Below are 69989 nucleotides of genomic sequence, written 5' to 3'. Positions count from 1 at the left end.
TTTTCCTGATCTGGTCTCCGTCCTGCTCCTTTGCTCTGGTTTCCCTTCTCGGGGACTCCTGCTTAACGCAGGTTCCGTCTCCTCTGCGCACACTCTACAGCTGTTGTTTTCTCTGAAATCTTTTCCAGCTCTTTCTTCAGAACCTTGATTTCTAAAATTCTTCCCTTCTGTTTTTTTCAGACAGCGTCTGCTGTTTTCATTTGTTCTTGAGTGCCTTCCGGTCTGATCTTCATTCCTAACGCCTCCCGGGTTCTGTGACCCCTGAGTGTTCCTCTTTGATTTACGTCCATCTTCCATCCCTTCTGCCATCATCTCGGTCTCTTTCAGCTGGTCTGGAAATGTTAGGTCTTCATATTTCTGTTTGGTTTAGCTCTTGTTGTATGTAGGGATGTCATTCCACTCTCTCCTCTCCTTTTTGTGATAACTTTGTGTGGAATTTTATGATCCTCTGGAGGTTCATTTTTATGTGGAATTAGTAGATCTGAATTAAGAGGGGAGTGGGTTGAAATAGGTCTTTTGCTTTCACGACTCTAAAGCACCTTTGTTTGCTGCTTTCATGAGTTGGTCATGGCATGCCTGGCGCTTTCTGCGATGTCCTGGCTTGCTCCCCTCTCCCAGTGTCTGGACGTCTCTCCGCTGCCTCTGCTGTCCCTGTCCTGATCCGTGGGCTCCTCTCCCGGCAGTTTCTCCATGGTGGGGGGCCTTGTCGTGGGGGGAGTGTCAGCTGCATCTATGTGTCCACAGGGTCCTGGCCTCCCCAGCACCTTCAGACCCCCCTGAGGACAGAGAATCAGAGCCAGCAAAGCCCACACCGTCCCAGCGGCTGTTCCCAGATGCTCCCACCCACTCCTGGGCACTCGTTGGTGATTTGCTCATTGTTCCCTCTGCTGCCTCTTGCACAGATGCCGACATAACAAGGATCTTACGGCCAGTCCCCACCCACTCACATGCTGGCGCTCCTGGGGTGGCGTCGTGTCACCCACTGTGTTGTAGATGTTGTCCACTGGTTTTGGTGTTGCTGTCCTAGGTTCATGGAGAATTTCAGGAGATTCTCAAACTATACAACCTTTTTCATGTTTTCAGAATCATTCCTTCAATGTGCTTTTTAATTAAAAAATAAACTAGCATTTGTTGAGCCCCTATTCTGTACAAGGCACTTGGCAGAAATGGCTGCATTTAATCCTCACAACCGCCTTTCACATCTGCTATTATTATTATTACCTCAATGTTTTGAAGAAATTGGGGCTCAGAGAGGTTCAGCAATTTGCCCAAAGTCACACAGGAGGTAAGTGGCAGAGCCCGGACTTGGACACGGGTCTGTGTGGCCAAGTGGACAAGTTCACCTGCCAGTGAGGGAACAACATGACCCATTAGGGGTATAATTTAGAGAAGAGACGCTCAGTCTCCCTGGAGGATTTTGCGAGAATGAAACGAAGTGCGAGCCTGTTTTCCCAACAGCCTCAGACCTCCCGAGGTCACACTACACACCCGGAAGCATTTTACACCCAAAGTGCGTGGTCTCTCAGAGATCCGCAGCCCCCGAGCCTTGCTCTCCTGAGCCCAGGGGACCTCACAAGCTGGGTGCTCCGGGCTATACGATACTATAATTTTATCTTTCATCTATTTTTTCCTGCACTGTCAGGCATCTAGAGAAAATTTTTCTTTAAGCCAAAAAAGAGAAATTTTTACCGTAGTAAGATTTACTGTATCAAGGAAATTGCTTTTCTAACGATTAAGCCATCCCGCAAATACTGGTGGAGTAGCTGCACAGTGCCGGGCTGCTCGTGGGCGTCGCGTCCACTGCGGTGAGCTTGAGGTGGAGCTTGCTTCCGGGGAGGACAGAGTGTAACCAGCGAGCAGCTCAGATGGAGAAGCTGCTGGGAACGAAGTGAATGAGGGCCTGGGGGCGGGAACAGCGTGGGAAGGTAGGGAGATAGAGGAGGTCCCGACAAGGACTCCGCATGTGGTTGAGAAGTGACTGACGGCTTAGAAAAGAAGGTTCCAGACTGAGGCTACAGGAAGTGCAAGCTCCTGGAAAGTAGGAAGTCGGGACAAATGACCATGTGGGTGTAATGTCGTGTGCAAAGAGGAGAACGACAGGAGACGCCACCAGAGAGGAGGGGCTGCCTGATCACTGGACCTTGTGGGCGAGCAGGGCAAGCACTTTGCATCTGGCTCTGGGAAGATGGGAGCCATCGACTGTTCAGCATCGGGGATGTGATCTGGCTTGTGTTGCAAAGGGATTCCTTGGCCGCTCTGGAGAACAGGCTCTGGGGGAGCAGGAACAGAGCCAGGAGGTGAGTCGGGAGGCTGCGGCAATAGTCAAGAGGCAGACCCCAGTGTGTAGGGTGAGGGCGGGTGTTCTCCGGAGGATGCCGTTCTGTCCCCCATGGATCCCCACAGCACCTCCATGAGCGTTCAGAGATGGAGGTCTAAGGTCTAAGAAGGACACGATTGGACAAGAAGGACCAGACCGGAGAGCGTGGACGAGGGGTGGAGGAACCGTGATGCCGTGGTAAGTGCTCAGCGTAGTTGGGTGAAATTACTCATGTGTAGGGGAGGTGTAGGGCTTTAGCTCTGGCTCAAACTAATACTAATGCTCACGTGGGACCTTAGAGTTTCCCAGATGCTTCTGATATATGATCATATTTGATCTTCTTACAACCCACCAAAGTGAGCAGAGTAGATTCTGTTTACACCCGCTCCACAGATGAGGAAACTGAGGCTCATGAGTCTCTCTTTCTTCAAAACACAGCTGGTGATGGAAACGGGCCTTTGGCCTGAGAGAGGACACTGAAATTCAACTTTTAGAAAGGATACAAGTGAGGGGCCCGCCCGGTGGCGCAGCAGTTAAGTTCGCAAGTTCTGCTTCGGAGGCCCGGGGTTCGCTGGTTCGGATCCCGGGTGCGGACATGGCACCACTTGGCAAGCCATGCTGTGGTAGGCGTCCCACATATAAAGTAGAGGACGATGGGCATGGATGTTAGCTCAGGGCCAGTCTTCCTCAGCAAAAAGAGGAGGATTGGCGACAAATGTTAGCTCAGGGCTAATCTTCCTCAAAAAATAAAATAAAATAAATGAAAATGAAAATTAAAAAAGGTACAAGTGAACTAGTGAAACCAGTCTATGGCTCTTCAGGAGCCTGTGTGGGTGGAATCAGCCTGGCGTGTGGTAGGTGCCTGGTAATATTTTTGAGGGAAAGAATGATCAGGGGCCAAGAGAATGGATATATCACATCCTGTGTTCCCCCCTTTAGAGATCCGAGCCCTTCCGCCTTGTAGGACATCTATTTACATGCCTGCTGTGTCCACCGTGAGATCCTGAGCTCGTTGAAGGCAGGGACAAGTTTAATCCATTTCTTTATTTTCTACACGGTGTAACATTGTCTGTGGCAACAGTGAGCGTTGGACAAGTGAAGGGAGCGGTTATAAATGGGAGGTGGAGGCGCCAAGAGGCCTGGAAAGGTCCAAAGGACCGGTTGGGACAGAGATTGGGTCGACCTCCCGGGAGGGGGAGCCGATGGCCCAGGAGCTGCCCCCGCCAGCGGTCAGCACCAGGGACAGTTCCCAGCACCAGCCCTGACTCCTTCCTCCAGCCCCACCTCCTCGCCCCGATGCCGGGCCTGAAGGAGCGGGGGTGGGGCAGGCCCTTCCTGGTTCTCCCTGTGCCATGGTCTACTCAGGGGCCCAGGATGGATCAGACCGTGACACGCCCTTTCTTGGAGGATGTGGATTCAGCTGGCGAGTTCTGACCCCTTGGCTGGTGGGGTCGGGGGAGTGGAATGGGAGGTGGTTGGTGACTCTGAGAAGGGCAGTGCAGGGAGGGGACAGCGAGGGCGTTCCACTCACGAGGTAACAGAAGACGGAACAGCAGGACCAGCCCCAGCCCCAGCAGGGGCCCCTCCACTGTGAGAAGAGCACTGGTCGGGGCGGGAGGCTTGATCTCAACCTGACTTTATGCAAGTTGCTTCTGTCTGTGCAGTCGAAGCTCCAGGGGTGCATCTGGGGGGCCAACACCGCTGTGCCCCCTCGAGCTGTGGCACAGCAGACTCACCCTGTCTTCCCCTGACCACCACCTCCAGAGGCAGACGGAGGCCTGAAGCCGGGTGTGGGCCAGGGGCCTTGACCCTCGACTCTGAGATGGTCACCAGGGGAAATAACCCTTCTGTTCTGAGGGGAGGGGGGGGCTGCAAGTGGCTTAGGAGAGGAGGGGGCTGGCCAGTCTCCACCTCTCGCCAACCCTGAGGCCCCAGGCACAGCGCCTCCTCCTGATCTGGGTTACAAAATGGGCACAATCACACCCCCTTCACCTCATCACCTTGAGGGGACACCAGCCCGTGGGCTCGGTGCTTCACCCGCATGGGGCGACACCACGGGAGGCGCCTGGTGGAGGGAGCGGTGTCTGCCCTTCTCCCCCCCGACGCTGGCCTGGACCGCATCTCAGTGTCGGTGGTGGGCGGATGAGGTGGTGGGTCTGGGTGTGTTCCCTTCATCATCCTCTGACTGTCACACTGCGCGTCCTCTTCCCAGAAAAGCTTCTAAATTTAGGCAAACGTCTTTTCTTTCTGATGGGAAAGGCAGTGCCGGTAACCAGCGCCGCTCAGAGTGGGGCGGAACGGCCAGGTGGGGGCAGAGCCGGCAGGCCTAGCTCCTCCGCTCGCCCTCACGATCAATCGTGACAGGTTGTTCCTGGAACGGTGTTCTGTCAGACAAGGTTGCCGCCGCCCTGTCCTCTGGGGCATCAGCTGCTGCACAGCGGGTGTCTGCCCTCCCCGCCAGGATGTCCCCCAAGGACTTGGTGGAAAGACTTCAGACACGGGATTCAGGGGACCCCGGTGGCCTGTCTGTCCATCAAGGCATGGACTGGATGACATCTGAGGTCCTTTCCTGCTCTGGTCCCCAGGATCCCCAGATTCCTACGTCCCTGGGGGATCAATCCAGAAACGTGTGGACTTAAAGGTCAGCTGTCATTCGGGGTGTGCTGCCCGTGCCTGGTGATTCACGACAAACCCTGAGAATAGATACCGTTATGGCCATTTGGCAGATGGGCCAACTGAGGCCCAGAAAGGTCACTGAAGTGCCTAGGTCACAGGGGACGGGGCAGAGCTGGGGTCAGCCCAGGCCTGCTGTTCCCTGACTCCTCCTGTGCCCTCTTTGTAGTTCTGACAGCTAACAGGCCCTGCGATAGTGTCGGGGATGCAGCAACGAGTCAGGCCGGCCCTCCCTGGAGGGGCTCACGGGACAGACAGACGGACTGAGCCTGACGAATATTAACCAGACCACGTCTCGATAACAACAGAGCTGGGGCAGTGTGGTGAAGAGTACCCCCAAATCCAGGTGACCTGGACCCTCAGAAGGTGACTGTATTTGGAAACGGGGGTCTTTTGCAGGTTGAATTAAGGTGAAGACCTCAACATGAGGTCATCCTGGATCAGGGTGGGCTCTCGATCCGACGGCAAGTGTCCTTATAGGAAGAGGAGGCACAGGGGACACAGAGAGGAGGGGAGCAGGAGGCCACAGGACAAAGGAGGCAGGGACTGGAGCGATGTGGACACTCCAGGAGCACGTGGGCCCCCAGGAGCTGGAAGAGGCAGGAAGGACCCTCCCCTCTTTGAGAGAGCCCGGCCCTGCGGACACCTTGACCCAGACTTCCGGCCTCCAGAGCCTTGAGAGAGTCACTGTCCGCTGTTTTGAGCCCCAGCTCACAGTCGTTTGTTACAGGGGCTCTGGGAGCCTCAGCCGCCGGGGCAGGAGTGAGCTGTGTCTGCAGGTCCCAGTGGGTGAACAAGTCACCGTGCTCCACGAGGGGGACCCCTGGGCCGTCGTCGCTCAGCTGTGAGATGAACGAGGTGGAGGAGTGAGGGAGGCGCGTGCTGCTCTGCATGTCGAGCTCTCAGACCCGAGGAGCGTCAGAATCTCCAGAGAGCTCAGGAAGCAGACTGCTGGGCCCCGCCCCAGAGTCTCTGATGCAACAGGTCTGGGGGCCCCGAGGGTTTGCCTTCCCAACAAGCTCCAGGTGATCCTGATGCCACTGCTCTGGGGACCCCACCGATCTGCCCACCCCACGCCCCTTTACCTGGTGGTGCCCCCCACCATCCGCCTGCCACCCAACTCCCCAGAAGCTGGGAGTGCTGCTGCTAATGGCTCCCAGCCCCCCTCTTCTCTGGAGGACTGTCCCAGCCAGCATGAGCCACCCCCCTCTCTCACTGGGCAGCCCACAGCCAATGCCCAGGCCCCTAGCCTCAAGGAGCCAGTGATATGGCGCCATCCTCCACTTTCTCCCAAGGGTGTGCCCTCAATTAGCCAATTGTACAGAATCCCTGTCTCAGGCTCTGCTTCTGGGGGTCCCAACCTGGTACAAATCCATTCATCCATTCGCTAACTCATTCATTCATTCAACAAATAGTGAGCAGTGTGGTCACGTGCTGTGAAAGGTTCTGGCCATCTGCAGGAAAGGAGACTGAGGAGGCCCCACTCTCAGGGGACCTGCAGATAATCATAGAAACAGAATCACAAAATCCCAGAATGGGAAATCTTAGCTGCCACAGGTGGTCCACCGCTCCTCGGATGTGGCCAGCAGCAGATCAGTTCTTGATCTAAAGAACAAGGAGGAAGGAGCCAGGCGAAGTGCAGAGGGAAGGGTGATCCAGAAAGAGGGAACAGCAATTGCAAAGGCCAGGAGGCAAGAGCAAGCGTGGTGAGTTGGAGGAATCAAAGACAGCCTGTGTGGCTCGTGGGCAGGGAGCTTGTGCCAGGTCTGGATGTATAGACCCAGGCCCCGCTTGGCCACTGCTCTTTGCCCCCAGAGCACTGGGCAGACCCCACAGGGTGGGGGCGCAGCTGGTGCTGGAGGGGACATGCCCTGGAAAAGGTAGCATCGACCCTGGGCACTGAACGCAGGTTTATAGAGTGTTTGCTGTTATGACCCCACTCGGGGCTCGTGTGCAGGCGACGCGGCCGGCCGTGAGCCAAAGGACTTGTTCCTGTCGCACAGCTGTGAGCCCACCAGCCGGTGAGCGAGGACAGATGTGTGACGGTGCCTGGACCTTGGGTTGCCAGGGACCCCTGGGGACGGTCCCCCCAGGTTGCCAGGTCTCCCCCATCACTCAGCAACCGCCCCTCCCCGCCCCTGCCCTCTGGCTCCTGGCCCCCGTGCTCCTCTGCTCCTCTTTGCAGCAGCTGCATCAGGAGAGGCCAGGGTCACTGCCCCCATCTCTCTCTCCTGCCAGCCTGAACCCCCCAGGCAGCCCCACTGCCCACCAGCCACTCCCTACACTGCCCCCCACATGAGGCCCACATGTTGCAGCCCAGTGGCCACCTCTCTGCTCACGTGACGTGGCCTCTCGTGGCACTGGCGTAGTTGAGCCATCTCTCCTCCAGGAACACTGGCCTTGCATGGTGTTTGGGGCTCTCACCTCCCTCCCACCTCAGCCTCTTCTCCACAACCCGCCAGCGCTGGAGAGCCCAGAGCTCCATCCTCGGTTGTCTTCTCTGGCCGTGAGCATTCCAGGTGGTCTCATGCTTATATAGCCCAAGACCCTCAAGTTCACATCTCCAGCCTGGCCCTGAAATCCAGACCCCCAAGGCCAGCTGACCACTTGGCCTCTCCATCTGGGCCAACAGACGTCGTCAACCTGTGGGTCCAGAACTGAGCTCCTGGCTTCCCCCAGTCCTGTGACACCTGCGGCCTTACAGTTACGGGGGACGTAAATCCCAGAGTCCTCCTCGAGGTCTGTATTGTCCTCTCGTCCCACATCCAAGCTGCCGCTGACTCCTGCTGGCTCAGCCTTCAATATGCACCCCGAATTGGACCACCTCTCACCTCCTGCTCCCATCCTCCCCGGCTGAGCCGCCATCACTCCAGTCTCCCTACTGGTCTTCCTCTCTACCCGTGCCCCCCGGAGACTGTTCCTGAAACAGCAGCCAGCCTGATCCTGTTACGCCTTGCTCCTCTTCTCTGCTGCAAGGTCCCCAGTGACTCCTCCTCTCACTCGGAGCAGAAGCCAAAGTCCTCCCAATGCCTTAAACAATACTCCCCATCTGTTCCCCGTCACCTCCCAGCCGCTCACTCTGAGCCAGCCACTCTGACCTCCTCACTGTTCCTGGAGTAGTTCCTGGCCTACCCCGGGGCCTTTGCACTGTCTGCCCTCTCCCCCAGCTACCTGCATGGCTCCCTCCCTCAGGTGTGTGCTCAAATGTCCCTTCTCGGTGAGGCTGCCCTGGCCGTGGGTTTAAACTCGTACCCCCACCGCCACGCCCCTGAGCTTCATTGCTCTGCTGCAACCTCCTCCCATAATGCTCACAACCTTCTGATATGCTACTGAAGTTGCTCTCCTCGCTGAACTGTAAGCTCGGTTGAAGGCGGGGATTTTTGCCTGCGTTGTGTTCACAGGAGCATCCCCAGCAGCTACAAGGCAGTAGATGCCGGGGCTCTAAGGTGGGGAGACGGCGCCGAGGAGGAGCAGCTGGCGACGGAGTCTGAGGGCAGCAGCTGAGGGGCGGGTGTGCTCTTCTCACCCCACACGAGCCTCGTCCAGCGCTCCGCAACCCTGCGCTCCCTGGCTTCAGGGGAGCACATGCCTCTGATGAACAGGGCACGGCTTTCTCCCAGGCCAGTGCTGGAGCTGAGCGCGCATCAGAACGACGGGGGGCTTGCTCAAGCAGACTGCCGGCCCCACCTCTGTTCCTGACGCCGGAGGGCCGGGTGGGGCTGGGGAACTGGCGTTTCTAACTCCTCCTGGTTGACTCTGTTAAGGTGTCTATACAAGAGCAGAATTTCTAGGCCCTACGGTCTGTGCGTCTTCGACTGTACTAGAAACAGCTTTACATCAATTTGTGCCCCACCAGTAGGACCAGGAGTCAAGTTTCTACATAAGCCTGGATCTGAGTCTAAAAGTCCCGTTTACTTATCTATCGTCTGTCCAGGCACCCGTGTCACACCACCACTGTCACTATGCCTTTTTGACAACCCTTGGTATCTGGTAAGTGAACTCCTCCCACGCTCATCTTCCTCATAAGTGTCTGGCTAATCAGGGCTTTTTGCTGTTCCACTTAAATTTTAGAACTGGCTTGCCAAGCTTTATTAAAAGGAAATCTGTTGGGCATTTGAATAGAATTGTATTGAATCTATAGATGAATTAGGAAATGATTGACCTCTTTATGACATTGAGTCTTCATATCCATAACATAATACAACCCTCCATTAGGTCTTATCCAGTAAACGCTCTATAATTTCCTACCTAATGACCCTGCACGTCTTTTCTCAGATGGATTTCTTAACGCTTCACTTTTCGTCACTATGATAAATGATATTTTAATTGCATTTTCTAACTTGTCATATAAACACAGTTGACTTTATAGTCATTCTATCCAGAAACTTTGCTAAATGCTCTTATTAATTCTAACAGATTCTGTGTAGACCATTTTGGGTTTTCTGCGCAGAAAACCACAACACAGGACAATCGTGACAGTTCTGTTTCTTCTCCTGCTGTTGTTATGTTGCTTATTTCTTTTTCTTGTGTTATTGTACTGGCTAGTATTGCCAGTTCAAGGTGAATAGAAGTGTGATAAATGACTTTAAATCAGATTTTAAAGGAACTGGGTTTTGTTGTTTCATCATTGAGTGTGATGTTTGCAGAAAGATTTCTTTGTTTTGTTTTTCTTTTTGTTTTGTAGATACTCTTCATCAATTTACAGCAGTTCCATGCTAACCCTATTTGCCAACACAGTAAGTTTTTATTTTTTTATTTTATTATTATTACTATTTTTTTGAGGAAGATTAACCCTGAGCTAACATCTGCTGCCAATCCTCCTCATTTTGCTGAGGAAGACTGGCCCTGAGCTAACATCTGTGCCCATCTTCCTCTACTTTATATGTGGGACGCCTACCACAGCATGGCTTGCCAAGCTGTTCCATATCCACACCCGGGATCTGAACCAGCGAACCCTGGGCCACTGAGAGGTGGAACGTGCAAACTTAACCACTGTGCCACCGGGCCGGCCCCTAACACAGTAAGTTTTTAAAGAACACAAATGGATTTTAATTGTCAATTTTGTAAAATGTTTTCCATATCTATTAAGATGATCAAATAATTTTTCTCCTTTCGTCTGTTAATGTAATAAATGACATTAATAACATTCCTAATGTAACCATATTGCATTCTTGGGATGAACCCCAATTAATCATGTCTTATGACCTTTGATGTATTGTAGAATTTGGTTTGCTAGTATTTTTTGTTGGATTTTTACATCTATGTTCACAAGCAAGCTTTCCCTAGTTCACCTAATTTTTGTATCAAAAACAAGCTGGAAAAGATGCTCAGCATCATATGTCATTGGGAATTGCAAATCAAGACAACAAGGAGATGCCACTGCACACCTGTTAGAATGGCCAAAATCCAGAACACTGACAACAGCAAATGCTGGCGAGACTGTGGCACACCAGGAGCTCTCATTCAGTGCTGGCGGGAACGCAAAATGGTGCAGCCATCTTGGAAGACAGTTCGATGGTTTCTTACAAAACTAACCATACTCTCACCATATGATCCAGAAAGCATGCTCCGTGGTATTTACCCAAATGAGCTGAAAACATGTCCACATAAAAACGCAGCTACGAATGTTTATAGCAGCCTTATTCATAATTGCCAAAACTTGGAAGCAACTAAGATGTCCTTCAGTAGGTGGATGGATAAATAAACTGTGGTACCTCCAGACAAAGGACTTCTCCAGTCCTAAAAAGAAACAAGCTATCAAGCCATGAAAAGACACAGAGGAAACTTAAGTGCATGTTACTAAGTGAAAGAAGCCAATCTGAAAAGGCTGCACACCGTAGGATCCCAACTATACAACATTCTCGAAAAGGCAAAGCAATGGCGACAGTAGAAAGGTCAGTGCTTGCCAGGGGTCGCAGAGGGAGGGGGAGGAAGGAGAGAGGGGTGAACACATGGACACGGAGGACGGCAAGGGCGTTGGAACTGTTGTGTGTGGTCCTGTAATGGTGGACACGTCGGCGTCCATTTGTCAGATGCATAGACTCTACAACACCCAGAGTGAACCGGAATGGAAACTATGGGCTTGGGTGACTGTGTTGTGTCACAGGCGGTTCGTGGATTGTAGCAGATGGTAACAAACATGCCATGTGCCAGGGGATGCTGATAAGGGGGGAGGCTGTGCACGTGCTGAGCGGGGAACGCATGGGAAATCTCTGCGCCTTCCTCTCCATTTTGCTGTGCCCCAAAAACGGATCTAAAAACAAAGCCCATTTTCTAAAAATGAGCTAGAATATGTTTCCTATTTTTCTGTTCTCTCAAAGAATTTGTGAACCATTGGGATTCTTTGCTCCTTGAATGTTGGTTGTACTTACCCATAAAACATCTGGGACTTGTGGGGTTTTTTTTTCTGGGACGATTTTTAAACTATTGATTCTGTTTTTTTAATGCTGCTAAGAACATTTGAATCCCCTATTTATTCTTGAGTCAAGTTTGGCATTTTACATTTTTCTAGAAATCTGGCCAGTTCAACTGCGTTTTAGTTAGTGCTGTGAAGTTGGTCATGATAGTCTTTTGTCACTTATATTCTTATCTTCATGATTTATTCCTGTGGGTTTACTTGGCATTCCTCATCCTACCTCTCATACCCAAATAATTAATTTTAAACTTCATTCTTTTCTAATAGATTTAAGCTTATGTGTTTTTCTAAATAGTGCTTTAGCTGCTCCCCACAGTTCTGACATGCAGTATTTCTGTTATTCTTTTCTAGCATTCTCTAATTTTCATGACGATATTTTGTTTGACTTAAGAGCCAATTGTTAAGTGCATTTTAAAATTTCCAAGTGTACAGTATTTTATTGATGTTAACGTAATTGCATTGTGGTCAGAGAATGTGGTCTCTTTGATATCTCTTCTTTGAAATTTGTTGAGGCTTGCTTTATTTATGGCCTCGTTTTTAACTTTTTTAGTAGGTATTCCATGGGTCCTTGAAAAGAGTGTGGCTTCTCCAGGTGGGGGATGGAGTTTCCTACATGTGTTTAATATAATCTCTATATATAATCTGTTTACCAGATTAAGTTTATTAATTCTGTTGTTAAAATACGCTATCCATTATGACCTTTTTTGTCTCCCGTCTCTATCAGTTGCTACAAAGTGTGCTCAGAGATCCCTCTGTGATCGGATGTGTCCATTTTTCCTTGCAGTTCTCTTTGTAGTCTGACAAAGTTTGCTTTATAGATTTTGAAATTGGTATTAGGGGTAAACAAATTTAGAATTACAGTCAAACTGACATTTTTATCTAAATTCAGTGCCTCCTTATCTGTAGTAGTGTTTTTACCTTAAATCTATTTAGTTGATGTTATTATAGCTACACCAGCTTTTTGAAGAATAGTTTCCTGGGGACCTTTCTCATTATTTTCCTTTTAGTCCTTCCTTCTCTGTCCTTCTGTTATAAGTGCGTCTTTCGTGAACAGCACACAGATTTTTCTTAATCACGTTTCATCTTTATCTCGCAGTTTGGCGTTTTGACCTTGCCTCGTGGTTGCTGCAGTCTCCTCCTCGCTCTCTCCTCTCTCCTCTGGAGCTCAGGCTCTGCTGGAAGCTCTGTCACTTCTCCCAGTATTTCTTGACTTCTTTTCCGTAGTTTCTATGTCACCATCTCTTTGTGTCACATTCTGGGTGGTTCCTCCATGTCCCTATTGCCTTTCACTAATTCTCTCTTCAGCCGCATTGACTCTGCTGGTTAATTGTTTCTCTAATTTCAGTTTTTACATTTTCCATTTCCAGAATTTCATTTCGGTTCTTTCAAATCAGACCGGTCAACATTGATCACTTCTTCTTCTTCTTAGTCAAACTTTCAACACCGTCTTTAATTCTTTATATAAAACGTATTTATTCTTTATCTGATGATTCCACTGTTGCCGTCTTTGTCGATCCAGTTTGGAAGAAATTTCGTGCCTTGTCCTTAGGTATTAGCTTTTCATGGTAATTGCATGCTAATTAATTCACTGTGCGGAAAATTGAGGCCTGGGGTTAAATGTGTCCCCTGGACGGATCTGCTTTTCCCTCTCCTGACACCTGGGGTCACTGGCGTCCTAAGACCACTTTAGGCCTAACTTCCATTTTACTTTTTTTGGTGAGGGGACGCACAGCAGTGTGACTGCAGCCCTCATGGGGTCCCCGCCTCCCTCTGTGAGGCGGTGTCTTTCTCATTGTCCCATTTCAGAACTGCTGGCTTGTGTGGGGATTCCTGTCCCCATCTCTGACCCGGCTTGGGCCCTGGGTTTGTCTCCTGTCCCACAGTTATGTGGATCCCTTCGAAGCTTGTCTCCAGGATGCCCGAGGTGGGCGGGGGTGCCGGGTGACCCAGCCTTTCCCGCTGGCTCGCTGTCCTGGATTCAGTTTCTCACCATAGCTGTCCATCAAGGGTTTCTCTTTCTTTTCTACCAGCTCAAATATGCATCTTAAAAGTGGAAATCTATAAAATTTGCGTACAATATGTAATCGTTTCATCCAGCATTTTGAGTTGCTCTGAACTGTGCTTTCTCCAGACATGGAGCTACGTTGCCAGAAGGGGGTCCTATAATTTCAAAGAGAGAAACATCTACTTACGCATTGAACGGAAAGCGTCCGTTGAGCACAGACTGTGTACTGGGCACCGTGACTGGTGCTGTGTCTGCCCCGGCGGGCTCCCCGGTCCAGTGAAGGGACAGACGGAGCCGCGACAACTCACAGGGTGGCCCTGTGTCCTGTAGGCTGCAGCTCTCACTCTGATCGGAGGCTGTGGAAGCAGCGGGAGTGAGCCGTGGTCGTGCCCCACTTGGAGAAGACTCTGCAAGCGGGCCACAGCGGAGGCCTTAGCTGGCCGGCGCGGAGAACTGCCGACCTTTGTAACTCCTGATCGAGAGGAGACTCTGGGTCATAACACGAAACCCACTGATGCGTCCTGGAACCCACGTCTAGTGCTTCCAGCCAAGCCTCCCTGCGGGAAAGCGTCGATGTGCCGTGGGAGCCGACGGCAGGAGAGGTGGTGGCGTAGTCCGTGGAAATCTGAGTCGTTTTCAAATGCCCGTCTTACTCTCGCTTGCCCTCCGAGTACTTAAGGTGATTTATGGACCCTCGTTAAGTGCGGCAATAATTGGATGGGCCTGAAGTCATTACCAACAATTAAGAAGCCACCATTGATCCCACTAAACAGCAAGTGGGCAGTTTACGGGCACCGAGATGGGTCCTCGTGGGACTCATCTCCCCCTGTCTCCGGGGACAGTCGGACCTCCCCTGTGGCACCCTGCACCGGGTCAGCAATGGACTGCGGTGGGTGTGGCCGCGTGCCGGGCAGAACACAGGCTCCAGGGGAGAGGGATACGGGGGCAAACCCAGCAATGACCTTGAGGAAGACTTGGAGCCTCTGTTCCCTTTGCTTCTATACAAAGGTGACTGTCCCCACTTCGCGGGTGGCTGGGACGATCAGAGGAGGCAATGCCTGTGCCTGGAATGTGGCAGTCACTCGATTCACGGGGGCCATTGTTCTATTCAAACAGATGATAGCTGGGGAGGTGGGGTGACGGCACAGTCGCGGTCGTGGTGCTGCAGCCAGACACGGTGTTACGGAGCACCGTGTCTGACTGTTATTAATATGAACACAACCTGTAGCCGGCCCGAGGCGGAAACGAGCCAGAAGAACAAGGGCTCCCCATCCTTGGACAAGACAGCCGGCCAGCAGGCTGCCAGAAGACCGAGCCTGCTGCCTCGGTGCTGGCCGCAGGGGCTCGGCTCCAGGCTTAGTTAAACTGGTTTCATCTTCCATAAATCCTCCTAAGCTACTTTAAGGCTCATCAGACCCCTCGATTGCCATTTAAGTGTTTTCTCTGCACTAACTGCTTCTTGTTAAATAGTTTGACATTTATGCGTCTAGACTCTGGCTGTTTGGATATCGATCTGGTCCAGAAGGATAATGGAGGAGAAAGGCCGCCCTCGTTTGCTGTCATTGGCAGCAGCCGTATATCTCTGTGAAGTGGATGAGTTTTTTATTTTCCCATCCTGGAACCCAAGGCGAAACTCAGGCAGGGTTCAGAAGGGGTCACACCCTCCCAAACCTCTTTGGACGAGGGAGATGCTTAGACACAGGGGCTGGGGCTGCATCCCCGAGTGAGGTGTCCTGGCAGTTTTTAAGCTTGTTCTTTCTGAACGTCACGGATGCCAGTCACAGACGGGATGTGCTGGGCACTTCAACGGGGGCTGAAACCAACTTAGCTTGTTTGCGACCTCCTGGGCTTGCCAGGCCCTTTTATGCCTCTGCACGTTTGTCTAGGCTCTTCCCTCAGACTGGAGCACCCTTCTTTCCTCCAGCTTGTAAACTCCTGCTCATCCCTCAAGACCCCAAGCAGATGCTCCCTTCTCAGCAGGTCTTCCTCAGCTTCCCAGTGATGCATGTGGTGATGTGGAGACATAGACACCCAGGGTCCTCAGAAACGTCTGAGGGGTCAGCCAGACCCTCCTCATCGGCTTGTGGGTAGGAAAGGGCATGTGACCTGCCCGAGGCCACCCAGCAAGTCTGAGGTGCGGCTGGGCCTGAGTGTGGGCTCTCCAGCTCCTGGCCCACGCCCTCTCCCACTGTGTGCTCTGTACACCCTGCCCGCTTACACCAGGCGTGGCGCACTATGATCCAGGCTGCTGCACAGACACCACCGGGGAGCTCGCGGCCAGAGAGTGAATCTCCGATCAATACCCAGGAACCACGCGGAGCCACCGCGGGGCGGCCTGGGTGAGTGGCGGCTCCAGGCGGGTGAGGGAGGCCCCCGTGCCTCCACAGGCCGGCCCCTCGGCCCCTCCCTCTTTCTCACCTCTGCTCTCGCCCTGGTGTCCTTTGTCCTCCTCTGTCTCTTCCAAAACATTTTAAAAACCCCAAAAAGCGCAGAAGAAAAATTCCAGCCCTGTTCGCAGCTCCCAGAACCCGCAGATGTTCACATTTTATCATTTCTATGTAGATTTATTGAAATAAAGGAAGGAAAAGTCACGGATAAAGTGAAATGTCTCCTGCCCGCACTGCCCCCCAGGCCACACCTGTGCTGAATGTCTCAGGAGAACTTCTACTCTGTTCTTTGTGTGCAGGCATCCGTCATCAGTCTATCGTGTTGCACGACACGTTTAAAAACGCGTGTTGAAATTTTACTTAGACTGCGCTGTGGTATTTTGTCACATAAATACACCTCCACTCGTCTCTCCTTTCCATGTGATGGACAAATACGCTGTTCCCCATTTTTCGCCAAGATCAGCCAAGCTGCGCCAAACCCCTGCGTGTGCCCCCGGGGCGCGTGCCCCAGGCTCTCGGGTGAGTTCTAGCAGGGCGCCGGGACGCGGCTCCTTCTCAGGACGCCGGGCGAGGGCATCTGACGGATGCCTGAGCCTCTGCGTGTCTGTTTACGTGTCTGCTACTGCTCAGGCTCCTTCTTCTCTTTGCATCTTCCGTCTGCCTTCTGCTGGACCGTCTGCTTTTCCTCGCGGTGTCGGAGCAGCGTCCGCATCCTGGATATTAATCTTGCGTCTGATGGCTCTTCAGTCTGGGCTTGATTTTTATCTTCGTCTGTGCGTCTTTTGTCTTACCGTCAGCTTGAAGTTTGACGTAATCGGATCTGCCACTCCTTCCCTCTCGAGCTCCCCTCTTTGTGTCTCGGCGCAGAGCACGCCTGCCCCGCGGCTCTGAGCTGGCCTCGCGGAGTTTCTTCCCACGGTTCTGTTTCCGTGTCGCGATTTCTGGCCCACCTGGAAGGTTGTGGAAGGCACGGGTCTAATGTGCGCAGCTGCATGTTTCTAGGGCAAATCTTGCCGGATTTAATTTGCTAATTCTTCGGTTAGGTTTCACACGGGCGTGTATAAGTTTGGCCCGTATTTGTCTGCTCTTGTCCCGACCGTGGGGTCAGACGTCGGGGACACGGCCTCCCTGAAAGTCTGAACGAGGCCGAGATTTCCCACGACTCGAACATGGGTTAAAACTCGCCTTTGAAACGGCCTGGGGCCCCGCAGTTTCTTCACGGTTGTACGTTTTCCATTTTCCTTGAAACGAAATTTGATAACATATTTTTCTGGGAAAAAAAATCTCTTCCTTCTAATTTTTCAAGTGTATTCGTATAAGGTTGTTCCTTTTACTTCCTTAGACTTTTCTAAGGCTTGGCGCGTCTGGAGTTCCATCCTCCTGCCCGAGTATCCCCTTGTGCCCTTTCTCTCTCTCTCAAGCAGTCTTGGTAAAGATTTGTTTGTTCAATATTCCAAAGAGAAATATATGGGATTTTGTTGCTATTTATACTATCTTTGATTTTCAATTGTTTTATTCTTGCTGTTGAAAGACAGGGCAGTGTAGGGGTCATAACCTGGGCTCCAGACGGAATCCGGCCCTGCCACCTCCAGCTGCGTGACCTCAGGCAAGTCACTCTGCCTCTCTGTGCCTCATCTGGAAATGGAAGATAACAGTACCCACTGCACAGGTTGTGAAAAATACATAAACCAATACGCATAAAGAGTTGTAAGTGCTCCTTTGGCATTTAAAAAACAGTTTGGCAAGCTAACACAGGAAGAGGATTTCCTTCAACGATATTGAATGTCTACCAAACCTACGCAGACAGCGCGTGTGAAGGTGAAGCATTAAAAACAGTCTCTTTGACATCAGGAGCAAGGCAGGTGTCGACCTCGAGCCCACACCGCCAGCGGCCCAGCCAGCGAGGCAAGAAAAGAAATGAAAGACACGACGACCGGGGACAAGAATCCAAGTCGTCATTGTTTTCATTTGACGTGACGGTTCTCTGGAGAAAGCCCAAAATAATCAATAGATAATTATTAGAATTAATAAGAGGTTAACAAGGTTTCTTGTTATCTAGATCAATATATTTTTAAATGCATTACTTTAAGCCAACAAGAAAAAGTAAATCTAATTTTTACAGCAGCAATGGCAAATATGGAACACCTAGGGGCAGAAATCCAGGAAAGGATAGGAAAGGTCGCCATGAGAGTTATTAGACATTATGGGCAGACATTTGGGGGCACCTAATAAATGGAGGGCTGTACCCAATCGTGGAGATGAAGACCGCCGATAAACGCCCCTCTCGCCAGACAACAGGAGGTGGTAGCCCGGGCCCGTCCGCTGTAAACGGCTGTGATGGGACCTCTGCCCTAACCGCCCCCGCCTCCGGGACCCCTGGCCCACTCTCCTCCTAGAAAACTGCAGGGTAAAGATCCGTGGTGGCCTCGGTGGCTCAGAAAGTCCCTAGCGGTGGCCCCGTGACTCAGGAACGAGGAGCATCATCCTCCTGAGGCAGCGAGAGCCTGGCCCTCGGGGCGGAAACGAGCTATTTCTGGCGGTGCCAGGAACAGCACGGGAGGCCCTGAGGAGCAGATGGCTGCGCCCCACTTACCCTCGGGGACCCTAGGCGGTTCTGAGACTCCCCATGCCTCAGTTTCCTCATCTTGGGCTCCTCCAGCCCAACTGCTTCCCACAGCTCCCCCAGCCTGGCAGGCTGCCCCAGGAGACCGAGCCTGGAGGGCGAGTGCAGACTGTCACCCGGCCAGACTCCTCGCTGAGCCCTGCCTGGTTTCTGTGTCTGCGTGTGTGTGCACATGGTGTACGTGTGTGTGAGTGGTGTGTGGCCTGTGTGTGTGTGTGTGCGCGTGGTGTGTAGCCTGTGTGCGTGTGCACGGTGCATGTGCGTGGTGCGTGTGAGTGGTGCATGTGTGTGTGTGTGAGTGGTGTGTGGCCTGTGTGTATGCGCATGTGTGTGTATGTGGTGTGTGGCCTGTGTGCAGGGTACGTGTGTGTGTGTGAGTCGTGTGTGGTGTGTGTGTGTGAGGCTGCGGATGGACTTGACTCTGGGACGTTCCCACTGTGAAGGCTGGACGGAGACAGAATCGTGTCAGCGGCAGCACAGGCAGAGCTCCACCATCTGTACACATGCGCCCGCACACATGCACACATGCACACATGCACGCACGCACACGCACCTGGGTGCTCCCTGCTGGAGGAGCAGCTGCCAGGGCAGGCGGTCCCAGGCCCTTTTGGAGGGACCTTGTCATCACGTTAGAATAGCAGCATCCTGGGGACCTCGGGACCCCCCGGACCCCCCTCCCAGGCAGAGGGAAGCGGGTTTGGCTCCGCCTCACACCAGCAAGGAGACAGGGAGCCCGGGCTGCATACCAGCCCCCGCCAGGCTGCTCCGCCTGTGGCCCCGCTTCAGCTCCCATCCCCCGCGCCCAGTCAGCCTCCCCAGCCCCCTGCAGAGCACCCGCTGCGTCCCCAGCAATGTGTTCATGCGGCCGACTCCAGTCTGTGCCTACCCTCGGGTCGTCAATCACTCTCCCCACGTCCCCATAAATCTCCCCTCCGCAGACACTTGTTACCAAGAGCAGGCCCGCCGGGGGGTCTCCACTTGGCCGGACACTTTCTTTTCCTCAATCAATCACTTCAGCCAGAGTTTGCTCAGCACTTACTGAGCAGCAGGCCTGTGCCACGGAAGTGAGAGGTCAGAAGAACACCACTTTCTCTGCCTTACTCCTGTGTGTGAACGTGTATGGAGAGGATGCTGCACACTTACAAAACTGGCCACAGCACCCTGAAACATGCTGCCTCTGAGGTATGCACAATGAGGAAATTTCCAGCAATGCCACGTGGAAAGCCTGGCCAGGGGTGGTGATGTTTGGGTGGGGCTTTGAAGGATGTGTAGGAGTTCATTAGAAGAAGATTATCCCAGGAACAAGACCACAACTAGAAGGACCTGCAACTAGAATATACAACTACATACTGGGGGGCTTTGGGGAGAAGAAGAAGAGAGTGGAGGGAGGGATGGGGGGACAGAAGAAGAGGGGAGGGTGCCCATGCTGGCAGCCCCTCGCTTGAAGGACGTCAGGTCCTCCTGGCTTGGATCATGGCCCTGGGTCCAGCTTCCCTGGGGAACTCAGCCTGGGGAGTTCTGGGCGAGTCCTGAGATGAAGTAGGCCCCTCCTGCATCCCCCTGCCTGGGGACCTGTGTGTGTCTTCTTGTCCAGACCCCAGAGGGAGCAGCAGTGAGGGCACCCTGAAATGCAGGGCTGGTGTCCTTGCCCTCAAGGGTCACCTGCAGGACACAGGCCCAATGTCACTGCTCCAGACCAGTTCTCTGGGGGCCGCTGCACAGGCTGCTGTGTCCCGGGCTCCTGCTCTCCTGAAGCATCAGGGACAGCTCCTTCCCAGCTGGGGAGGGGGCAGGGGGCGGAAAAGTCATTCCAGATAGATGAATTTGCCAGTCTCGGGTCTGGGGCAGGTGAGAACTTGGGGGTGGCAGCACTGGGGACCGAGGAGCCCAGAGGTGGCGAGAGAGGCTAGATGTCAGGTGGTGGCTGGGTTGGCATGGTCCCCACCTCTGGGCTGCTCGGGACCTGGCGCTCCGACACCCCCGGGCACTGCAGCCTCCTTCTCTCTGCAGGCCGGGAGCTGTCACTTGCAGAAGGCCCCAGGGGTGACTGGAGCATCCTGGGAATCCCACTCCCGTCCCGTTCGGAGGCTGCTTAGGGTCAGGGATTCCGTGCTTGACTTCAGAGGCCACAGACAAACATGACGCCAACGGCCTTTGCCCAGGCACCTTCCAGACACACTGGATTCTCAGCTCCTGCCTCCCAAGGATTCCAGCCTGCACAGGGGGCTCATCCTGCACAGGGGGCTCGTCCTGCACAGGAGGCTCGTGCTGCACAAGGTAGGGGCTCGTCCTGCACAGGGTCTGGTCCCACGCAGGGGCCTCGTCCTGCGCAGTGTTGCGTCAGAGCAACACTGTCCTCTGTTTTCTGCCCCCCGAGGGCTCTGCCCCTGTGACTTGTGTTGCTCACATCAGAGCATTGATAATGAGGCCCATCATCCTGATCATGACAGGAGCAGACATCTGCTGACGCTCACTCTGCACTGGGCTCTGGCCTGGTGCATACAACCTCATTAACACCCTCGGTGCAGGTAAGGACATGGAAGCACAGAGAGGTCAGCCATTCTCCTAAGGCCACACAGAGCTAGTAAGTGAGACAGCTGAGGAGCCAGCCCCTGGGTTAACAGGCATATAGGGACTTCACCCCAGGAATGGGACAGAGGGCCTCAGTCCTACCTTAGAGACACCGTGACCGGGTCCATGGTGAAAATACTGCCCAGAGGACACTCCAGGCACTGACCAATGCAGTCAGCAGGGAGAAGGAGCCTTTGGAGCTAAGAATCTACGTGTTGGGGTAGACCTCCCCTCCAGGACTAGACCCAGGGTCTCTGGATCCCACCCAAAGCCTCTGCCCCTGGCCACCAAGATGGGCTGCCCATGTGAGACCTGCAGCCGGCTGTGTACCCCTCTCCATCCCACAGGGGCTGGCGTGGAAGCCTCAGCTGGTGGCCGGCACTGTCCACTGTCCTGGCTGTCCCCACCTCGCCCATCCTCCAGCGGCGGCTCAGTGCCTGCTCAGAGGCAAGGACGGAGGAGCCTGGTTGGGGCGGGCTGGGTCAGGAGAAGGCTCTGCTTTCACTGAGGCCAGGACCCGCGTCTTCTGTCATCTCGGTAAGAAAACAGCCTTTTCACATTAACCCTGGAGCCACCTCAGCCCTACGATTCCGCCGGTGCAGAACCTCTGGACCGCGCGCAGGGGCCCCGATGGGGTGCACCCGGGGAGGGTCTGGCTTCTCCCCCCTAAGACGGACCCTCTCAAGGCCCGCTGCCCACCAGCACGCCCGGGCTCTGTTGACAGAGCGCCCAGGGGTGGCAGCAGATTCCAGATGCCTCCTGCTGGGACCTGTGCTCTCTGTCCCATCCCACCAGGCTCGGCTGCATCCTCTCCGCACAGCAGGGAGGACTCCCGGACCACACCGCCTCCCTTGGAGAGTTGTGGAGCTGTGCTGCCTGGGACGGAAACATAATTGTGTATTTTTTTTCCTAAACATCCCCTCATGTCCCCAGTGGAGGTTTGATCAGAGCCCCAGCCCAAGGGGCTGCAGGACGATGCAATCCCTGAGGTCCTGCTTCGGGCAGTGAGGACACACGTCTAGACGGCCACCCCAGTGCCATCCCAGGACACAGCAGCTCCCGGGCTCAGGGCACAGCAGCTTCCGGGCTCGGGACACAGCAGCTCCTGGGGCTCGGGGCACAGCAGCTCCCTGGCTCAGGGCACGGCAGCTCCCAGGCTCACAGCTCCAGTCCGGAAGTTTTGGGGCCACTTGTCGAATGACTGTGATATCCGTGGTGAGAGCATTCACACCACGAAAATCTGCAAAGGCTCCTAGTCAGGGCTTGTCTCTCCTCCCTTCTGGAGGGCCTGCTGTTAGGGAACCGGCACGCCAGGGCAGACACCGAGGCCGGCCTCGTGACCCTCCATGGCTGCTCATATTTAGAACGACACTTCCCTATGTCAGCTCTCTCTGACAGGTACGCTCGTCACCCAGCTCCTTTTACAGGAGAGGAAACTGAGGCAAGAGAGGCTAAGTGATAGTGCAGCCGCGGGCGTGGCGGGACCCAGGCGCGCTCTCTGCCACAGCCTCCTGTCTCCTCCAGTGCCCTGAGGATGCTTGAGATGCTGGCAGTGGCTTCTTGCCCCTCGTCCTGGCCAAGGACTGCCCAAGCTGGGGCTCAGCTAACGTTGCCTGATGTCCAGGGGCCTCCTGTCCCTTTAGAATGAGGACATGGAGGTTCAGGGAGGATGGAAGCGAGAGGAGGGCAGGCTGGGGCCTGATTCCTGGTGCTCTCCGCAAAGACTGGGTCCAGAAGGGGGTTCCAGAGGGCCTGCTCAGGGACCCCGGTCCCTGGCCCTCAGTCAGGCCTGCGTCCCTGACCCCAGGACTCCAGTGCCGTGGAGAACACCTTGGGGCCCAGAGCCCAGATCTTGTCTCCTTCCTCGAATGTGGCCTCTGGGAAGAGTGAGCTCATCTCCCTGGCCTCAGTTCCCCCTTCCTGTAGGTGGGACCGATATTGCCCGCCTAAAGGTTAAGCAGGTGCCGGGCTCCCGGGAAAGGCTGTCCTGCTGCTGGAGGGGCCGGAACCACCCCCCACCACCCACGGCTCTGGGCAAAGCCGTGCTCCGGGGTGTGCAGCCCAGAGAGCCACGGGGAAGCCCCGGGCCACATCCTCTGCCTAGCAGCGTCCCCTCCGCTGGCCTCCACCCAGACCCACATCCGTCCTGCCGGATGCCCTGGAAGGACGCAGGCCCCTCCCGCCTCCATCTTCTTAGGGGGCTGGCTTTTATCTGTCTCCGCGCACCAAGCGTTGCCCCTTCAGGTTTTAATCTGCGGGTCAGTGGGCGGAGGTCTCTTCCTATCCCGGCCGCGCTGCTGCGGGCCGGGCCGAGGAGCGTTCTGGCTGGGGTCGGCCGCCGGCAGGTGGCTGGGATGTGTGTCACGCGGGAGAGAAGATGGTGTTCAGGGTGGGGAAGCTGTGAGTTGTGATTCCTGTGGGAAATGTCCTCCTCCTGGCCTCGCCTCCCCTCGCTCCAGGCCGCCGCGTGCCTCCCGAGACTGACGACACCGGCCAGGTCGCCTCAGGTCTCTGCACGTCCAGGGCGCCGGCTCTGAGCTCTTCACATCGCCTGCTCTCCTCTCTCCACCCCACTGGGCATCATCGGCCAGAGAAGTGAGGGCCTGGGATGGCACAGCAGGAGGCATCAAGCCAGTAGTCAGAGCGCCCCCCAATCCCAGGGCCTTCACGCTTCCCCCTGTTGGGAGCAGGGATCTGTCAGGGGTCATTCTCCTGGGGCCTCCCTAGGTAGTGTGCAAAAAGGGGCTCTGTGCTCAAATAAGATGGGGACCACTGGGTTAGAGTGAGCTGGTTTCCTTATCGCGGGACTTCTCAGAGCCTTTAACATGGTGATGGGCACTGGGAATCTCCAAGCTTGCTGGACCGACGGGCACTTCGTTCTGTGGGGCACCTCTAAGAGCACACACTTTGGGAATGAAGGTCTAAAGCCAGGCCTGCTGTTGTCTGGAAGATGCTGCCCTTCCCCCTGGCCTGGGCTCCCGAGGACCCAACGGAGGCCAAGGCCGTGAAGGTCACACCTCGGCAGCTTCCCCACAAATGCCCATGCCGACTCTTGCCCGGGAGCGCCGACTGTGCCTTCAAGATCCACTCTGTGCCTCCTCCTCTGGGAAGCCCTCCTTGAACCCCCCCCCCACCTCAACCCAGGCTGGGGACTCACGCCGCCTTTTGTCCAGTGACTTTTATACGGTGTCTTTTATACGGACTTCTATCATGCACCTTTCACCCTGTCCTGCCGGGAGCCTGCCCTGTCCCCCAGCCTTGATGGTCCCTGTGTCTTCAGCCCCCGGCATGGTGCCAGTGAGGGCTTGGCAAGTGAGCGGACGGACAGACTGGCGTTCTGAGGGAGTCAGAAGTCACACACGGAAGATGACCATCACCGAGTGCCCCCGAGGGACCACGGCCAGGCATTCTCCAGCTCCCAGGTTCTTAGGCGACGGGAGGCCTGGGTGCACATTTGTGAAAATATTGGAACGAATTTACGATGTAAAACTCTTCCTGTGTTCTGTCCGTTTCTCTTTTAAATGAGTCCACACTTCGTGGGAAGTGCACAGACTGGGGTGGCAACTTCTGTTCTGAGTAAAACCGGCAACACCGGCGACGACTATTATTATGAGCCGCTATTATTTTTCAATCAGCTCTCAGGCTAAGACAGAACGCGGACGAATCTGATTCGTCTATATTTTTACACAAATTTAGAGGTAAGGGGAGAGACCTTGGATTCCAGAGGAGCTGCTGACCGAGCGGGTGTGGGGTCCCTCCCCACCACCCGCCGGGCATCCATGGGCTGCCTCATTCCTCACCGTTCCTGGAGGAGGAGGCAGGACCCCAAGGCTGGGTGGCTTGACCAAGGCCCTAGCTGTAAACAGCGGTAGACACCCCAGCCCGGCCCTGCCCAGTCCCAGCAGAGGCCTGAGGCTCTGAGCAGACGTGGGAAAAGGCTTTCTCAAGGGGGACAGTCGGAAAAAACCCACAGTTGTCACAGACAATCAGCATTCTCCAAAATGCCCTGTGAAGTAGTGAGCCTCCCGTCGCGGGACTGGGGGCCGCCCATCAGGGATGCTGCCCCTCGGACTCTCCCTGCCCCACCACACCACCCCTCCACTGCCAGAGGTCAGCCCTCCCTCGCCCCAGAACGCGGCGGGGCTGGAGCCGATCAGGCGAGGCCGGCGGAGCCGCGGGGTCCTGGGGCCCGGCGAGGGGCTGACGCTGATGTGCTCGGGCAGCCAAGAGCTGTGGCAGACCACTTTCTCGGCCTCTCCAAGTAATGAGGCCCCTCTGACCGCTCTGCTTCCCCCAGCGCAGCCAGGGGGCCGGCCCGCCCGGGAGAGGCCAGTAGCCGGCCCGTGGTCAGCCTGTCTGGCTGCACGTATTTGACCCTGGTCCTCCCTAAACCTTTTCTCACACCTAGAGAGCAGACCTCTGACCCCGGCCTGGAGCATTTGATCAGGACCTCCGGCATCTGTTTATCTTACGTATTAATTCTGGCATCGTGGGCTTGGCCCCAAGACCACCTGACCCCCAGTTCTGGGGCGACGGCAGCCACCAGTCTTTCTGTCCAAGCTTCTCTGCCGTCACTCATGGGCACGGCCTCACTGCCCAAGCCAGGTGGGCCATACCCAGGGGCACAGTTCCTTCCTTCCTTCCCTCCCTCCTTCCTTCTGTCCTTCCTCACGTATCTGTGGGATGCCCGCTGGGGGCCAGGCCTGTGCTGGGAGCTCAGTTGTCAGAAATTCTGCACGTTGAGGCTGGGGGACAGCAGCCTCCGAAATCTGTGTGCGTTCCTCACACTTACTATTGAGCTAAGCCAGACCAGAGCTGAGGGCTTGAATCCTGGTAGGATCTGAGCCCCATTTTCTGAACTCTGAGAGTCAGACGCAGTCGGATCAGATGGAATGAGAAAGAAGCAGGAGAACAAGCTACACCAAGGACCTCTGCCCCGAGCTCTGCGGGCTGGGGCCCCAGCGGCAGATGGAGCAGATCGCAGGTCACCCGTAGGGTAAGACTGCTGACCTGTACAGGTGGGATTGTCGTTAGGGTTGGAACAGCGTATGTGACATTAACAACGCACAGGTCCCAGAGCACCTCCCATCCACAGACATGGCTGATGGGCATCCCCGAGGCCCGGCACTTAGCACTCAGCGGGTCCTCGAGAAGCCTTTGCTGGATGTAGTGATTAATCGCTCGCACCCCTTTGCCCGCTCCCATCAGGCCCAGTGGGAGGAGGCCGTCTTTCCCCTGAAGACCTGGTGTCCTCAGTGCCACGGACGCTGGCACTCAACCAGCTACCCTCTCGCCATCTGGGGTTTGGGGTCCAGACCTGCACTGCCATTGCCCTCACATGTGCGTCCAGGGCTCAGGCTGGCATTTCGTATGTTATTCTCACCTCTGACGCCTCCTTATTTTTCTGTTCATATTTTCCCTTTGACCCCATTCTTTCAGTTATTAATTCCATCCTTCTCTATGATAGCATCTTTATAAGCTATCTCAGACATTTTGGGATATTGGGTAAGATATTTAAAAAACATCCCATGAATAAATTCTCAGTGGGCAACTAGATCTCAATTATAAATGTGTACAAATAAGTGTAACCAAGTGCCCCCGAAATGCAGCCTGTTGCTCTTTCTCAGCTCGAAGGCTTGAGGCAGAACCCGCCCAGTGGTGGGATAACAGTCCTGGGGGTCCAGCACGTTAACAGCTCACAGGAGTCGCCAGGTTTTGGGGACCTACTATGTGCTGCCTGATTGATTGGTTACAATGCCAGTTTGAGGGATGAAGACGCTGAGATTCAGAGAATTCAAGCACCGTGTCCAGGTTACCCCAAAGATGACTGGAGGGGCCAGGATTTGAACTGAAGTCTCCCCGCACCTGTACTCTCTCGTGTCGTAGAGCCTCCAAGAAAGGCTGACACTGGGGTGAGGGGTGAGTCCCATTGTCCGCTTGGCAGCCACCCTCCCACCCAGCTCCGACTTCACCCGTGGGACAACTGAGCCAGCAGAAGGGAAGCCACTGGCTCTACATCCGGCAGGGTGTCTGCTGAGGGGTCCCCCGACTCAGAAGCAAGCTGACATTTTCCACATTCACTCTTAGATGACTCAGTCAATCATTTTCCTGATTTGAACCAGAATAAATATTTAGAAAACTTGAAAAATCCTGGAAGTAGAGACAAACGAAGTGAAGTTCACCCATGGGACGACCATCCAGAGACGGGCGCCAGGCCGCGTGGGCGTGCATCTGCCCAGCATCCGTGTGTGCTTTACCTCCGGCTCATTCACGCTCTGTCCCCACACAGAACCGACAGAAAGGCGTTCCCGGTGCGCCACGCGGCCTCACCCGCATGCTGTCTCGCGGTGGCGGCCCACGGCGTCACAGAGGCTGTGTCTGCTGGAAGAAGGGGCCCGCAGCCAGGCTGGCACAGAGGCGAGGTCACTGCGACCCGAGGAGACCCCAGCTCAGACCTTGCACTGCAGCTCAATGTCGCTGTCGTCCTCTCTGCTAGACACTGAGTTCAGGGGTTTTCTAAAATCATTTTTTACTGCTAACAATGCCTGGCCCTCCCCTATCAGAGCAGCCACCGCCCTGCCTTTGACGCCTCCGTCCGTCCGCGTCTGTTTCTCAGGGGACACAGCCTGGGGAGGCCAGCGTTTGCGTCTTCCTGTCTCTGCGCTTCCCCAGGCCCTCGCGGGCAGATACCCTGGAATACTCGCTCTGGAGGCCCGTGGACGCCCAGCTCTGGGAGCCTCTGGGCAGCGCTGGGTGCCCCCAAAGGGCTAACCTGGGCCCATTCCCGCCACCTCTAGCTGCACCAGGACCAGCCTCTCCCTGAACCCAGCGAACCTCGTCCTCTAACGAGACGGCCGCCCCCCAGTGACAGCCCAGGTCCACGTACAAATCAATTTGTCTCCACTGAGGGGAGAGAATCGCAAAGCAAACAAATTAGGCACGGCGCCCTGCACGCGGGGCATGCGGGGCACGCGGGCCGTGGCTCAGCACGTCGCATGGGATTTGTCCTCCTCCACTTGTCGCACAGAATGCCTGGCCCCGGGGGGCAGGGACGTGATGCCCTTCAGCTCCTGAGGAGTGACTCCCAAATCTACTTCCTCCGGCCACCCACGTCCGCAGAAGGTGCCCGAGGACCTGCTGCTCCCCGGCGGGGCCCGCACGTGGCTCCTGTGACCACTGTACAGATGGTCACAAACTGAAGGTCCTTTCTCAGATTGGGAGTCTGAAACCCCAGCGTCGGCAGGCCCCGCGCCCTCTGTTGGCTCCAGAGAGAAACCCCCCCGGGCTTCCTCCACCTCTGGTGGTGGTGAGCGATCCCCGGCTTCCTTGGCTTGTGGTTGCATCGCTCCGCTGGCTCTCTGCCTCTCTCGCGACATGGCCTCCTCCCTGCGTGTGCCTGTGTCCTCTCTTCTTCTTACAAAGACCCCCGTCCCTGGATCAGGGCCCACCCTACCCCAGCATGACCTCCTCTTAACGTGACTACATCTGCAAAGACCCAATTCCAAACAAGGTCACACTTGTGGGTACATGGGAGTAGGACGTCAACATAGCTTTTTAGGGGCACAATTCAACCCACAGCAGGTCCAACCGTTGTCATCAGCCCCATGGACCCCCTTTGTGGAGGCTCAGAGAGCACCAGGCAGGCCGAGGACTCCCAGGCCCTTTCTCCTCTGGGTCCCTCAGGAGGGAGGTATGCAGATTTCATCTCCTGCGGACGAGGGGACACGTCAGGGCCATGCAGCCAGGCCGGACTCAGGATTCACAGCAAGACCTTCGCCTCCAACTCAGCGCCCTCAGCCATTGCCGTGTGCCAGACGCTCCCAATCGGTCCCCACCGCCACTTGCTGCAGAGAAGGCCATGAGCCCACAGTACACAGTCGGGAGCCTGCCACGTGGGCCTGCCTGCCGCCTGAGTTGACCCCCATAAGCTGCATTGAGCACAGTGCCCAAGTGGCCAACACGGGCCGTGTGGCTGCAGCTCAGGCCTCAGTCTCCTCTCCTATGACACGAGGGACAGGAAGGACCAGGCTCCCCGAGGCCTCCTGCCATCTCCACCTGGGAGCCTCCCCTCCTGGCACCAGGAGGGAGCTCGACTCTGCCTCCCTCCAGAATCGGGATATCCGAAGGCGAGGCATTGGGGGATGAGTTGCTGCACGGGGCGGCTGTGCCCCCAGTCCTTGCAGAAAGAACGCACTCCCCACGCCCGCACGAGCAGAGGCAGCGTGCCCTGCAGCCGTCTTCTCCTCCGCTGGTGAAGGTAGCAGGGGATTGTCCGAGCTTTACCCCACTTAGTCCCGAAACAGCCATGAGGACGTATTACCAGCATCCCATTTTCCAGAAGAGTAAATGAAGGTAGAGAGTGTAAGTAACTTGCCCCAGGGCGCTCGGCTGGGAGGCAATGGAGCTGGATTCGGGCCCAGGCATCTGAGTCTAACTGGGACCCCTCAGACACGAGGTCCAGCACCCTCTTCCCCCAGTCACTGAATTCCCATCAATGGGAACCCGGGAGCCCTGCTGGCCACTCCGCTCTGACGCCACCCAGTAGCTTCCAGCTCTTTCACTGGGAGCCCCTGCACTGGGCAACCCCCAAGCGAAGCCTCTTCTTGGAGTCAAGGAGGGCTGACGGGGAGGGTCGGCTCATCCTTGCGAAGTCCCACACGGAATAAGGGAGAAAGCACGTCTGCTCCCGTTCCGCACTGGGGTTGGTTCCTCACCCGAGTCCCCAGGAGAACAAGGAGGAAAACCCAGGTGACACCCAGGGACAGAGCAGAAGTGGGAGGTGTCAGTTAGGGGCCCATTGCGGGTCTTCCGCTGGGGCTGCCGCACAGAGAAAATGCCCCGCGGGGGCAGTTAGATGTCGTCCTGGGTTGAATTGTGTCCCCCCAAACATGTTGCAGTCCTAAGCCCCGAACCCGTGAATGTGACCTTATCTGGAGGTAGGATTGCTGCAGCTAGAAAGTCAAGATGGGTCACCCTGGAGCAGGGTGGGCCTGGAACCCAATACGACTCGCGCCCTTCCAGGAAGAGAGACATCGAGACAGACAGACACAGAGACAGACACAGAGAGAAGGCCACCAGGAGCCACGAGGAGCTGGAAGAGGCAGGAAGGACCCTGCCACAGAGCCTTTGAAGAGAGCCCAGCCCCACCTGCACCCCATTCAGACTGCTGGCCTCCGGAGCCCTGAGACAGTAAATCTCTGTTGTTTCAGCCCCCGTGTGGGGCTTTGTCACGGCAGACACGGGACACTGACACAGCTGGTGACTTGGGAGGTCCCTTTGGAATTCCATGATAGTTAAGTTTCCATTGTTCAGCATCCCAAATTTCGCGATTCTGACATTGCCAGAGTCAAGCCAGGCTGAAGCCTCGCCCATGCCTCCCCCACCTCCTCTTCCACCCTATTCCCAGCCCTGTAGGGAGCCTCTGGGACCCCGGACTCCACAGAGGCCTCCAGGCTGAGGGAAGAGGATTGAACAGAGGGAGGGCTCTGGAGGGATGTCCAATAAACCAGGGGCCGCCGTGCTCCCCTCATGAGCTTGTCTTGGGTCATGTGGCAGCCGGTGAGGCTGAGGCCAGTGGTCGGATCATGAGTGGAGGTGGGGTCTGCTCCCGCTTTCCTGAGGTCTGTCCTCGATCAGGCTGGGATTTCCCACAGCTGGCATCGTGGGTCCTCCATGGCCGTCGATGATTTGAGGGTGGGCCCCTGCAAACACCTGTAAAAGGCCCTCCCAGCTGCCTGGACCTTACGGGGCAATTCAACGCAGGAAACCGCAGCACAGATGACCATCCACGTCGCCCACCCGTGCAAGACTCCTCCCCTTAGTGCATCTCCCTGTGTGGCAAGGGATTCCAGGGAAGGCCAAGAGTGTGGGGTCTCCCGTGGCCCCTGGCCCAGGACCCCGCAGGGCAGGGCCTCCTCGGCCTCCAGATGCCCCTCACCGTCCACCCTCTACTGAGTAAGGAATCCGGCGGGATCCACACATTCTATTGTCTGTAACCAGGAGCTCACGGTCCCTCCCCTTCCTCTTTATAGGGCTTTGGTGAGTGACTTTGGAAATGGGCTTTGAAAGAGGACGTGAGGTGCTGGTACTCCTGCCCAGAAAGGGCTGTGAACTCAGCTTCCTGGGGAATTCCCCGGCACAGGGGAACTGGCTCATGGAGGGGACCCGTGCTCCTCGAGTCCCACACGCTCTGAAAACAATGTCTGCTCTTTGCTGTGCAGTCTCCACCCAGAGTCAGAAATCCCGCTAAGCCAAGGGCTCCTCTTGTGTTTGCTGCTTCTCATGACTAGTCGGGGTAAGTACTCGAGAGCTGATTCAATAGTTCAAAAAATATTTACCGGACCTACGGAGGCCCTGCCATTGGTGCAGAGGCTGTGACGATGGTGCAGAAGTGGTCTTTCCTTGGGGAGCTGGGAGTGTGTGAACACACACGCTGTGTGCTCTTTCCCTCTTTATCCCCAAAAGCATTTAGGATTTAGGACAGCTCCTGGTCCAGTGGGTCACAGACCGGGCAACCAAGCCTGCATCACCGTGAGGTCAGCCCAGGAACAGGTAACCCCCCACCTCCCTCAGGGGGGCCTGGGATGCTGTTGGTCCTCCGGCAGAGAAGGGAGGATGAAGATGCCTTCCCGGCTGGCAGGGACCTCCACGTGGCCGTTGTAGCCCTGGACGTGATTCTCTCCAGGGAAAGAGGAGAGAAGCAGGCTGGGCCCCAGCACATAGGAGGCGACAAGAGGGAGAAGAAGCCATGGGGACTGAGAAGAAGCAGCGAGGTTGTTGGGACAACGATGACCCAGAGCCCACGGGGAGACCAGTTCAAGGGGAGAGTGTCAGCAGTGTCGACAGCAGAGGGGGCGGGATGGGCGGACCCCTTTCTCCCGGGCTGGCAGTAACAGGACTTGGTCTGCTTGGTGAGAAGCTACAGCACAGGCGATGGCAGGGGGCGAGGGGACGAGTGGCCCTGAGTGGCCCTACGCCTTCTTGCTGAGTCGGTCAAGAACGAGAGACCTGACGGCTCTTTGCTTGGTGGCCAACACAGGGTCGTGTTTGCAGCAAGAAGCCTCGAGGGATGAGGGACGCCCACCCCAGGACACGGAGCAGTAGGTTCCCAGCGTGGCGCTCCCGGGCGGCCATGCAAACCCGCTCTGGGAGTCCTGTCAGCCTCCCAGCCACCTGAGGACTCGGGGCTGAGCTTGGACGCAGCGTTATAATAAGGCGAGACCCCAGCTGCCGACGAAGGGGAAGAGAGCTGGGAGTGAGGCGGTCTCTTTCCACTGGAGCCGTCACCTCCTGGCCCTCGACTGTGACGGCAACAGAGAGGAGGCAGTGACAAGAACGGGCACGCCCCCCGACAAATTCTTTGAGAAGTGGACACACACTTCCTCCTCCTCTTCTCTTCCCTCCTGTTATTTGTTTGTTTTGTTTAACGATTCACGCTCAGCTCACTTCTGTTGCCAATCTTCCTCTTTTGTTTTTTTCCTGCCCAAAGCCCGGGTACATGGTTGTATGTCTAGTTGTAGGTTACTCTACGTGAGCTGCTGCCACAGCATGGCAACTGACAGGCGGGGGGTGTGGTTCCCCCAGTGCCGAACTTTAACCACGAGGCCATCAGGGCTGGCTCCTCTCTCCTGTTATTTAAAGAGGTGTCAGCCCCATTCCACAGCCTCAGTGGGGAAGGGAAAATTCTTTCTGACTAGGGCACTGCTGAAGGCTTCGTGGAGGAGTCAGAATCTGCACGGGGCCCTGAAGGACAGGTCAGCCTTTGCAAGGACCCCCTATTTCTGTTAAAAATTCTGCAGGGGTCCTGCCCTGGTAGCAAACATGGCCGCCCTCAGACACCTCCTGAGCTCCTGGCACCTGCGGCGCACCATCCTTCTTTCTCCCAGAATCCTCCCCCAGGAAACGAGAGGTCATGGCCGGCAGCAGCCATGGAGCCTGAGGTCCAACCTCCCAGGGCCGAGCCTCGTGCCCACGGTTCTGATCACGACAAGCCCACCACGTGGCCCAGTGGACCACGATCTTCAGTCACCTGCTCTGCTGTTTGGAGGGCGGCAGAGGCCAGGCTGGGGCTGATCCCGGTGCACACGGAGGGCCGTTGCGCTCCTGGCTCTGCCGGGGTCATGGGGACGCCGCTGCCATCTTGCACACATCAGCGTTTTGTGTCAGCAGAGAGAGAGACACAGACGGGCTGAAACAGACTCTGATTCTGTTTATTGAATTGAGCGATATTGGATTTATGGAACTCAACTTTCTGATGACAAAAATTTATCTATGTGGCCAAATAAAGATGAACGAAGCTCAGAGCCAACTCCAGAGGCAATTTCAGCCACTCACCCGCCTCCCAGCTCCTTATCGCACCCTGGGATGGTGTCATCCGTAGGGCTGGGATACAAAGTGCCCTTTTGGATTTTTCTTAAGTTAACATTAGAAAATTGTATATAAATTTAATCTCAGCTAAAAGGTAAAGAGAGTCCACAGCCAAAGGGTGAGGCCACCATCACACGGCAATTGCCATGCTTTCTGAGCAATCACACACAGACTAAAAGGGGAAAATACGGTTCTCTGGACTAATCAATTACATTTGAGTAATTGATCATATATTATTATTGATGAAAGCCCATAATATGTGAGTTAGAGGGAGTAAGTTCTCTAAAGATTAGATTTGTATACGAAAATGGAAGAAAGAAATGACTCTCATAAAATCATTTGACGGAGGTTTATGGTTTAATGCACAGGAGGACATGCAGACTGGTCCCAAATTGCTCTCTCCTCGCCGTGTGGACCGTACCCCCAGAGGAGGGGAAGTGGACATTTAGCAGAGAGGGGAGTTGTACGTCCACAGGAGCTGCCTGGGATGGGGGAGGGGGTATCGTGGGCAGAGAGAGGATTCGGCCCCTGCAGCCTCAGAGGGCAACATCGGTGGAAAAGAAATGCGTCCTGGTGAAGGAAGCGCTTTCTCACAATGAAAACCATCCAGACAGCGCTGGCTTCCTTGTAAGGGTGTGATCTTCCCACCCGCGAAGGCATGTAAGCAAAGACTGTAAGACCAGCTATCAGAGATGTGGAGAGGAGAGCCCAGGCGGGCAGGAGTGTCTCTAGAAGACCCTCGAGCTCGTTTCTGATCAAGAGCCCAGGAGTCTAGAGAATGCCACAAACGAGGGCTGTGGGTGGGCTGGAAGGGACCACGAATGGGGGAGCACCCAGGCCTGGGTGAGGCCCCTCCCCTCACAGCCCCCAGTCGTTGGTCTTGTTCAGCTCCCCGTCCATTTCCGGGTGACTTCCCCTCCACTCACTCTCCCACCGCCCCTCACTCTCACCAAATGGCTTCTTCTGCTTCCCAGGCTCCGGGCCACGTCCCCCAGCTGCAGCAGGGGCCATGAGCCCCTACCCCCTGCTCCTACATCTTGGCTCTTTCCCCTCCCGGCTCATCCCAGGCCCCTGTGCAGCAACCAACAAGCAGGCGACTCAGGGGTTCCAGGTCTGGAACCTGTCACATCTCCAACTCCCAGAAAATGAGAACCTTCGGTTGACCCCGCTCCATGCTCCAGTGAGAGCCGGGAAAGTGTGGCCAGCACCCCAGGGCACCATCAGCCCTGCCACACCCCACGCATGTCCTTGAGGAGTCTGCGTGACTTCCACCCTACCCAAAGCAGAGGCCTGCTTCTGGCTTTCATCTTATTGCTTATTCTTTCACCATTCGTTCATTCATTCATTCATTGTTCAGTGAGCATCAGCGATTCGCCAGCCTCTCCGCCAGGCCCTGTGCAGTCTCTCTGTCCTTGTTGTCCCGTCAGTAACTACTGTCACCTGGGTGTCACTGACTGTCCCTCACTTCTTCATCTCTGGGTCCTCCTTCCCATGAGCATTCTCTCTGCCTTCTTTTTTTTAATTGAGATAAAGTTCACTATTTTAACCATTTTAAGGTATACAATTCATTGGGTTTTAGTATATTCACAGTTGTACAACCGTGACCACTATCTAATTCCAGAACATTTTCATCACCCCAAAAGAAACCCCATACCCAGTGGTCACTCCCCATGCCCGCCTCCCTCCGGCCCCTGGAAACCATGTGCCCATCTGTTCTATGATCTGCTCAAGTTATCTACTTCTTCTTGGGTTAATTTTTGTGATTTATATTTTTATATACTTTATATACTTAATTATATTTTTCCAGGAAGCCGTCTCTTTCTCTAGGTCTTCAATTTTATTGCCATAAAGTTATATTAAATTTTCTTTAAGAAATATTTTGAAATCTCTTCCAATTTTGTGGTTGTGTCTCTTCTCTCCTTTTCAGTCGTGTCTCTTTCACTCTCCTCATTTCTTCTTCAGGTTTATGAGCAATTTCTCTGTGGTGCTGGTTTTTTTAAAGAACCAACTCCGGGGCTTATTAATGCTTCTACTGTTTTGGTGTTTTGCTTTCTATTGTCTTTTTTCTCTATCATTTTCTTCAACTACTTTCTTAAGGTGATAAGTTAATTCTTTTATTTCAGTCCTTCCTCTTCAGTGATGAATGTGCCTAAGGCTCTAAATTTGGGGTCTCAGCCTTCGTGTGTCCCACAAGGGAGCTTTCCTTTCAACTGCTCTCAGATCCGTCTCTAATTTCAGGCCCCATTTCCTTTTTACTCCAAGGATGTAGTACAGAGTCTAACTGTCTGCCAAAATCCATTCTCCTCCTTTTCTATGGTAACAGAGCCCTCAGTTTTTATTGGGCGCCTTCCCACCCAGGATAAAAACTACAGCTCCCAGCATTCCTCGAGCTGGGCATGACCACGTGACTGAGTTCTGACCAATGGGATGTGAGCAGAGTGATGGGGGCCACATGTGGGACCACATGGATGAGGACACCCAAGGATCAGGCAGCAGCAAGACTGTGGAGCCTGGGCTCTCGTGGGGCTTCCTGCTGCCTGGCCACAACCCAGACCTGCTTTTACATTAAAAATAAGCTTCCATCGTGTTAACCCACTCTGCTGTTGGTTCTCTGCCATAAGCCTCTTCTCTAACACAAAGCATAATTTGAGAGTGCATCTTACCTTCCAAGTGGTGAAGGGAGGTGTCAAAATTTTATTTATTGTTTCTAATTTTTCTAGAATATGGCTGGAGAAAATGACCTTTTAAATTTTCTTTGTGACTGAGCACGTCATCACTTTTTATGCCCACTGAGTCTCTATTTGAAGCATGAATGTCTTGTATCTGTTAAATGGAGTTTGCCGGTTGGGTGACTCCATTTCTCTGAAACCCGATTTAACTGTTTTTCATCGACTAGGTTGGTCTGATTCTGAAAATGACACAGGGCAGCTCCTACTGGAATTCTGCTTTTACTATGTTCTCCTTGTGTTTTCAGACAGCTTGGCTTTATATAGTTAGCTACAGCTAGCTGCTAGTCCGTGACATGGATTTACTGTTTTATCTTACTCATAAATTGTTCGTTTAATTCTTCCGAATGTCCTTCTGTCCCACCGAATGGTTCTGATCTTCGTTCCGCCTTCTCTACTAAACTGAAGGCTCTGCCTTCCTTGGTCTGGTTTCTCCGCATCTCTTCAACCCCCTTCACTCTCCAGCATTGTTTATCACTCGTCTTGAAGCATGCTTCCTCAGAACGCATGCTGCCTTTTATTTTTTATCAAACTGAGGGTCTCTGTCGCTTTAACAGAGGGTTCAGCCCACGCACATTTTTGCTGGTCTGCATTTCGGCCGTCGTGTGCTGTGATGCTCATCATTTTTCCTCACCTGCTGCTGGCTCGGGTGCTGTCCACTGCACCCTTTCTCCTCGTCAGCTTCCGAGTGACCCCAGCTCTCTCCTTCCACCAGGGGCAGTCTCCCCTTTTTCTGCCTCCAGATCAAATTCCTGGCTCTGTGTTATAAGCAGAACTGACACACCCGCCCCTGGGGACCCCCAGTGCCGCCCACTCCCTTGGCGCCCCGTCCTCCCAGGCCCCACTGGAGGAGAGCTTAACCAGCCCCGCAGCCAGCGACTCCCTAGCCAGCCCTGGGGATGCCGTCTGAGTCCCCGGCCTCTCACTGAAACCCCGCTGTCCCCATCGCTCCAACGTTTCTTTCCAGTCTCACAGTGAGCACGGCAGGCGGAACCCGCTGTCAGCCTCCTCTGTGGGCGGCTCTGTCCTAAGTCCGGGGTTGTTTGCTCAGATGAGCTGCTGGATGACGTACTCCCTGGATCCTAGAAAATCTGGAAATCTCCTTCTTTCTCTGTAACCCACGAATTCTATGTGAGGAGTCAGTAGAGAGTGGTGAGGACCACAGACCCATCCTGGAGCCTGACTCCCAGGTTCCAACTCTGGCTGTGTGACCATGATGAGTTACTTAACCCCCTGTGCCTATAAGATGGGGATAATTCTAATACCTCTCTCATCAATGAGAGGTAACAGATTAAATGCGCTCACACGTGTAAGGTACTTAGAGCAGCTCCTGGACAGGGAAACGTTCCATGGGTGCCAGCTGTTGTCGGGATCATTTATTATTATTGTTCATCAGAGTGTGGGATGTGCAGGGCAGTGCCCTTTCCTGTGAGTACTTCATAGACACCGGTCCATCACCTTCCAGCTCTCAGAGGAACAGAGGGAAAGTCCGGTGCCGATCGAGGCTTTGTCCCATAGAAGTTGGGGGTTTTCCTGTACAGAAGCTGTAAGAGTCTTGCCTTTCCCTTTGAGCTCAGCCTGTTATCAGACTGGGCCTGGCTGTGAACCTTCCTACGCCAGTCCGTCTGCAACCTCATGGCTCTTTCAATCTGCAGGCTTGGAATATCCTTCGCTCAAAAACTTTTTTCTATTATTTTTTTTCCCTAATATTTGCCTACGGGCTGCAGGATCTGCCCTCGAAATCTCTGTTCCCTTGTGATTTCCTCTCAGCTGTATTTTCACTCTGCATTGCAAGTCATTCCTCCACCGGGTCTTTCCCGACACTGACTCAGAACCCAAGGACACCAGTCTCTCCTGTTACTCAGCTAATAGATGGGCTTTGGTTTACAAATCATGGATTTTATCTCCAGAAATATTTCGTGCTTCCTTGAGTCTGTGCACATGCGTTTCCATCGCTGTGTTTCCACGGTGGCCGGTCCCCAGGAGGCCCATGTCCTCCCTCCTGCCACTCGTTCTCCCGGCTACAGGGCCCGCAGGCCGTGGCTGTCCTTCCTCACTGCCCAGGGCGGCTTGGGGCCCTCGGCTGCTGGGACGAGCGAAGGTAATAACTTGACCTTATATCCTTAATGGGTTGTATCCCAGGACAAGAGGAATTGCAAAATAAGAAAGAAAGGAGAAATCTTGAACCGTTTTCAGTCATGCCTCTGTGGGTGGTGCCGCTGTGTCGTTCCGATGTGTGTGTCCTATACATGGAACATCTGTATTGTTCTACAGGCGTGTGTGTCAGGGGTAAAGCAAACGAACAATTACAAGAAACGCTGATTCCATCATCCCCATCATTGCTGAAAACTGGGGTCTGCAGAGCAGGAAAGGGGGCCAGTCTGACCTGGACCTGGAGCCGTCAGTATGAGTCACCTCTGCTTCCCCCTTAAAGGAAACCCGTTTCCCGCTCTGTCCACAGGCAGGGACGAGAGGCACTGAGGAGCCCGGCACACAGGTTGTGTTTTCCAAACGCCATTTCCTACAATAGAAACCACGAGACTTGAGGAAATGAAAGGGAGCGAGAGGACCCTGGATTGTGGCAGCCACCAGACAGCAAGGGCGTTGCCGAGGACTGCCAGCTTCTGCCAAAAGGAGGTGGGAGCCCCCAGAGGGTCTCTGTTGGCCAGAACGGGAGAGTGTGAGCCCCAGTGAGGGGCCGGTGTGGGGAGGACGCCCATCCTGTGCCCACTCCGTTCCCCAGCTCTGCCGCGGCCCGCTCCCTGAAGCCCCGCCACACCTCTCTGGCTGTCAGTCTCCTCCTTGTGGTCCCCACACCCCAGGGCCCAGCTCTCAGCTCCCAGCGTGAACCAGGCGCCTGGCTGAGCTGGCTCTGCCTGTCACATGTCTCCCGATGGCTCTTCTCCTCCAGACAGCTGTGAGCCGCGGGAGCAGGGAGACGCAGGGGAGCAGCGAGCCTCACCCTAGCGTCCTGCATGAGGGACTGAGCGGCCACCAGCACGCTCTGAGGTCCTGGGCAAGTCGCACAAACTCTCTGGGCTGCATCCACATTTGTAAAGCAGGACTAGGGGTCCCTGCTCCACTGGCCTCTCGGGGGTCACAGAGGACCCCTGCAAAGTGCCTGGTACACAGTGGGGCCAAATAAATGCTGACCTTTGGAACCACTGGACACATGGGTGAATGTCGGGTAGAAGGGCTCTGAAAGCTGTAAGACGGTGGGTAAATCCAGATGGTTACTGGACGCACACGTGCCTCGCTCTGCAAACTGTGAAATTCTGTATGGAGGCAAGGTTGTCTGACTCGAGGATGCCCAGGCCCTCTCCTGTCCCCTCCCCCCAAAAACATGACTGCCCAGTGCCTGGAGCATGCCTGCTCCTCTCGGCTCTGACCGTGAGCCCTGAGTCCTGAGATGGCGCAGGCTGGCAGGAAGCAACAGAACAGTGCGAGTGATGATGCTGGCGGGGGTCAGGCTGTGCACAAACATTTCCATTTCCGCAGGGGGTAAACCTTGCCCAGGCCTGGGACACTGAAGGCAGGGGCCCTAAAGGCACAGCCGGGGCTGAGCCAGGAGCCCAATGTGTCACAGACGATCCTTCTGCTACGGGCTGAACGTCGAAGCCTAAGGCTCAGAAACTGTGAGTGTGATTGTGTTTGGAGGCAGAGTATCTACAGAGGCGAGCAAATTAAAATGAGGTCGCTAGGACGAGCCCCAATCCAGTATGATGGAGTCCTTGCAGGAAGAGGAGATGGGACACAGATACGCACAGAGGGAGGACGACGTGAAGAGGCGCGGGGAGAAGACGGCTGTCAACAGCCCAGCAGAGAGGCCTGGCGCACACCCTCCCTCACAGCCCAGGAGGAACCCACCCTGCTGTCAGCTGATCCCGGGCTCCAGCCGCCAGGACAGCGAGACCACGAATGGCCGTGGTTTGAGGCCCAGCCCGCGGTGCTCCGCTCCGCTCCGCGGCCCCAGCTCCCTGGGGCGCCCTCTTGGCCAGGATTCTTTGATGGGCTATGGAACGCCCTGCTGACAGATCCCAGGACTGTCAGACCCATCTGATCGTGAGAGGTGGCCCAGGAGGGGCTTGTGTGGGGAGTTTGGGGCCTTGGGAGCCCCTGGACCTGAGTTGGTGGCATCCTAAGGATGAGGAAGGGGACCCTTCCTCCCGCAGTCAGGGCCCCGCAGAAGCCGGGATCCTCAAAGTGTGACCTTGGGTGACACCACGGGGCTTGAGGTTCCTGCCGGCTCTCCTGCCCCTGAGGCCTTGAGCCTGAGGGGTCACCTGCTGCCAGGGCCCCTGACCTTTCTCCTTCGCATCCCAGCTCCACGGACCCCAGAAACACCCTCCTCAGCCACAGACCCAGAGTCTCAGCTTCTGCACGGCCCTGTGCCACCCTCTCTGTGTGTGACCTGGGGCATGCCACGTCCCCTGCGGAGCCTCGGTTTCCCCATCTGTAAAGTAGAGGGTCCCTCCCTCTCGTTCTAAGGTCTCACAGTCCAGGAAAGGACCACGCACAGACAGGTGTAATGGCAGCCCTGTGATGGGCTGCCTGTGGGACAGCAGGAGCACCGGTCCCCAGGGAGGTCGAGGTTCACGAGGCCAGGGCGGCCCTCACTCAGCCGGGGTCCACTTCTTCCCCGGGCAGGTGCCTCCCATGCAAAGCCTCCCAGCACAGCCGAGACGAATAAAAACACTTTAATCAAACGGAAACGGCTTTGCGGCATGTCTGTGGAAGCCGAGATCAAGAGCTAGGAGCCCTGGCTGAGCGGGGCTGGGCCTCCGCACGCGGGCGGGTGCGGGCAGGAGCGCCTAGTATTTGAGCAGCCAGCGTGGCTTGTGCTGGCTCAGCGACGTGAAGTAGGACCACCACCACGGCTTGCTCCCGCCGGCTGTGGGCTGTCTCCGGGCCCCAAGGGGCTCCTGGCCGGGATCCTCAGGCTCCCTGTGTGGGCCGGCACCTCCCGCTGGGCCTCGGAGCCCGGGGCCGCTTCTCCGGGGCCCGAGAAGGGATGTCTTGGGTCCGGTCCCCAAAGGCTGGAGGATGAAGTCCACGCGGCCGGCCTTCTTCAACCGGGCGGGAATCGTGACTTTCTTGATGACCTTGGAGTAGCCGGGGGCTTGAGCAATGACGATGTGGGACCCTGGGGGCAGCAGTCTCCAGTAGTCGCCATCTGGGGCTGTGGACAAATAGAATAAAAATGATTCTCAGACCCGGGCTCAGACTCAGCCTTGAGACGATGGGTAACGGTGTCAGAGCGGGTGCCAGCTTGGAGGGCAGACGGACCACAAATTTCCACTTGCCTCTGCACTGGCCTGTGACATCCTTCCCACCTCCTCCCCCCATCAAACTCCTCTTCATCCCTGAAAGCCCTGCCGAGGCCCCATCTCCTCTCTGAAGCCTTCACAGACCATCCCCTCCCCACACCCAGCCCACAGTTAGCAACCCCTCCCTCCTCCGGACCACGTCTCCACCGGGTAACTCAGGTCACAACATGTCATAGTTTTCTATTTGGCCTGAGGGCACCCAGAGCCCACACAGGGCTGGACACACCAGCCTATCGGTGGGATAGAAACTCTGGGAAATGAACAAACGGGCTTGTGACTGGAGGTGGCTCCATCCCACCATCCTACAGAAAGTGGGGCTTCCTGGACAGTTACTTCTTAAGGGGCACAGAATATGCGTCGACTGTCTCGGGCCCCAGGACCTGAGCTTGCTCTGCCCTGTGCCCGAAGCTGCAGGAGCCACGGCCTAAGGCAGATGGACGTCGACACCAGGTCCCCCTCCCCCATCGACCAGGCGGCCGAGGACCCACGGAGCCACCTCTCAGAGCACGGGGCACGCCGTGAGCTCTCGCAGGAGCCCGCCACCACGACGCAGGCCCAGGATGGCGCTCACCTGTGGTGATGTCGTGGCGGATGCCCTTGACTACGATGCGGGCGTTTTTGATCGGCTTGCCAAATTTGTCCATCACCACACCCTTGATGCCCCGGTGCACCTGAAGAGACCAAGGATGAGGGCGCGGACATGGGGCGTGCTCTCCAGAGAGTGGGATGGCCGCCCCCGCCAGTCCCGCCCATCTCCACTGGGAGCCCGGGGGCTCTGGGACACCGCCCTGCTGAGCCCAGCTCTGCACCATGCCTTGATGTCTCAGGTAAGTCACTCCCCTCTCTGGGCCTCGGTTTCCTCATCTGTGAAATGAGGGTGACCGGCCAGGCCACCTCTGGGGTCCCTCTGGCCATCAACCTCCCCTGGGTCTGTGACTGACCCACAGCCCTGCTCGAGGGTCTGGCTGACGACGTCTCCTAGGCTGTGAGTGCTGAGCCCGGAAACCCTTTACACTTACCTCCCAGCACGCCGAGCCCCCTCCCTCCATGACCGTAGCCCATGCCAGACGGGCTCTCCCTGAGCCAAGGTCCCGAGGGCAGCGTGGGGCACCAGGAGGACATAGCCTCGAGTGTTTGGTCCCTGGTGCCAGTCCCGGGCAAGCCACCAACCTGCTCTCTGACCTGGGCCAGCTACCTGCACCTCAGCACTGTCACCCCGTCAGGAAGCCAGGGCGGAGGGCCTGCCGTGGGCGTCGCTGAAGGGTAAAAACTGACACACGCAAGGCGCAGTGACAGGTTCGGGGGAGGACCGGCCCCAGCACCCCACGGACAGGTGCTGAGCCCAGCCCGGCTTCCGAGCAGGCACCCCGAAGACCCAGCGCTCAGACTCGGCAACTGCACTTCCCGCAAGGAAAGCAGCTCCTGGGGCTGCCTGGTCCTGCTCTCGCTTCTCCTAAAACGATTGACAGCCAACAAGCCAGAGCACCCTGCTCTGTCCCGATCCACAGGTACCATCAAACGAGGCCGGGATGACTGGGTGGGAGGGGAAACAGGGCAGTGAGGTTGTTCCCTGCCTGAGGCTGCCCCCCACAGCTCCAGTGCCGCCCCAGGCCTCTGAGCCTCCGTCCTGCCCCTTCCTGTGCTCAGAACACCTAACCAGCTCTCTCACCTGGCCAATGCCTTTCCCCCTTCCAGACACAGCTCACACTCCTCTTCCTCCAGGAAGCCCTCTTTGATGACTGGCCACATCAGGGGCCTCCCCTAGGGTCCCACAGTCCTGACCTCACTGTGATGTCCCCCCAACTTGATAGCAGAGGCCAGACACATAGTAGGGCTTCATTTAGTGTCAGCTGGCACCAGCTAGACCTTGTTCTGCCCTCGCTCTGGGGCTGAGGAGTCGTCTTCATGCAGAACCAGGGACGTGGAGCTCCCCCGCATCCCCTCCCCTCCCGACCGGGGAGATGCAGACACCCACCCAAGGCCTGGTCAGGATCGCTGTGGAAAGGCCTCAATGGGCCACGACAGACCCGATCCTTATCAGAAGGCTGGGCTCGGCTTTCCGGGGGGTCGTCCTCGGGGGCCGGCGATGCCCGGCCGCGTGCTGCCCAGCCTTCCGCAGTACCACGCTTGCTATTAAATCTTTCCATCCCGAGACTTCACATGCAATATCCACGGAGCGATCCCAGCTCCACTTACGGCTCCTTAAAACTCATTTTCACCAGACAGCCGTAAAACGAAATGAGCAGGAGGCCTGGCCGGGAGCCATTAGTGGAGACCGGCCCGCCGGCGCGCCGAGAGGTCACCGGCCCGGCCGTAAACAAGAAACTCGCACAAGACTCACGAGGCTGGCTACGATCCTGTTGCTGCTGCAGCGGCGGGGCCAGGAGGCTCCGCTTGGCTCTTGCCAGGAGGAAGCTTCCTGATCTTTCTAGAAAGGAGGGGGCTCACGGACAGAACTGAGGTCTAGGGGCAGCCAGATCTGAGTTCGAGCTCTGGGCAGTCGCTGGGTGACACTGGACAGGCCCTGTCATTCTCTGACCTCTGCCTCCTCCTCTGGCTGACTCATGGCCACCGAGAGCCGAGAATGGGAACCCGCGGAGGGCCCAAGAGACCCCAGACCAGCGCTTTCCTCCCCGGCACCCAGGGCCTCCAGGGCAGCCCGTCTACCACCCACGACTGGTGTCAGGATTCGATGCCATGTGCGGGAGTACCAGCTGTAAAGTGCTGTGCACTTACAACCCCCTCGCTGTCTCCTGTGGGGGATCCTGTTTCTCTCTTAGGGCCTGCTTTTCCCCGGGATGTTGAGCCAATGGTCAATTTGAGCAATTCTTGAAAACGCTCAGAAAATAAACAGCACAGGCTTATCTAAAACCACTGCTTCGTTTCGACTCTGTGCTCCTTTCATGCGTGGCACCTCACTCAGAGCCCCACGGCATCCCTCGGCGGTGAGCCACGCTGAGGAGCCCGCGTGCGGGGCGGGGCTGGGAGAGGCGGCGGGACTTGGGTGGGGGCCACTAGGCCCCCGGGACACGCGGCTCTCTGGGTCCAGTGAGGGGTTACTTTAGACACATTCTCCACGCCTGTACTCACCACCCACCGCCTGTTTCTGGGTGACCCCAGCCCCGTAATAGCAGGTCCCCCCAGCCTGGGCCCTTCCTCCAAGTCTGGGGGCACACATGCCCAAGGCCCTGCCTGGAGCACACAGACACCTGCTGCCCAGAGCCATCACCTCGGGCCTCGCTCCTGCCCAGTGCCACCCCATTCCCATGGCGACGGTCCTCACTTCAGCCACGAGGACCCTCACATGCCACCCCTTCTGCCTGAGCTCTCCCTGTCCCATCACCTGATTCCTCCTACTCCTTCAAGACACAGCCCAGGTGCTGCCTCCTCCAGGAAGCCCCTGAGGCTTGGTCAGGTGCCTCCCAGGCTGCCCTGGTTCCTGCATCCCTTGGCTCAGTTGTGCCCTTTTAGGCCACGAGACCCTTGCTATACTGGGCATGCTCACATATGCCCCCTGCTGTCCACAGCACCCCCAGGGCCGGCCAGTGGGAGGAGAGGCGGCCAGTGAGTCTTCAAATGGATGGGTAACTAACGACAAGTGAAGTGTAACGGCATGGATGCGTGGGCGCTGAGCCCACTACACAGTGTGCTGGACCAGGAGGTTAAGGGGGCTCCTCGGGGACCTGACTCTGACCTCCAACCGCCAGGCCCCAGCTGGGCCCGAGCGAGGCCGCCCGGAGCTCACCATCTCCACGAAGTTGAGGAGCGGCTCCTTGTTGTGCTGCCAGATGGTGTAGAGGGCCTCCTCGGGTGGGAACTTCACGCAGCCCAGCTCCACCGTGATCTCAAAGCAGTTGCTGTGCAGGTAGTTGAAGTCCGACATGCCTGCAGCACAGGGCCAGAGTCCACACCAGCTCCTCCGTGGCCGGGCGGCCGGGCAGCGGGGAGGCAGGGCTGGCACTGTCCCTACTCCACAGACGAGCAGACTGAGGCCCGGGCAGGGCAGGGGCCGAGCTGCACTCTCAACCCCTGCGGCTCCCCAAGCCTGAGGGCTCACCCACCCTCCCACACGGCCCCTCGGTGGGCAAGAAAGGAGCGGATTTCCAGTCAAGGAGCCAGCAGCACGCGGCAGCCACATGTGCCCCAGGCGTCCGAGCTGCTGGCCCTCCCTGGCCTGGATCCCCAAGGCCAATACTGTGCATTTACTGGGACAGTCCCGGCAACAGCCTAAGGAGAAAGGTCCTGTGACCTCCATCTCCAGGGAGAACACAGCCTCCAAGGCTGGACGAGCGGCTGATTAGCGGCCGAGAGAGGCTTGGGAGCAAGCTGGGCTGACCGCTGCCCCCTCTTCTGCCCTCTGTCCTCTGCCCCATCTGCTTTTGGAGTTTCTTGTCCAGCAGAAGCCACAACCATCCTCCAGGGCAGGGCTCAGGCACTGAGGGGACAGCCCTGTGTTGGGAACTGCTGGGGCACCTGCCCTTTGGAAGTCAGGGCCTCCTCCAGGCCGTGGCACCCACTGCCCAGCAGCCAGTTACTGACTCAACATCCACAGTCCCCAGGGCAGCCACATTCCCCTCCCATCTGGCCCTTCTGGCCCTGACCACTGGCTTCATGCTTTCCTGGGTCCGTGTCCCTGTGGGAGGGGAACCCAGCTGGCGCCTGGCTGCCGGCCTCTCCCAGGCTGAGCCCCAGCCTGAGGATCCTTTGCAGACCCTCATAACAGGGTCGTAACAGGGAGTGGAAGCCATCCCCCCTTGGGAGCCAGGGAACCCACGTGCCTGGGTTCTGGGAGGCAGAAGCTGCCGTGATCCCTGGAAAGGACCACGTGCGGTCGTGGGCAGCACCGAAAGTGCCGGGCAGGGGCGAGGACTGGCCTCAGAACCGAAGGGGCCGCCCTCTCTGCCCATGCAGGAGCGGGGGCGGACAGGCTTGCAGTGCGAGCCCAGCCCTGCCATCCCCAGTGTGGACCTCAGCAGGCCCGTCTCTCGTCTGAGCCCAACCGCCTCGTCTGCCAAAGGACGCAAATAACAAGTGTGCTGGTGTGGACGGGGGCAGGCAGAGCGTAGACGAGTGCAGGCCCAGCCCAGTGGGCACCCCTCATGCACAGGGTGCCACGTGCACCTGTGCTGCTCTGTGCGGCATCTGCACCTAACGCAGCTTTAGCCAACAAAATGCAGGACATGCGGTTAAGACGAATGTAGAGGAACAACAAATGGAGTTTCAGTATAAGTATATCCCATGCAACATCTGGGACATACTTATCCAGCACTAAGGAACTCTTCATTACATCCCTGATAGTCAAACTCAACTGGGGGTCCTGTACTCCATCCGGCAACCCTACTTAACCCCCAAATGGCCAAAAAGAATTGGTCACAGGTGGAATTATGAGATGCAGGCGTTCATTAAATAAGTCACAGAAATGGCAAGAGAAGCCACAGGCCTAGTCTCCCAGGACAGTCACACACTGAGCTTCATCATGACAGCAACTAGGACTAAAGCCAGCCCACGCCCGAATTTCCCGTCCCCCAAGCAGAAGGATCCCCACCACTGGGGGAGGGGGGACATGATGCATCTCTGCTACCCTCCCACAGTCCAGAATCCAGTTGCCAGAAAAAGCTGCTGGAGGAGGCGCCAAGCCCGGCTCCCGCCCCAGCACCCCGCCCATCTTCCCTCCCACCCCCAGCCCGCCCAGGGCCGCACCTCCCGTGAAGCTGTACCAGTCGGCCCCGTTGATGATGCTGCCCCTCTTCAGGAAGTTGCCCCCACACCTGTTCTCCGACCTGTCCATCATCATCGGGTGCACGTCGGCGTAGGCTCTGGCCAGCAACTTGAACATCTGCGGAGGAGACGGAGAGAGGTTTCCCAGAAGCAAGACGAGAAAGCAGGGCCCTCAGAGTTGGGGCGATGGGTGAGAAGAGGCATCCTGTCGGAGGGGTCTGCAGCACGGGTAGGAGAGCAGAATGGTGTCCACACAGAGGGCAGAGCATGTGCAAAGGCCCCGAGGTGGGGCAGCCAGAGCTCAGGGCACCCGTCATGGGTACGTGGGCGCACCGTGGAGCCCCTGCACACCCGGCTGGGGAGTGTGGGCTTGCTCTCAAGGAGGCTGCACACTGTAGTGACGGTGGCAGGGCGCATGGAAGGTGGCTTTGCAATTTAAAAGCACTTCCTGCCACTGTGCAGACAACAGGCCTCGGGGAGAGGCGGGAGGCTGGGGTGGGCCTTGTGGTCGCTGACTTCATCTCCCCAGCAGGTCTCCCGTATGATCATCGTCACTCTGTTTTCCCCAGGGACAACCAGCACCTGCGGGAGCCCTCCTGCCTGCTGCCATAGCCACTGGGTGCGGCTGCCATTGTGGTTGGCAGAGGGACATGGGACACAGTACACGGGGCTCCTGGGGTGGTGTAGCCCCCCTGCCCCACTGGTCTCCCCTAGCCGGGGGCTCCCCCCATCCCACACCCCGCCCCACCCCGGGCCCACAGATCTCCTCTCAGGCAGGTCCCAGGCCTCTGTGTGTGCCAGGGCCGGACATGGGGTCTGACCCAGTCAGCATGGAGGCTCCCAAGCGGGCCTCAGGTGGAGGAGAGGCCCCCGGCCCTGGGAGAAGTCTGTCCCAGGGTGAGGACCCCTCTGTAACAAAGGGGGAGAGTGGGCAGGCAGGGTGAGTAATGGGGAGCTGCCCCAGGCCACAGCGAGTGTCTCTCCTGGCAGGAGTCACGGTGACTCAGAGCCCAGGACCCAGGGTTTGGAGAAGGGTGAGTCAAATTTCTCAGGGGGAAGGCTGTGCAGCTTCAATTTGGTCCCATAGACACAAATGAAACACCCAAATTACAACCCCATGCGTGTCCATCAGTCACCAGGTCAGCAGGTGAGGGACTGCCATCCTGCCAGCGCCCCTGCCACCCGGGGGCCGTGGTGAGCATCAACCGTCTTCAGCCAGGAGTCCAGGGGCCAAAGAAAGGGGCCCTTGTGCCTACAGATGCTGACGGGGTTGTTTCTAGAACTCAGCCCACCCGGGTTCCCACCACCCTGGCCCTTCACCACCCGTCTGCAGAGCGGGACCTGGGCTGGGGGAGAGGTTGGACCAGACTCTCTCCCAGTCTGCTCCCCTCCCATGCCCCCTGCCTGTCTCTCTCCTTCTGCCCTCGGGCCTCCCTCCTGTCACCAATCAGTCAGTCCCTCTGCTGACTGCCCACCCACGGGAGAGCAAAGAAAGTCACCATCAGTCCCAAAACCCAGGTTGCCTGAGCCGCAGGTCCAGCTGGGATCAGCCCTGACCCGGGGGGTGGGCACAGGACAAGGACGTCAGGAGGAGCTCCAGCCCAGAGGCCAGGCGAAGGTGGGCGAGAGAAAGACAGAGACAACAATAAATGAAACAAGGTGGGGCATAGCGGGCTACCAGGAGGGGCAGACGTGGACTGGCACGGGCCCCAGAACACAGGCCAGCGCCCACGGAGGAGGAGCAGCCCACCCAGCTCCTGCTGCCTGTGACCCTGGATGAACCCAGCCGGTTCCCACCGGGGGTGTGGGCCGGGCCACAGAGGGTGGTGGGCAAGACGAGCCTGAGCTGAGCTCGGGAGCAGGATCTGGCAGGAGGTGCAAGTATCGGGGGACAGCCGGGGTGAGGCCAGCGGCCCTGGCCTTGAGGGTCTTGAACGCTTCCCTGAGGGGCTGGCCCTCATCCACGGGGCACCATGGAAGTTTGGGGATGACGTGGGACACCCTGACCAGCCCCTCCTCACGCTCCGCTGCCCCTTAGTGCCTCTCCTGGGACCCTGGTTTCCGCAGAGACCACCACTGGCTACAGGCCCGAAGGATTATCGACCAATGATTGATGGCTGGTGGGGAAGACTCTCATTTTTCTGACTCTGGTGGGACTCATTGAGGTGAACTTCCCCCCGGGGACATCTTCACGAATCGGCCTCTGAGATTCAGAGATGCTAAGCCTGGCGCCCACCTTGACCAGTTGTTGGCCCTGCATTCTGAACAGCACAGGGAACCAGTGCCAAGCTCATGGCAGAGACCACTCAGCCACCTTTGGGGGGCACTTGCTGAGCTCTGAGCACAGAACCTGGCATTCCTGCAGGCTCTAGGCATGCGCTGGTTGCAGGAGTCAATGAATGAGTGAATGGGTGAGTGAGTGAGTTAGTGAATGAATGAGTGAGGGAATGAATGAGTGAGGGAATAAACGAGTGAGGGAATGAATGAATGGTTGAATGAGTGAGTGAGTGAGTGAATGAGTGGGTGAGTGAGTGAGTGAGGGAGCGAGTGAGTGAATGAGTGAGTGAGCGAGTGAGTGAATATGTGAGTGAGTGAGCGAATGAATGCATGAGTGAGTGAGTGAATGAGTGAGTGAGTGAATGAGTGAGTGAGTGGCTGAGTGCAGGAACAAAGGCCCAGTGGAGCCGGTGCTGCCCCCGGCTCCTGAGGAGGCCCTGCTGAGCGGGTTTCCTGCTCCGCCGGGCTCCCGCTGCCCACCCAGGCCCTTCCGGGGTCTGTGGGAAATCATCGCAATCTTTAGGCTCTGCTGCGGCAGCCGCCACTGTGGGGAAGCCCTCCTTACGTCCTGGGCCAGGCTACGGGTTCACCCTTACACACGCATGCACATACACACATGCACACAACATGCCCACACATACACATGTGCACACACACACCCTGTGCGCCCCCGGCCTCCTGGGCAGCCCTCCACCCTGGCCCTGGCCGTGCCTCTTGTCCTTGCCCACTTCTGGCTCTGTCTCCCGCCCTAGACTAGGACCCTCAGTGCAGGGTCCAGTCCTGCTCCCTCTGGTGGCCCTGGGACCGGCCACACAAAGGGAGGGGGCTGGGTGAGACCGAGCTGACCTCTGAGTGGCCGGGGAGGAGAACAAGCCGTGTGTGAGCTGGGCTCTGGGCACTCAACCGTCAGGACTAGCCCTTCCCTCCCCGCCCTGCCCCTGAATTCCAGGTGGAGAGTTCGAGGAGGCGGCAGAGGGCAGGCCTGGCTCTCCGCCCTGGGTCTGGTCCTCCAGGAGGCCTGCTGAGTGACCACGCGGAGAGCTCAGACCTTTCCAAGGCCCCTAGGCCGGTCAAGGCAAGAGCTTCTAGCTCTGTCGTCCCAGGAGGGGACGGGGCTGGCCTGGATGGGGATGGTCACCAGGGGCAGTTTCTGGCAGTTAAGCTGCAGGGCTCTTGGCCCATCAGAGGTCACCCCCTCCCTCGCCTCAGGTTTTCATCCATAAAATGGGAAGGGGTAAATCCACACCCGTCCCAGAAGATCAGCCTGCATGAGGGCCAGTACAGGCTCGGGGAGCGGCGCAGTCAGGGCTGGGGGCTGGGGGCAGCAAGTCGGCTTAAGAGAAGAGTGGGGTTGGAGACGGTCTGCCTCCATCACACGTCTCATGCCCTGCTGCTGTGCCCAGTGAGGGAAACTGAGGCCCAGAGAGGGGAAGGGCCTCCTCAGGGCCAAAGCGAACTCCAGGGCCAGAATCCCTACTCCAGTCCCACTGCAGCCCGGCTCCCTCCCTCAGAGCCCACCCTGAAACCCGCCAGGCCCCCAGGAAGGAGTGAGGCAGAGAGAGCACGGGGGTGTCCTGCACGCTGCAGCACTGCCCTCTGCCGGCGTCGCCAGAAACCTGCCCTCCTTTGGACAGAAAACACCAGGGCGACTCGCCAGATAGGGCCACAGTCGCACCCCAGGAGCTCCGACACTGATGGAAGAGGGGGCAGGGCCGCTTCCAGCCAGCCAGAAGGCTTCCCAGAGGAGGGGGTTTGGAGCTGGGCCTGCAAGGCTTCCAACGGTTCAGCAACTCTGGACGTCACTGAGCTCAGAACAGGAGCGACACCGGGCCAGCCCCAAGAGCGCCACCCACACAGCTGCCTCCCTGCGTCCATGGGACACCCTCCCCGCCACCGCGCCCCCTCGCACCTTCTCATCGGGCGTGGGAGAAAACATCTTCTCCTCCTGGGGGTGTTTGGAGAAGTCGAAGGGGTAGGACACCACCAGGTCGCCCCCGTGGAGGCTGGCTGAGAGCACAAAGGGCGTGGTCCGCATCCACTTCATTATCGCCTTCGTCTCAGGGGCCACCTGCCCAGAACACAGGACAGAGGAGGCCATTCGCAGGACCGGCCACGCCCACAGGCTTCCACAGCCTTCTCCAGGCCCTCCACGCCCACCCCCCCAGGGCCCTGGCCCAGCACTGGCCCGGCCCTCAGGATTCCACTCAGACTCCACCAGTCTCTTGCACATGCCAGTCCTCCTGCTGGAACTTCCTTTCCTGCCTCATGGGGACGTCACCCCCTCCAGGCAGCCTTTCCGGGCAGCTGTCACTGAGCACCTGCCAGGCTCTGGGGGCTTCTGTGTTCCCTGAATCCCAACAACCCAGTGAGGAGCTATCCCCACCTCACAGGCAGGAAACTGAGGCTCAGAGCGCCAAGGCTGTTAGCCGCCAGGCTTTCCTGCCCTGGGGGGGGGGGGCCACACCTGAGGGTCCCAGAATAACCAGAGACCCCTCAGATGCACAACCGTGGGAGGAGCCAGGCCTTCATGGGGTGGGCACAGGCAGCAGCAGCTCCTACCTTACCCCACCAGTAGTGCTGTGGGATGGCTATGTGGTCGCTGCGCGCATTGCGGGACGAGGCCAGGCGGTAGTACTCGGACGTCAGGTCGGGGAAGTTGCGGTTCAGGTCCAGGTTCTGCGCGTTCTGCCTCCCACTCGTCCACCCGTTGTAGCCGGCACCCTGAAAACACAGGCCAGCCCCGGTCAGCACACCCCACCCCAATCCTCCTGGAGGGGGGCTGCCAGGCCAGGCTGACTGTCAGGGGCTGGAGGCCAAGCTCTCGCTGACTTTACTGACGACCTGGGGCACCCTGGAAAAGTTGCCCTTGACGGCCTCTCCCACCTGGCCTCTCTGCTGAACCTCCAACCTCAGGGCCTCACACCGGCTGTTCCCCCTGCCTGAGGACCCCCAACGGTCATGCACTGCTCACGTCCACCTCCCGCAGGCTCTGCTCCAACGTCACCTCCTCGCAGAGCTCCCCGAGCTCCGGCTGGCACACAGGCACACTCTCTTTTCTCCCTCTCTCGTCACCTTCCTCTATAGGGTGCGACGCCTTCTCAACACACCTTAGAATTATCGACATCAGCCCCCACCCCCAAGGAGGGCCTCGCCGACGCTGATGCCTGCTGAATCCTCATCACCCGAGCGCTGGGCCCACGCAGACCCACAGTTACTGCTAGTGAATGAACGTGAACGGATGGGTGGGGCAGCGGCCATGGGGGCCAGCGGGGCCCTCACCTCGGCGGCGGCCACCTCGTAGCCATCGGGGTTCATGGAGGGCAGCAGGTGGAGGCGGGTGGTGTTGAGCAGGCGCTGGATGCGGGGGTTGCCCAGCAGGTACTCGGAGCACAGGTACTGGGCCAGGTAGATGAGCATCTCCCGTCCTGCCACCTCATTGCCGTGGATGTTGCCAATGAGCTTCACCTCGGGCTCCACTGGGGGAGACACAGTGACCTGGGAGGTTGTCTCACAGCCCCCAGGTCCCCAGAGCCTTGAGGGTCCCCAAGGCGAGAGCAGCTGGAGGTTCTGGGACTTTATTCAGCCTTGTTTGGGCCCAAGTATCTCTGTGGCTAAGGAGGCGTCATTGAGGTCGTCACTTGGTTGAGCTCATTTCTTACATTTACCCATAATTATTAGCATACTGAATCAAGGATATTAATTAATAACATGTGGTATCATTGGTCTGTGTGAATTTCATTGAGAGCCACTCTTCACGTTTGTATAATAAGTTAAGTCGTACACCGGTCCTTAGATAGGAAGGCAGCTGGCCCTTGAATGAATGAATGAATGAAAAGATGGATGGAAGGAAGGAAGGACTGATGACAGATGAAAGGATGGATGGCTGGATGAGTGGATGATGAATATTTTGATGAGTGGATGGGTAGATGGATGGGTGGGTGGGTGGGTGGACAGATGGATGGATGGATGGGTGGATGGATGGATGGGTATGTGGGTGGGTGGGTGGATGGATGGATGAATGGGTGGATGGGTGGATGGATGGATTGTGGGAAGAGGAGTGGATCAGGAGCCTGGCCGCTTTACTAGCTCTGTGACTTTGGGCAAGTCATCTCTCCTCTCTGAGCCTCACATTGCTCATCTGGAAAACGGTGTCTCCCTCCCTGGCTGTGCGTGGTCCAAGGACTTACAGCTGTGGGAGTGAATGCTCATGTCCCTCCCACATTCCGAGGGTGTAAATGACCCCAATGCTTTCCACAACGGTCACCTCCCTTGTCTCTCTGCACAGGGCACACCCCTCACCCACAGATTGCAAAGCTGCAGACCAATGCGAAACCGAGAGAGCCCGTGCCTTCAACCCAGAGAATGCCACAAGCTGGAGGGGTGGGAGGGAGGGTGGGCCTTGGAGGCTGGGGGGTGCTGGATGACCTCTGACCCTTGACAAGAGATGGGGCTTTGAGCTCATGACATCCACGCTGCCCAAACCCAAGGTGAAAACTGAGCTGAGTGTGGCCAGCCCAGCAAAGGTGCCAGAGTCACTTAAACAGGACGAGGTATATTTTTCGGTAATTTATAAGGACCGAGAGTCCAATGGGGACTGCTTCTAGACTGATCCCCTCTGACTCACATGGTCATAGAGACAGAGGAGCTGAGAAGGACCAGGACCCTCACTCATCGACTCCCCAGCAGAGGCCAGCACTGGGCCCCTGCACCCAGACGCTCTCAGCACCCTAGAGGGGGTTCATGGTCACATTCACATCACCACACAGGAGACAGGCTGCCAGCCAGGGGGCTGAGTCTTTGCTAGAACATCCTGGATTCTCGGGCCAGACCCTGAGCCCCGGCCACAGGGCCCACTGCCTTCCCCTCGGCTGCCCCTGAAATTCAGTTTCGCGGTAACCTTTTCAGCCCCGGGCTCCCGGCCCGAGCGGCCCCCTCGCAGTTACAGTGGCCAGTGAACTCCGACTGCACAGAAGTCTGACTCCCCACCCTGGGCAAGGACACAGCTCTGGAGGGCCAATAACCTCCCGCATTTCCCACGCAGCTCTCATCTCAAAACAGGGCCACCGAGCCTGATTCGAGTTGAAAGGGACATGGGTTTTTTACATGGAAAAGGTGCTTGAGTCACATGATCCTGCGACACTGTGTTCACTGTGCAGCTTAAAGCGGGAACGTGAAGCGGCCGGGCCGCGAGCACGTACCTGCCGGGGGGCCAGGGGGCCAGGGGGCCAGGGCCGGGTTGCAGAAACAACAAAAGGCACAGAGCACAGTTACATCTTGCTACAGATGCACGAGGACCGATGTGCCCGCAGCCGGAGCAGACCCTCCTGGCGTCCCCTGACTCACTCCGCAGGCCACATCCCCGGGCCGGGCCCCGCCCTCCCGCCTCCCTTAGACCCCCAGGGACATCACTGTTACAGTGGTTCCACACGCCCTGTGGGGTGTGGCCATGCACCCCACCGCATCGAGCAGAGCCCTGCCCCGCTGTCGCCTGCGCCCCGTCCCTGAAACACTGCGGGCTCTGATGAAGATTCTGCACCGCAGCCTGTGCACCCCAAGGCCAAGCAGAAACCCCCAGCCCTCTCACTGGGCGCCCGACAGCGACAGGGGCTTACTCAGCTCGTGCTGGCCAGGGCGGCCCGAGAACTCGATGACCAGCAGCTCCTTGCCTTCGAAGCTGCGCCCGATGCTGTAGGTCTTGGCGATGTGGGCGCAGCGGGCAGCCGTGCGCCTCAGCACACGCACCATCTGGGCGTAGGAGTGGTGGCTGAAGCGGATGAAGGTGGGCGGCAGCCCCGAGGGCAGCACCTCCTCGGCATCCAGGCCTCCTGGGGGCAGAATGGGGCAGGGGGCCTGGTCAGTGTTCCACCTGCAGCTGCCCACCCACCGCTGGTGGTTCCGTGTGCCCCCACCTGACCCGCTACGCATGCCCGGGACCCTGAGCATTCCCAGTGCCCTCACATCTACACCCCCCACTGCACCGCAGCAACTTGGGGGTCGGGACCCGCACGTCCCCCTCAGACGGCTCCCGGCCAATCTGTGTTTATGTGTTTAATTAAAAAGCCCTTTATAACACTAAACATCGACAGCTGATGCTAGCGCCCAACAGATGTGCGTGCAACATAGCGCCTAACGTTACTATGAGTAAAAGTAACGCACAGTTACTTCGGAAACTTTATAAAATACAGAACAGTAGACCGCGAAGGAGATGTACCTACAGAATCCTCAACCCACGGAACAGCCCTGCGCGGCCCCGGCCTCCTGACTTTAGCTGTAACCCGGTGCTGACGCAGGCTTTACTCGGCATCATCACGGAAACAGCTGCCTCGCCTCTCAGTCAGGCGACAGCTCTGAAAGGCTCCTTACAGTCTACCACCCAGCTCGATGACTGCAAATGTTTGCTGTTATTACAACACAGCAGCGAGCCTGCCTGGGGGGGGGGGGGGGGGTGGGGAGGTGGGAGGGGGAGAGAAAGGCGGAGGCAGGACGATGAGGAAGGAGAAAGGGGGGGGTGAGGGAGGGGGGTGCGGGAAGCTTTTCCCTATACTTTTAAAAGTTTGCTTAGGAGAACTTGATGGGCTTCCAGTTCCAGGGAACGGCCATTTTTCAGGCAATCTGCAGGCCAGCGGGCTGTCCCATCCCTCTCACTGGGGCACGAGCCCGAGGATGGCCCTGGTCACTCCGGGCCCAGCTCCTCCGCGCCACCACCAGGGCCTCTGCGCTGAGCCATGCAGGCCCCCGCAGGCTGGCAACAGTGAATGCTTTCCCCTAAGGGCCTCACTGGCCCTGTGGTTTTGTTTCTGCTCACGATGGTTTTTGAGGGGGAAGAAAGCAGATGAAAGTGGCAATTTGGTGCCGGAGTTGCCCAAAATAATCTCTCCTAAACCGACTGACGGGCTTTCCCAGGGCAGGCGGGCTGGGCCCAGAGAGGTCTGGCTCCCTTCCTCTGCTCGTCTGTCTGCCCTCACCCGGCACCCTGGGTGCCCCCGCTCTGGGCCTCCGCACACACAGACAGCTCCTGCCTGCCTGCAAAGTGCTGCCCCGGCCCCGCGCATCCGCACAGGAGCCCGCGGGGCAGATGGAATTCCCCAGCCCCAATTCCACTCAGGATTCGTCCTGAGCCTGGCACACAGCTAGCAAGAGGCAGAGCTGGAACCCAGGGCTCGCTGAGGCCAGCCCAGATGCGCCTCTGTGTCCTCCCCTGCCATCCTCGGTGGCCCAGCACAGAGCCATGGATGCAGCAGGAGCTCAAGAGCTGTTTGGTGAATGGACAGAGCCATCCATCCATCAGAGCTTGGCCGGCTCACACCAGCTCTGCCCGGCAGGAGCTGGCACGGACGCCCTGCCGCCATTTGCCTCCCTGGCCTCCGCTGGGCCATCTACAAAATGGGGTAATAACGGGTGTTCAGGGTGCTGTGGGGCTTCAGTGAGATGGCACACGTGTGGCACCTGGCCCCAGATCACGTGACCCTCACCATCCCCTTCATGACGAGAGGATGTGGGGAGCCGGAAGTGGATGTTCTGCACTGTCCCGGCCCCAGACAGGGCCCACATGCGGCTGTTTACACTTAAGCTTAAGTTCATTAAAGTCAAATAAAGTCCACTTGGGACCTCAGTTGCACTAGCCACATTCCTAGACCTCAGTGGCCACGTGGGACTAGTGGCCACAGTCTGGGACAGCACAGAGCAGAGAGCTCTCTTCGCTGGGCTGCCATGGACGATGCTAGGGCCCTGGAGGGTTGGCGCTCACAAGGGCCTTTTCTTTTCTCTGGAAGGCCCAGCCTGGGGTGCACCAGGGCCTCGGGGGCAGAAAGCCAGGGAGAGGCGAGGGGTCCAGCCCCACGCAGGGCTTTCGCCGCCCCTCCCCACAGCACGGCGGCCAAGGGCCTCCAGAACCGCCTTGCACACCTCCACGTGAGTGGCTCACAGCCACCAGGGCTGTCCCCTCCCCCCCCCCGCTGGCTGGCCCACATGAGAAACCACAGCGCGTCTCTCTGCAGCCCCTCCCACTGCCCCCTGAGCCCGTGGGGCCTGAGGACCCCACTCTGAGGGGTCTGGTAGGCCTCTGCTGGGCGGCCTAATGGGGGGACATGCCATCCTCAGAGCAGATCGGGGCACAGCCAGTGCAGCGCAGTTCTCTGGAGGGGACCAGCCGTGCTCTTACGGCTGTGCATCCCCAGCTGGGCACCTGCACTGGAGGCCTCCTCAGGGGGTCTCGGCTGAGGCCCCATCCCACTCTGACTCGGCTGTCCTGTTCGACCCCCGGGACCCCAGAGCCCCCTACCTCGCAGCGCCTCCAGGGGGTCGTAGCAGCCGTCCTCCTCGGACGCGAAGTAGTGGCCACAGTCGAGGAAGTAGGGCCAGGCCATGTCAATGGCGTCGAAGGCAGGCAGGCAGGCCTCCCGCAGCGCCTCACACATGCGCCGGCAGGGCCTGCGCACCCGGCCGCCCTCGCAGCGCGGCGCCAGCACGGCGCAGCCCAGCAGCCGCAGGTCGGGGTTGCACTGGCCCTCGAGCAGGTGGTGCAGCACGCTCAGCAGGATGTACTCGGAGCTGGACTCCACCGCCTCCCGGGACCGGTGCTCCAGCAGCGTGGGGAAGGCCGTCCGGTTGTAGGTGGCGTCACTGCAGGTCCTGAGCTGCAGGTCCACGCATGTGGCTGGGGGCAGGCAGGGGTCACCAGGTCAACCCCCGCCACGATGGCCCACGTGGTTATCGTCAGACACTTCCTAAGAGCCTGCTCCGCCCAAGCAGACCCACCCAGGACCAGGGCCCAGAGGGGTGGGGCACCCACAGCCTGGCAGGGAGAGGACCCGCACAAGGGCTGCTTGGAGGAAACCAGGGCCTGTGGGAGGACCAGAGAAGGCTCTGAGTTCTGCCTGGGCTCAGCTGCTCACTAGTGAGTGAGCCGGGGCTGGCTGTTCTGGGCCTCAGCTTCCATATCTGCAAAATGGGCACAGGAGAGCCAGGCTTGCCGAGGGCTTACCACATTAGGGTGCACGGAAGAGGCCAGCGGAGTCTGGGTTTGGCAGAAGCAGGTGTGAACCCTCCCAAAGACACAGCCCCAAGAAAACAGGTCCCAAATATAGACCCAGCTGGGAGGCCTCGTGTCTCTGGGAAAGCGGCTGATCCCCATTTGGTTAACCTGAGCTCAGGGCCTCGAGGAGAAGGCCGGGCGAAGACAGCTGCGGCTTGGCCAGGCCGGCCTCGGTTCTGCACCTCGCAAGATGTTTTAAGTACAGAGAGGAGGCAGGGTCTTCGCTGTCACTGGGTGTTTTTACACATGATCATTATTGCTATCTTTCCAGCCCAGGAGCGGACATCCTGCCCAGTGTGGCTGGGCTCCCATGGTCCCATCCCCTGAGGCCCTCATCTGCCACGCGGCCGGCCCTCCAGACCCCGCCGCTGTAGAGCTGTGTGCCTGCAGCCGCTGCCCGCGCACTCCCATCCCCGTCCCCTCTGTCCTCAGCTGGACCTTGCACAGGCAGCCTCTCACAGCACGAGTCACGAGATTCTGCTGCTTCTCCACGTGAAAGTTTAGAAAAGACAGGGTTTCTTCTGCTCAGCATTTCTCCACTCAAAGATTTTATATGTCACCGACTTTTGTACTGGGAAAACATTTTCCTGCTTAAAAAAAAAAATCTAGTCCCTTCCCTTAGAATATACCAGATACCCATGTCTGGCAGGAGAGACTTGAAGAAATGTCTGCTTCTGAGCCTTTAGATACAGCAGACCCACAAAATCTTCAAAACCGTCCCATGAAACCCATGTTCCCCTCCTTGTTGACGAAGGACGACATCAGGGCCCAGAGAGGGAGGGGGCTCACCCAGCCCACTCAGCAGGTGCCGCAGGACGCTGAGAGCCAGGGACGGCACGGGATAGAGAGCGAGCGCACACTCCAGGGTCAGACTGCAGCCCTTGTGGAGCGCACCTCATGGGGCAGCAAGGGGAGGAATGGAAGGAACGTCTCCGCGGGAGCCCGGGGGCAGGGCCAGGGCTGGGAGCCCTTGCTGCACAGAGGGAAGGGCCTGGCTTTTCCGTTTTGTCTAACCTCTAGCTGTTTAAGAAGGGGTTTGCATTTGGTTGATGGGCCATGTTATCGATCCCACTTCGGAACCAGGCATTCAGCTCTCTAAAACGCTTCGATAGCACGGAGGGTCTGCATCACTCCCACAAAACAGAAGCGCGGGAGGTCCACGCACGTACCGCTGTCTGCAGCTGAGGGCCTGTGGCATCCGCCTGGGAAGAGAGAGGACAGTGCTGTTAGACGCAGACCCCTGCCGTCAGTCATCCTCTAAACTGTGTTCCACAGGCGCTGCTCTTTCCGACAGCAGCCCATCACTTACTGAGCGCTCGCGGGCACCCCGCCCCGGGCCTGCCCGCCACGAGCTCTGTCTCATTTGGTCCTCCCAGCAGTCCGCTGACGGCCATGTGACCGTCCTCCTCCTCTCACGCGGGGGGAGGCCGGGGCTCAGGGAGGTCACAGGACCTGCCTAGGGAAAGGCAGCCAGAGAGTGGGTGGGTTCCACAGAATCTATCGGGCCCCAAAGGCTGGGACCGCCCCCCAGTGTGCTGGCAAACCTGCTGGCCAGGATGAAACGCCCTGTTCTGGAGAGCTGGCCGATGGCCGTGGTGTAAACACTTCCACCGTGGCCACTTTCAAGCTTCCAGCAGTTGAGCAACTAGTGCTCACAAAGTTCCTGAATATTTGACAAGCAGCCCTCGCAGCATGTGCCAGGGGCTCTGCCCCACCACGGACTCTGAGCCCACGTTATTCCGAGTCCCCCCAGAGTTAGGCAGGCATGGTCCCCTGCCCTCCAGAACACTCTGCAGGCTGGTGCCCCGTTCCCTGAGTTGGGGACCCTCTTCCTGGAGAAGGGGACCAACCCACAAAACTCTCCATGCGAGTGTGGGTTTCCAGGGCCCTCCTCGAGGCCCGGGCACGTGGGCCCACAGTGCAACCCCTGGGAAAGCCAGTAAGGCACCCTCAAGCAATGCCACCCGTCCAGTCCCCACCAGAAGGAGGTCCGTGTGCTCTGTGAGCGCCAAGGGGAAGGAGTGGGTCCGAGAGATGGGAATGGGCGGCTCATTTAGAGCTCAGCTGGCCCTGCAGGAGTCCCAGGAGGGGAGGACAGGCTGGGTGGCAGGAACAGTGGGAAAGAAGAAAAGGGAGAGACGGGGAGGGCCCAGGAGGAAGGTTAGGACCCGAAGGAAGAGGCCCGAGTTCTATTCGGTAACCTCATCCGGAACCCAGGCCTGAGCCAGGAGTCTGGGAGGATAGGAGCCATGCATGGGATTCACCAGAAGACGTGGGGCCGCAAAAGCTTCCTGAGCACATGGGAGCCCCCAGGGGAAGAGACGCAGGAGGGGGCTCTGGTCCTGATGGGCTGGCCAGGTGGCTCCTCCCTCAGGAACCTCTGGACAGGGCAGCCGCAGGCCCTGGCGCCTATGTGCCAGCTCCCACAGCTCTCATGGGACAGAGACGTTCACAGCACCCTCTCCCCAGCGGACGCTCGAGCGACAACATGTTTCCACCCTCACGGTGGGTGACAAAAGGAGACCCACAGAAACGCCTGGATGATACGCAACTGGGTGTGTGCACACAGCCTGAGGGACACGCCGGCTGCCCCGGGATCGCTCTCCCTTCTCGTCCAAACAGTATGGTAAGAGAACACTGTGTTCCCACGGGGACAGCGAGGGGCAGGCACGATGCCCAGGGCCGGAGCTAGACAGCCCTTGGTCCAGCCCGGCCCGTCACAGCAGAGAGCCCTGGAGTCGCTCTTTTCTGCCTCTGTTTCCCCATTCTACACGGGTTCGTTATAGTCACTAGGTGGGAAGGACGTGAGGGTTCTACAAGACAACCCACTTTTCCGTGTCCAGCACAGGACCCTGCTCAGGCAGATGTCCCGCGAATAACAGCGTGTGTCCTACGGTCCCTGTTTTATGACTCCCCGGAGACAACAAGCCCAGGATTCCAGGCATCCTAACCGGCTGGCACCCTTTGGGCAAAGCAACAAGGGGGAGAATCATTTCCCTAAAGTGTCTGTGTACGGGACAGCCGGCCCTGACACCACAGAGAGGGCGGCAGCGGGCCCGGCCCCGTGCCCTCTGATGCCCCACAGTGTGCGTGGAGACAGGCACAGGCTGGCAGTGAGCGAGCTCGAGGACAGCCAGCGGCCGCCCAAGCAGCATGTGCCACTGCCCCCTTCAGCACGTGGGCGGGGGGCCTTCTGAGCACTTGACCCCACACCGTCGACGACTCCCAAGCCTTTATAGTCAGAAGTGCTCCCTGTCTTGTGTCCACCGCCCTCCGGGGAATGAGAGAGGAAAAAAGGAAAGAACGAGAACTGGCCTGGGACTCTGCTTGGAACACCGTGCTGTCATCTGCTTTGTGTCGTTAAAGACAACTGGCTAATGTCAAAGAGAACAGAGAAGAGGCTCAAATCCAAGCAGAGCCCGTGTGAGCATCCGTGTCCAACGGTCACCGTGTGGCGCTGGCTCACACTCGGAGCTCACACTCAGCCGACTCGCGGTCACAGTCCTGTGAGCTTGGACCGAGGCAGACGCCGACAAAGACAGCCAGCTCAGGAGCCCGAGGCCTCATCAGGTGGACGGTGTCACCTAATGCGCCCGGCTCCCCTCTGTGTGCATGCACCACCCCCGCACCATGCTCTGAGCGTGTGCCTGCTGTGCGCACTGAGCTGAGTGGGGATTCTGAGGACTCGTCCAGACTCTCAGCAGAGAGGCAGTGAGCAGAGCTCCCCCTGACCCTGGAGTGAGAAACCAGGAGCAAGGCAGGTATCCCGCATCCACGCCCCCAAAGCCATCAGATGCCACACGAGTGCCTGGGTTTATGGGTTTGTGTGGATTTGACAAGCGGATGCCCCCTGGTCTCACGTGGCTTCGCCTCCTCATTTACGGATGAGAAGACTATTCTGCTCACTGTTGGTGGAAGAGCCGGCGAGGTACGAGGAGCAGCGGCTGGCCCAGCAAGGACTCAGCAAACAGGGGCTCCGGGTCGCACAGGGAGAAGGAGGGACGGCCACTGTGACCCCCCCCCCCAGACCCCCATGCACCGTATGGTGGACCAGGGTGCGGCATCTGCTGACTGGGCCCCAACTGCTGCCAGAGTGGTCACCAGGAGCAAAACAGAGAGACAGGTGGACCCGCTTCCTGGGGCTCCATCACAAAGTGCCACCTCTCGGCACAACAGACACTGACTCTCCCACAGTTCTGAGGCTGGAAGACGGAAGTCAAGGTGCCAGTATCCGGGGAGGATCCCTCCTGCCTCTCCCAGCTTCCGGGCTCCCAGCAATCCTCGGCTGGGGCCACGTCACCCACTCTCTGCCTCTGTCACATCCTTCTGGTGTGTCTGTGTCCAAATTTCCGTCTTCTTCTAAGGACACGAGTCCCTGGATGCAGGGCCCACCCCGAGCCAGTACGACCTCATCTTAATCTGACTTTGTCTACAGAGGTCTTGTTTCCCAATCAAGTCACCGTCAGGGGCCAGGGGCTGGGACTTCAACACATCCTCTGGGGGACACAATTCAACCCATAACAACAGGCAAGTCCCAGAGTGTGACTTCAGGGAGCTCAGGGGCCGGAGTGGGGGTAAGTCAAGAGAGGAAGCGGCTATTCCGGCCACACCAGCCAGTGTGGCAGCCACCTGCCACGTGTGGCTACTGAAAGGCAGCGAGTCCAAACTGACAAAGGCTGTAGGTGTGAAAGACTCAGCAAATTTCTGATGGAACTAAAAAAAGAATGTAAAATAGTTCATTCACAATTTTTAGGTTGATGACAAATACTAAAACAATAATTTGGAGATATTGGGTTAAATAAAATGTCTTATTAAAGTTAATCCCACCTGTTTCTTCTTACCTCCTTAGCATGGCTACTAGGAAATGTAAAATGGTCTGTGCGGCCGGCATCTCTGTCGGCCAGCGCTGGTCCAAGGCTGCTCTTTAGCGGGCCACTTGAGACCATTACACCTCTTGACCACGAGGTGTCAGCACATCTTCGACTGAGGGACGGAGACTGGCCTGTGGCTGGCGTCTTAAAGACCAGGATCTGTTGTTGCTCCTGGCCAGGGTCTCCTCTAATAGATGAGAAGCCTGATTGAGGCCAGAGAGGTCAGGCCGTCTGTTCAAGGTCACCCAGCAGAGTAGAGGACTCAGGATTTGAACCCAGACCCACCCGGCCCCTAGGAACATGAAAGTCACGTGAGACCCCGGGTTCCCTATGAAGACCTGGAGTCCTCCGCCAGACAAGGGACAAGGCAGAAGGGACGCAAGGGTCCGGGCTTGCTCTGAGTCTCTGGGACATGTAAGTTGGGGACATGGATATAGTCATTGGCTATAGCAGCCTGGACTCAAACTACCGGGCCTCGCCGACGCCAGTCTGTGGTCTGGAAAGGCACTCAGCTTCCACGGACCACACATGTGAGGAGGGAAGACAGGCCTGGAGGAAGGATTTACACTAGAAACAGTCACTGATGCCACACACAGAGACCCACCCTGCCCACCCCTCCAGGTGAGGAAGGCAGGGCGGCCCGCTTGCCCGAGTCCAGAGGAGGGGGCCGTGTCCTTGACAAGCCGCTGATCCTAGACGTTTCCCAGGGTCTCACCAAAGAAGATCCATCCATGACACTGTGCAAGTGCCACCTGCATCCTGCCTGCACACCCACACACACGTGCACGCACACACACGAGTACACACGCGCACACACGCCCTGCCCGCCTGGGCCTTTCTGCAGAAAGGGGGAGTAGAGTGGGAGGGAGGGCCAGAGTGGGACAGAAAATCCAGGCTGAGAGAAGAAAAGGGGAAGACCAACGTGGGCACAGCTGAGAGGGGCATTTTGCTCCTGGCACATCCACTTGGTCGACGCCAGCAAGTTCTCAGGTGTCCACCAACCCTGGCACTGGAGAGATTCTGAATCTGGCACGCCCAGACCCCTGTGCCCAAGGGGACCCCCGCCCTCCAGGGGCACAGCTGTCTGCTTCTGCTGAGGACCCTGGGGACAATCTACTGGACGCACCACCTTTAAACAGGAAGGGAAACTGAGGCCCACTCCAGGACAGGAGGTGTGACCAGGACCGGAGCCCAGGACTCCAGGATCCTGGCCTTCTGACACCCCGACACCCCATACTTAAGTGAGATCACACAGGCAGGTGCACGCCCCCCAAGGTCCCTGGGTCCCCCTCACCCAGCCCCACCCCAGAGCCCTCCAGGAGCACCCACTCCCTACCCCAGGGCACCACTTCCTCTCCCAGGGGATGCACCCCCTCCCAGGCCCTCTGCGCCCACTTCCGGAGACATTGTCGTCCACGCCACAGACCCAGTTGGGAGGGAGGGGTCAAGAGTGTGGCAGCCCAGAGACTACCCCCTGCCTGGAAGGACCGGGGACCTTGGACTGCCTGTCACCCTACAAAGTCCTGGCACCTGCTCCCTCCGATCCCACCTGCAGGGTGTCCCCACTAGGAAGGTGCCCCCGCCCACTGTGCCCTGACCCGAGAAGGACCCCTGGGCTTGACACAGTGTCCCTGCACTGCCCCCACGCTGACCGAGCGCTGCGCCCTGGGGTCCCAGCCTCCATGCGCTCAGAGAGCCCAGTGCCCCATCCTTGGCAGACCACGAGGTCCAAGGTCACAGGGCGCCCACTTCGGAACGTTCTCTCGGAGCCGTGGGTCACGCAGGGGAAAGTTCCCCGGTTCCCTCCCGGGCGCCGCGGTCCCCCCCCAGGACGGGGATCGGGCCTTACCAGCGGCGTCCCAGGCGGACTCGCACCCGGGCCGGGCGGCGGCGGCGGCCAGGACGGCGAGGAGCAGCAGCGGCGGCGGGGGCGGCATGGTGGGCGGCCGGCGCGGCGGGCGGGCGGGCGCAGTGATGTGGCACTCAGGCCGGGGCGCAGCCGCTCGGCGCCCGCCCCCCGCGAGCGCGGAGTCGGGTTACAGCGCAGCCCAGAAACTGCGCGGGGATGCGGGCGGGCGGGCCAGATCAGCGCGCAGCCCGCTTCCGCCGGCCCAGTGCCCCGCCCCAGGGCGCGCCCCCCTCCGGGCTCAGTTTCTCCACTCCCACTTGAGCCGACTGGAGAGGTGACCGCCAGATCGCCTGCTGATCCTGCCTAAAACTCCTGATTCCCGCACAGGGCTGGGCCGAGGAGGGGTCCCGGCCCCTGCGCTGACCCCGGCTGGCTGTGAGCCAGTCAAGTAATCCTGCTCTGGACCTCGGTGCCACGAGGGGAGTGAGGGAGCATCCCCACCTCCCTGCTCTGTCCCGGGATGTGGACGCACCAGAAGGCTCTGTGGGGAAGTCTCGGCCAGGGCAGGAGGCTCCTCCTGGCCTTGGGCGACTCCCGCCCTGAGCGGGGTCTCCATCTGCTCCCTGGAGAAGCCCCTGCCTGGTTTGCTCCCAGCAGGGCCCAGCAAGGAGCCTGGCACCAGGGGTCCTCAGTGAAATGTGGCAGGCCATTAAATAGACAGTATGTGGTCCAGGTGGTGACACAAAAGGTCATTGGGAGGGTCTCTCTTCCCTTTCCCCCTCCCCCACAGATGAGAGGGCAAAGGCAATGTGGAGGGATCCAGGAGAGCAGGGTGAAGACACCCCCACCTCCCCGGTAACCTGTCTGCACCTGGGGAGTGGGAGAGCCCCTTGCCCCTCGCCTCCCCTCCCCCCGAGCCCGTCCCTGCATCACCTGGAGCCATTCAGGCAGGAGGCCCAAGGGACCTGGAAAGAGGGAGGCCCAGGACCCTCGGCCTCAAGGTGAGGGAAAGGTGGACCCCGGAGCGCCCAGCTCACTGTCTGCCCAGAGCCCCTCTCCTCCCAGGGTCAGGACAGCTTTGGGGGTCAGCCAGTGCCACTGAAGCCCCCCTCCCTGGAGCTGGACAGGCACTGATTCTGCCATCCAGATGTGCGCACATCTTCCTGACAGCCACTCCTCACAGCCGCCAGCTGCGGTCCAGCCAGTGCATACATTGCTGTGCTGCTGCCCTGAGCCGGGGGACAGTGCCAGCTGGACACCAGGGTCCACAGCCCAGCAGTGTCTCCTGAGCCGGGTCCCTCCCCTTCAGGCCGTTGGCCCATCTGTAGGAGCCTTATGCCTTCCGGGGCTTCTTTGACCAGCTGTCCTGGGTAGCGGGGAGCCAGATGCCACTCAGCCCTAAGACTCTGGACAAGCTGCTTAACCCAGAGGCTGGAGTGACAGTGACAGTACCTACGGCTACGGCGGCAGCGTATAGGAGGGGAATGGCTTCCATCCACCCCCGGCTCCGAGAAGGAGCCGCTTACCCCGCCTCATCGGCTCCAGCGCCCATTTAAGCACCTCCGGAGTCCAGGGCGTCTGATGCTCCACGCTGCCTTCTGTCCACCTGGGCTGCAGCCTCGGCCTTCCAGAAGCCCCTGGGCCTGCTCCAGCCAGTGTCCTGGAGAACTTGCCTCTGACTTCACCTCTGCAGTTTCCAGCCCATGCTGCGGGGGGGTGAGTGTAGACCCCACACTCCCCGAGTGCGGGCTGGTGGCGCACCTTCTCAGAAGTTCATTTCTTCGTCCTGGGTGAGTCTCCTCGTTGTCCCCTCCTGTGGCAGGTTGAGTCCTCACGGCCCCTGAGCCTGCAGCCCTTAGGTGTCCAGCTTTACACAGGTGTCTCCTGTTACAGCTCTCTTTTCGGGTTTGTTTTTCTTTCTTGAGTGGTACGTAAAATGATGATACAGCTTTAAAACAGTGGCATTTTAGATTTGATGAAAAAGGGTCAGTGTAACTAATTCTAAAAATACACGCACCCCCATGTTCATTGCAGCATTATTCACAATAGCCAAGACTTGGACACAACCTAAGTGTCCGTGGACGGATGAATGGATAGAGATGTGGTATATATACCCAATGGAATACTACTCAGCCATAAAAAAGGATGAAATCTTGCCATTTACGATAACATGGGTGGAACTTGAGGGCATTATGCTAATGAAATAAGTCAGATGGAGAAAGCCAAATACTGTCTGATTTCACTCATATGTGGAAGATAAACAAACAAACACATAGATATAGAGAACAGAGTGGAAGGGGTGGGGAGGTGAAGGGTAAAGGGCACGTGTGTATGGTGATGGATGGTAATTAGACTATTGGGGTGAGCACGATATAGTCTACTCAGAAGCTGAAATTGAATGATGTACACCTGAAATTTATATAATGTTATAAATCAGTGTTTCCTCAATTTAAAAAAATTTTTTAAAAAGGTCAATGTTAGCTTCTGTTATTTTGAAAGACCCAGTGAGAAGAATTTGGTAATCTCTCTGGGATCAACTTGTTTCCTCCCCAGTCAAGTTGGAAAGAACAGCCTCTCACCCACGGCTCTTTAGCCAGGAGAACCCCACCCACCACGCAGTTCGTCTGGGCAGGTCGCGGGCGGGGTTAGCCTTCCCAGGCGCCGAGGTGTGCAGGTCCCCCATCCCCCAAATCCTGGCCCCAAGCAGCCAGCCCACTGCATAATGGGCCAAGGCGGGCTGGGCAGCACTCGGCCAGGTGAGCCAGCAGATGCACCTGGGTCCTGAAGCTGCAAGAACCTGGATGCCCCGCGCCAGGTGCACGAGCCCAGGGTGGCTGCTTACAGAACAAGCTGGCAGTCATGGGGAGAGCACAGACTCTGCCATACCATCCTGGCCACTTCACCAGTCAGTGGACCCTCAGCCAGGGGCCAACCTCAGCAAGGGGCTCGAGATGGTGGGCTGGGGGTGGCACAGCAGCCAGGACCCCAGAGGTGGCTGGGAGTCCAGTCCCCAGCCGGGAGCTGACTCCTTGTGCACCCCTCCTTCGGTGCCTGGCTGAAGCATCAAACCTTCTGGGAGCTCCCCCCGTCCCCCACTCTGTCAGGAGCCCCCTCTCCACGCTTCCTCTGGAACAGCACTCAACTCACTGAGCTCACCGTGTTTCCTTCGCCCAGGAGGGCTCTCCAACCACAGGCTCCGTGCCGCCTGCCGGGCACTGGAGAGACGTTCTCACCATACGCAGCCCTTGCCTGGAGCTGCCAACAAGAAGCCGGCAGCCACCTGCTGTGCAGCGGGGAGTGCTTCCTGCCCCGTGGGGTCTCCCGGCCCCCTGAGAGTCAGGTGGGCGTTAAGGACCATCCCCAGAAGAGCTTGCACTGTGCCAGGTGCCACCGGCTCATGCACCGGGACAACATGCGGTTTGCAGGAGCACTGAGGCCCCTCCTCCCCCCGCACACGCGGTACAGGGTCTACTCAGGGTCATCTGGGAAGCCCGACAGGGGATCTGCTTTCCTGGGAATCAGGCCGTTGGCTTCAGGCTGATGCAAAGGCCACATTTTTCCCTTTTGCAGAGAAATGAGAGACGCTTTGACTAAAATGTTTATTTGTTCGCAAAGTTCTTGGGACGTGACACCATTTTGCAATGTGTTTAAGTGCACATGACAAGCATCCTTCAAATTAAAAAACGACCACAAGCCCAAGGCAAAAAACAGCACAGTGAGTCAGCTGCATCAGCTGATGGAGAGAATGTTCTAGAAGGCCCAGCATAGATGCAACTAATGGCACTCCCCTGGGAAGCGCCTATGCCTGAGTGGTCTTCTAGAAAATTCTAAGGGGGCTTCGGGGAAGGCAAAATAAGAGAGGAACTGTCACAACCTCTAATGAATGTTGCCTCTTTCCAGCCATGACGTTTTCCGGAGGACAGGGTACACATATTTCCTCGAATGGATTTAAGGCTGTAAGAGCGGCTTTTCCTGTGGCGAGGCTGTGGTAACACGAGGGCCAGCCCAGCTGGCTGGCACACTTCCACCATCCCGGAGAGGTTCCCAGGCTGAAGGAGAGTGCCGCCCGCAGGGTCTCGGCCTGGCTCTGGAATTACAGACACAGAGCAGAGCTCTCCTTTGCCACCCCTGCCGGGGTGCGGGGGGCGTGGGGCCTCCGGGTCCAGGTGCCTCTTGCAAAGCAGCGCCTCTCACATCTGCAGCCCACGGCCAAGGGCTGGACTGAGGGCTTTTGTTGTACTGCCTGGGTGGGTTTTTTTTTAACTGCTTCCTGACCACATATCTATAGTTATTATTCCTAAAAAGTTTGGGTTTTTTTGAATTGCATCTTATAATTTACCAGCACTTAAATACATCCTGCTGAGAAGAGATGTCAGAGAATCAGCCAAAAGCAGCCAAACAACACCCGGTTAGTTGGAACAGAATTTGTCACACTGGCTCCACCAGGCTATGAACTGTCACTAATGCCTTGATGGCCAAAAGGAGCTGACTGTTGTGTGTGTGTCTGGAAGGAAAGAACTCGGGACCCGCCTCACCCTGGACCTTGGGTGGGGGCCAGTGCTGCGGGCTCTGCAGGACCCCATGGGCGAGGCCGTATCAGCGAGTCCATCCTACCACGTGGTGGGGCCCCGATCATGCAGCCCACTCCTAGTTCTGAGGGGCCGGCCCAGGGCCTGGAGAGGGAAGAGAGCAATGAAGAACAGGATTGAGGAGGGCCCCGTGCCCATGCACTCATTCACTCACTCACTCCTTCTCCTGGGCCTGCTTAGCTGCTGAGCACCATTCTCTTCCTGGAGTGGAAATATGACAGACGTGCACACGATTCCCAGA

The 69989-nt window shown here is 57.5% G+C and overlaps 1 protein-coding gene across 1 annotated transcript; it reads right to left on the bottom strand.

Annotated features, from left to right (window-relative positions):
• Positions 1 to 40764: 40764 nt before the first annotated feature.
• CPZ (carboxypeptidase Z) lies at positions 40765 to 65431 on the bottom strand. Its single transcript, XM_070613432.1, has 11 exons — positions 65160 to 65431; positions 59609 to 59641; positions 57687 to 58061; positions 55018 to 55230; positions 52685 to 52881; positions 51965 to 52126; positions 51315 to 51473; positions 47111 to 47246; positions 45156 to 45295; positions 41982 to 42081; positions 40765 to 41262 (listed from the first exon to the last, which is right to left on the bottom strand). Exons 1-11 carry the CDS (start codon positions 65245 to 65247, stop codon positions 40895 to 40897), a joined length of 1971 nt encoding a protein of 656 aa, XP_070469533.1. The 5' UTR covers positions 65248 to 65431; the 3' UTR covers positions 40765 to 40894.
• Positions 65432 to 69989: the final 4558 nt, after the last annotated feature.

This window comes from Equus przewalskii, chromosome 3, assembly GCF_037783145.1.
Source record: "Equus przewalskii isolate Varuska chromosome 3, EquPr2, whole genome shotgun sequence".
NCBI classification, from domain to species: domain Eukaryota; kingdom Metazoa; phylum Chordata; class Mammalia; order Perissodactyla; family Equidae; genus Equus; species Equus przewalskii.
This window is presented reverse-complemented; position numbering and strand designations above follow the sequence as displayed.

What these genes read in the sequence shown, in the direction of transcription:
- CPZ (XM_070613432.1), bottom strand. Translation starts at nt 65,247, where the DNA reads ATGCCGCCCCCGCCGCCGCTGCTGCTCCTCGCCGTCCTGGCCGCCGCC. An exon ending in AGCACTACTGGTGGGGTAAG is followed by an intron (nt 51,474 to 51,964) that starts GTAGGAGCTGCT and finishes TGTTCTGGGCAG; the next exon opens with GTGGCCCCTGAGACGAAGGC. An exon ending in CCGCCACGACATCACCACAG is followed by an intron (nt 41,263 to 41,981) that starts GTGAGCGCCATC and finishes ATTTGTCCACAG; the next exon opens with CCCCAGATGGCGACTACTGG.